We start from the raw sequence: 59624 nt of genomic DNA on the forward strand, positions 1-59624 counted from the left end.
AGAAGTTCTCAAAGTACGTTTCCCGTTTATCAGTATGTATATTTCCATATGCAATTAACTATTGGAAGTGTCTTGTTCTATAACAAGGCTGGAGCCTTTGTGGGTTAACATAAATTTATTTTAAGTCCTTTGTAAGAGCGAGATTATCTGGCAGAGTGATGTAACAGTGAGCTGAGGTCACTTGAATCTATTTATGAGTTATAGCACTTTCATTATTACGGAAATCCAGGAGAGACTTGCTTTGTATTTCATAGTGGTAAGGGTCTGTGCTGGAGTGGGGGATGGTTGGGGAGATTAATTTTTCAGAATGGTTATACGATTTTTTTAAGCCTTTCTATTATTTGTAACATTGTTCTCGCACAGCTTGGGAAGTAAGCCTCCAGTCTGTTACCTAGAAGTCTGCCTGTATTTCACAGGACAAGGGGGTGGGGGTAAACAAAAGTTATTTGGGACTGTGAGAGAAGAATAAAAGGGGAACTACTGGTATTAATTATGTATTCACATTGTGATAGATACTGTGTGGTACTGAGAGGAAATATTAGTCAATGGTCAAATCTGCTTCTCAATCTGACATTGATCTGTCCCCTTATCTGTGTGTGTGATTCCCCCTTAAGACTTTACTTCTCTTTAATAGTGCTGAGTCTATTTCAGACCTCCCATTTGTTTAGAGACTCAGTGTCGTCTGGGGCTCTGCGCTATATATCATGCTGGAAAAATTGTCATATTTCTCCCAGGGAGGACCGAATGTCTTTTGGACATGGGGAAAAAAGTATTTCCAAATCCCTCTTAATGATGATTAGCTGTCATCCACCAGTATGACATACGGTTTTTTTCTACATGCTTCTCAGCAGTGAAGTGAGCAAAAATTTGCCTGCAGCATTTCACACTTGGCCTGTCAGAAAAATTTGGCTAGGAGGTAATTTCCTTCACCTTAGATTTGGAATGTGAATTTTTTGATTAGCAATAATTCTACCCTTAAAGAAATTATCCCAGTAGGCATATTAATTTGAATTTGCATGTAATTATAATTGGTCTAGTTAACTGGTTTGATTACAGCTTCATAATGAACCAGGTAATGTTTTCTGTTTCATTCCATAGAATTGCTCAGGTTGGAAAAGACCTTAAGATCATCAAGTCAAACTTCAACCTAGCCTTCTACTAACCCTCTGCTCTAGGAACTCCCTGCTGTACAGACTTTCCTTATTCTTGTCACTACATTTTAACTTTCCTACTGGAGATGTAGGATGTTTTTTACTTCATGTTTTAAAAGCAAATTCTGAGTATCTTCAAGTAATATGATGTATGCTTAGGTATGCTGCTCAGTTACTGCTGAGTAACCTGCATTCCTTATTTCAGTTGTCTCATTCAGAAGTGAACAGGATTTCTAAATAGTAGAATAAAATAGGCAACACCACCTCTTTCTCCCTTTCTCTCCTTCTCTCCTTCTCTCCTTCTCTCCTTCTCTCCTTCTCTCCTTCTCTCCTTCTCTCCTTCTCTCCTTCTCTCCATCTCTCCATCTCTCCATCTCTCTTTCTCTCCATCTCTCTTTCTCTCCATCTCTCTTTCTCTCCATCTCTCTTTCTCTCCATCTCTCTTTCTCTCCATCTCTCTTTCTCTCCATCTCTCTTTCTCTCTTTCTCTCTTTCTCTCTTTCTCTCTTTCTCTCTTTCTCTTCTCCTCTCTTCTTTCCGTTTCTGTCTCTCTGGAGCTTCTCTTCTGGTTTTCACTTTCCTTTTTCTTTTTAGCAATGCATTGGAGTTAAGTCTGTTAATTTTCAGCAGTAACTCCCAAATCCCTCTCCTAGTCAGTATGCAGCAGTGAAAGTCTGGGTTTCACGTCAGCGTTTCCTTACTTTTCCAGTTGTGGCTTGCAGGTTTTCCTCTCAGCGCTAGACAGAGATACTGTATTCATCTGCTATCTTGATTGCATAGACCAAGGAAGGAAAATGATGCTATAATCCACTTCAAATCATATTATAACAATCGTTGTTAATTGAGTCTGGGTCTTTAATCACCTCATAATATCTATCTTCATAATCTTTGCCTAGTAACTGCTTCTCCGGTCATGAATAGGCCCTCTGAATCTGAAATAGAGCCTTGAAATCTTTTTTATCCACAGTTGAAGACATTACTTCACAGAAAAACTTTCATTTGCATGCTGGAGTCAGGCTGGGAGACAGGTTTTTCTGTGTGGTTTGTTTTTTTTCCCCACAGATGACTCAGCATCATACTCAGAGCCTGCAAATCGTTTCACATTATTCAGATTTCTCTTCAGTGCTGAGGTGCAAAAAGCCCACAGCTATAACCCACATAATTTCAATCTTTGAATGCGTAAAGGTCTGTAGTTAGTTAGTTTGAACTGATTTTCCTAATTAGGAATACAGTTTCTCATCAGATCTTCTGACCAGACAGGAGATGATAGTAGCAATTATCTTGATTAAAGCGCAGCTTTTTTCTTTTTTCCAGACGTCTCTCCTCCAAATGAATCTAGAATTAAATTCAGTTTGGATTATGTAAGTGTTGGCTCAATTCCTACAGTAACAAAAGTTTTGTGATCTATCTGGAAAGTGACCTGATTACTTAGGTAAAATCACTGCTTAGTTCTTCATTTCTCTACGTGAAATGAGGAAGTGCAAATGCAGCTAAATTAATAAACTCCTGGATTTCCCTTTCTAAAATATAGGGCTTCTTCGTTGTTATTATTTTCCTTCCACTCAAGTATCCAAAATCCAGTACTGTTGTGTTTTTTGCCATTAGGGATTTCACTGCTTATCACTTTGCCTTTTGCACATAATATATATATATTTTTTTTATGTATTCAGACAACACAACAAAGACAGCAGATGACAGTTTGTTTCATACAGCAGAAGTTATTTATCTCTTACAATAAGTTTTATTAATTTGGGGGAAACTGAGTGATTTATTTTTATTTTTGTCAGCTATTCATTCCCTTTGAATCATTTAATACTGTATTAATGTTACTGCATTATCATCCTTGAATTTTAGTCATCATATTTAGACTTTCACATTTCTTTTCATAGCATATTCTATCCTTTATGCACTTGGAAATAGAATTCTTACAGTTTTTTTATTCTTTCAGTTCTTTTACAGCAAGAATATATTGCTCAAAATAAAGTACATCTGTATGTTTAAAAGCCTGCAGAATAAAAACCTTGTGAGCACAGTCAGATTTTATCTCCCAGTATTTAAGCTATTTTTCATAGTGATAGATGAGAACTCTACAGTCCATATGATATCCCACAGTGTACTTTTTCAGACTAGAGCAGTGTTACAATGATGTTCTTAAATCTGGTTCCTGGCTTCAAAACCAACTCTACAGTATTGATGCACAAACACTTGTGTTCAGGATGCTTGATGTTCAGAGTACTTCTTCAGTAGATATAATCTAATAAAAGTAAATTCTGGTCATTATGTACAAACTGATTTCATGCATTAGGAAAAAAAAGCAAAAACATTCCAGAATATCTAGTGAGAAATATGTTCTCTTATTCTTCGTTAGAGTAGAGTAGCATTTTAAGACGTTACACTGCACCGACCACTACAAATTATGATCAATGAGACTAATGCAATTGCTGCTCTCTATGATGAGGGACATGAATGTTGCTAGATCTCAAATCGCACATGAATAAACATTCATTTATTTTGATAAGGTAATTCACTCTGGGAAATGGAAAGCACTCTCACCTCCCTCCCCACTCCTTATTTTTGCAAATGACTGCTTCCCTTGCTGGAGGCTTGTGGGAGGAATGATCATTTCACGGGTGACACTTGTTATGGAAACAAGGTTAATTTTCCGGTATAATCAAAATGAAACCTGCAACCTTCCCTTCCCTTCCATTTCTTGACTGCGAGTAAAATTGACCACATGGAAGAAAATAAAAATCAAAAAAGAAGTTGAAATAGTTCCAATGCTGAGGATCCAATTGATGATGTGTCATATCTTAGTGTCATAATATCTTAGTGTCATAATATCTTAGTGTCTTGCAGAGAACAAAAGCCATTTAAAAGCCTCTTATTTATCAAATCCAAGAAAGATACAGTATTACTTAGAGATGTTAATTACATGTTAAGAATGGGATGTGCAGTAGCTGCTTGCTTATTCCTTTCTGTGTTTTACTGTCTACTTTCAATACTTCAGAGATGATTAAACACTTTCTGTCACTTAGGCCAAATACAGTTGTTACAAGTCACAGCTGTGAGGCACTGCTGTCCCAGGACTATTGCTTCCTAGTTCTGACATAGGTTGCCTGCAGCTACTAAATCTTTCCACAAGCTCCTTGTGGTTTTTAATCTAGCAGTCCCCTGTGGCACAAAACAATCTGTCATCTCAGTTTTGTCCCATGTCTGTTCCCTATAGCTAGTCCTCACAACTCTTGGCAAAGGGAAGACTGAAACAAAAGCAGGTAATTGAAGCTTTAGAAAACTTGAAATCTGCAGAGTTTCTACTCTGTGTTCCACTAATATCTCAAAGAACTGGTTCCTCACCACTTATTTGAACAAGCTGCATCATGAATGGCAAATCAAAACTCCATATTAGCTGAAGTGCTCTGAGACCCAAAATTGTTCAGGCAATCCCATTTGTGGCAGTATTCACAGTTAGAAATTACATTGAGTTGTTAGTTTTTTTTTACATGAAGGCATCTGTGATTGTAGATAACTAGGCAATGGAGTTTAAGCAAGTGAAAATGAACACTGAAGCTAAGGCAGAGAGAAGTACCACCTGATGTTAAGGAAGAAGTTCATACGTGTGTATGTCTTCATGTGTATTTTTCCCATATAAGGAGAAGCTGAGAGACCAGGGCTTCGTCGGTCTGGAGAAGGCTGAGAGGGTATATCAACTGCTTATAAATTTCTAACATGTGGCAGTCAAGTCAATAGGGGTGCCCTCTTTTCAGTGGCATGCAGCAATAGAGCAAGGGACAATGGGCGGAAACTGGAACACATGAAGTTCCGTTCTAACTCAGGGAAGAAGCTGTTTACTGTTGGAGTGATGGAGAACTGGAACAGACAGCCCAGAGAGTTTGTGGCATCCCTATCTTTGGAGATACTCAAGACATGCTCCAATGTGACCTACAACTGGCTTCCCAATTGTAGTTTTCCAAACCAAGGCCCCTGCCAACCCCTATAACTCTGTGAATCTATGAAAAATACATGTATAAAAGCTGTGTGTAAATATATAGATATATAAACTACTAACAGCATTCTAATAAATTGATTGGAGGCTTAGTACTGTTTCATTAGTTAGAATCAAGAGGATCTCCTCATTATCGTACAATTTGAGCTCTAAATATACATATTTAGTACAGAGTTATTTTTACCAAGGGACATTCTGCCCTTGGCAGAAGTCCTAGGGAGGATGCAAATTTGTCTAAGGGTCATCATCTTTTATAGTTTCTGTCATATTAGCCATATAAATATTTTAGTATATTTTATACAAATATAATCTCTCCCATTTTTTCCCCTTGAGCAAATAGTAATTAGGAGCGATGAACAAAAAAAGCAGTATATCTTATTCTTTGTGGTTTGCCATAAGATTTTATTCTGTATTTATTGAAAAGTAGCCCCATGGTATTCTCTTCGAAGACTCCAGTGCCATGAGGCATCTAGTTGTATTTAGTAATCTTCTGCATCAGTAGTTTTGCCGCTTGGGCTCAAAGATTGGTTTTCCTTATCTTGGGGTATATTTACAGCTTTGTCCCCTGACCCATTGTGTGGAAGTGGCCAGTATCAGTGTGGGTAGTAGCAGAAATGCGAGTCCAGTTAGTGAATTTTGGGACTTTGGGGCTGACAGTTTCACAAGTAAAGCAAGCAGAGGCATTTCTCAAATACATTACTACTGGGAACCAGTCGCTAAAGAGGCAGTCCAAACTTACAGGAAACTTTTCTGTTTATGGAGAAATCCTCTGCAAGAGAGAGAATGCATCCACCCTTTAAGTACACAACTCAAAGTAATTTTGAACATATTTTAGACTTCTGCTATAGATTTTATAAACTGGGTGAGAACCATCTGCCTCAAAACCTCGTATTTCTACTCAGATACATACAAGGATTAAAAAAGAAAAAAAAAAGAAACTCCATAAAATGTAAGCTAGTGTTGTTTCTGATGCCATTGCTTTTACTGTGGTGAGATTTCAGGCTTTTCCTACTTTTTGTAATAATCTGCTGCTTATGTCTCTGCTGGGAACTACTGATAATTCACTGCATGTTCCAGTCACTGCTGAAACTAAATGATGTCTTAATGATGGGCACCTTTTTTTCTTTTCTTCAGTTAAAACCTAAGAGTCCTGAAAGTCTCAGAAAGCAGTGAGTGGGTCTCTGCCCGATACCTTTAAACCTTGTGAACAGCAAGATTGTTCTTCCTTTCCTTCATTTGCTTGCAGAGGGGAATGTGAGTTCTAAGTACTTGTACACGAGGCTGATGTTGCTGATCTGCTTACATTTTGTAGGAACTTTTCCATTATATGGGGCAGCGGTTTCTGTGAGGACATTGTTCCTCTTTTCATAGAATTCTTAAGGTTGGTAAAGACTATTAAAATCATCCAGTCCAACCTTCAACCTACCACCACCATGCCCATTAAACCATGTTCCTTACTGCCGCATCTCTGCGTTTCTTGAACAGCTCCAGGGATGGTGACTCTACCCTCTGCCTGGGCAACCTGTGCCTGTGGTTTACCACTCCTTCTGAGAAAGAAATTTCTCCTAATGTCTAACCTTTGGGACTGCCTCCCACTCCATGCCAAGTCAGGTTTTTCCCCACAGATATGTGGCTGGTGGGATGCTGTGACATGCTGGGCTGCTCCTGCAGGGCCAGCTGCCTGGTGAGTAGTAGGACAAGCTTGGCAGCGGGCAGTTTATATCATGTAGCCCTCGTCACCTGGGCCCTGCTCTGAGCAGCAGTCTGACAGTTGTGCCATCACCTCCTCCTAAGTTAACACAGATGCACATGTCCATGGTTTACAACCTCCCCTGCCCAAATAAAGCTGCTCCACCTGTAAATACAGCCTTCTTGCCTTCAATTCTTGCTTGTGCTGAGCAGGCTGTTTCGTCACATCATTTTTTTCCTTGTGAGCATTGTTGAGAATGGTGTATCCATTCCTCTGTGTAAAAGGCTGGCAACCTTTGTATCATGCCTCAAGTAATGGAGCTAAAGTCTTGGGCAAGTACTTCCTTGTTACAAAAGAAAAACTAATAATATTTTTGGTCCGAGACTGGGAACGAGACATTCTGCAACTCATTTTCTGCTGTGTTGGTTTTCTGTTCAAGCTGCTGACCTTGAAACAAGACAAGTTTTCTTCACTGATGCACACCGTCCAGTCACAGTTATGAAGTGAAGAGAAATGGATGTACATTTGGCATTTGTACTCACCGTTCTTTCTGATCTCATCAGTCTTTTTATCTTTTAAACATACATTCCAAGCTATTAAATGCTAGATATAATAAAACAAAATAATGGCTAATAACCCATCTAGCTTGCCTGCAATACAGAGGTATAATAGCTTGCCTGACATTTTTTAGAGCCAATATTTACCTTTATCACTGATAAGTGCCTCCTGAGACTCATTATTCATGTAATTCCTATTAAGAGGCAGTAGTAAAACAGCCTATTGTCTTACAACTCTTGTTTTTAAGTACGCTATGTTTAGTAATAAATATGCCAGATTGTGCCACACCAAATAATTATTATTATTTTTTTATATCTCTACATTTATAAGTGAATCATATTCATTTATAGACTTCTTTCCATTTACTTATTGGACTATCCAGGTAAAAGTGCATTTCTTCAGGTGGACTTCAAGAAGTATGACCATAAACATACTTATTCCTACCCTTTGAACCTAAAGCTATAACAATAGTAGCCTTACCTTTTATAAGTTTTACTTTGCAATGAACCAGGGATTATATTTAGGAAAAGTATTGAAATAGCATCAGTTCTAGAACATTGTGAAAGGTGTGCTTCACAAATCTGAGCTACCTGTTATATAACGTATATATGCCTCCACTCTTAAGACCTGGCAGAGGAAGGCAATTAATTAGCATCTCTAATTTTTCTGGTGTGTGTCTCCACACAGCTCTATGACAATTCTCAATGTAAATATCAAGTTCTAAAAAAACATTAATATTGGCATGAATAAAACTGGTTGTTTTCCTCTTTCAATTACTTGAAACCTGTGTTTGCGTGGCATGTTGCATAAGAGTAGGTTTTTAGTCCTGTTCCTTGGCAAAACGCAAAGTAAGAGGACTGTAAGCCACACTTGCTGCGGAGTCAAATACTCTTTTCCTTTGTTTTCTCTTACAACTTCTTTAGTAGCATTAGAGTACTTAAAAGTTGTCCTTTCTATGGCTAAAATACCTGGTAAGGTTTTCAAATGCACCCAATGCTGGTTATATTCTGCTCTTATCCACTTGAAGAGGCTTTTGTTGTATTTTATTAATGCATTTGTTAGGAGATCAGTGTCTAGGAGGCTTTGTGGGGGGGGAAAGAAGCTCTTGACCATCAGTACTAAAGCTATGATAAACATCTGAAACTGGATTTCTGGGTTATCTAATCTTGTTATTATTCATAATAATCTTTCTTTCTCTGTTTGCTTGTTTTAATTCACTTGCTCAATTTTTAAACCTCTTTACTTGTGAGCTGTAAGGGAAACATCTTTCCATTCATAAACTAGTAGATAGGAAGTGAACATTTCCAGCCCCACCTCCTTTAGAAAAGAAAGTTAGACCTATTTACAAATGAAATCACTAGTAAGATTCATTAACTCAAAGACCAGAGAACAACTCCTCTGCATTCTTAAGTGCTAGAGAAATTGTGGCTGAAACACTAAGCCTATTGTGGAACTGCTGAAAATGCTCTCATTTTCTGGAGATCTGTAATCTGGTATTTACATATGGGTGTAAGACAAGTATGCTCCAATGTGAAAATTCTGGCTCTACAGTTACCTAAATACTATACCGGTGTATATAGGTCCCTTTCATAATACACAGTGTATTAAACTGTTGAAATGAGATGTGTTCTCGTTTGTTTTCTGTATCTTCCTAATGAGAGACTTGGGAGGGAGGATAATCACAGACAAGCTGGTAAAGGCCCTCATGACCCAAGGACCAATTTTGCTCGGTCTAAGTTAGCCAAGTTCTTGCAGATGAAGCAAACTAGAGAGGAGATGATGAAAATGTGCAGAAATCAGCAGACTAATGTACAGTAGGTACTGTCTTCAAAATAGCTTTCTGTAGCATATTTTTTTCTTTTTTGCTTTAGCTATCTGGTACAAATGAAGAAACAAAATCTTATCAACTCCTTGGAGTTTTATGTTAGTCTGCATGTAATTTTGTTATATCTGAGAGGCTCAGCTGAGCTTTATTTGTAGTTAAAAATTATTTCACATTGCTGTCTTAGAACTGTTCAATTTAAGACACCTGTGCTGCTATTTCCTGAGCTGTGCACCTTTACCTTTGGGAACTGAACCTCACATCTCCATGCTTGCCTTAGCCCCTCACTCAGACAGGGATGAAAGGAAGCAGAAGTTGAATTTCATGGGTGGTTTGGCTTTTTTTGTATTTTGCTGTATTTTTCCTTTCTTTTTTTAAGAAAGGCAACATCAAAGAAAAAAAAACAAACCCAAACAAACAAAAAACCCTGTTGAAAAGGCCCACTGAAACTACTGAAATTGTATTATTTTCCTACAAAGAGTAGAAAGCTTCTTATTTAATTACACTTTGTTCATAGGTGTTATTGTTCTTTCTTGAATTCATGGCCCTCCAGCAGGTCCTAACAGTTGGCAGGTATTTATTTACACCATGATCTCTGATGGCTTATTCTCTTAGGTGCATTGATTTCAGTCAAGATTCATTTTAAATGAGCTTTTCTTTTTTTGTCAGCTAGTTTAATTCAAGAGGAAAATAAGGATATTTGTATTGTAGCTTCACTGGGTTTTATTTTTGTTGACCATATATTTATTTAGTTAGTTAGTTAGTTTATATATATATATATATATATATATATATTTAGTTTCATATTGTGGAAAATTTGTTAATGTGTCTTACTGTAATGGAGAGGAAACTTGAAGCTTGTAATTCACTTATTTAAAAGTATTGTTCTGCTGCTGCTGGAAGTAATGGAATAGGAGCTTTGTTCATTTTGCTGTTAGTAGCTGTTGTTTGTGTGCATGGATCCTCTAGCAGGTATTTTCTTCTGTGAGGCACTCCAGTCTTCTCAGTGAATGGTGAATACTTATAAAATGATCATGTAGCAAAGGTGGTGCATTCTGAGCAGCCATTGTCAAACTCTTTCCAGACAAATTCAGTACCTTCTTCCTAGTTCAGGTGTTAGGCTTGTGTAATTTGATGTTAAGTATATACTTTGTATGTGAAAGCACTTGGAAACATATTCATCTGATCTCTTTGTAGTCAAATGGCTTTGATTTGCCAGAGTTCACCAATCTTCCCATGACAGCACACTGAAAAAATCATTCCTATCTGTTGGTTGGTGTGCAGGTTTTTGGAAGGAAATGTTTCTAGTCTTTGGGTGAAATTCATGTAACAGACAGCTGTACTGCAAGCATAGAATCTGCTTGCTGCATCTTCAGATGCCCTAGAGCTGTGTAATCAGATGACTTTATCAGCAGCCACGTTGTCATCCTGCCTGTTTGGATGGGGCTGTAGCCTGAGTGAGCGAGCCTATAGAAACTTGGCGTTGGGAGGCTTTTGCCTCTCTTATTGTATTTGGCGTGATTTGTAATCAGATGTAACCTGACAGCAACAGCTTGACAAGCTGACAATACACTTCACTTGCAAAATTTATCTGCTAAGAATGCAAACACGTTTTATTTGAACCGTGTTGTTTTTATGCATAGGAGGAGCTTTTTTTGTTGTTTTTGCTTTGTTTGTTTTTCCCTGTGGATCTGCTAGAGAAAGTCTGAGGAGATCTTGAGGTTTTTATATTTATAAGTGTGACTGCTATTTTTCAAGCCTCTAAGAAGAAGATAGACTTTCCCCAGTCACACTAATTTATTTGGACATCAGATACAAAGCACAGGCTGAGAGAAGTTCTCTTATTATTTGCTCCCTGAAGCATGCGTGCCCCATTTTCTGGCCATTAGGGTGTTTCATAAGCTCTTATTGTTTACCATATGTCATGGGTGGAAAATAGAAGGAGTTTTAAAAAAAAATAAAAGGAATGGGGAGGTTTTTCAGGTCCCTGTCTGTCAGTCCAAAAGATACCATCAAAAGGTCAAAGATTTTCTTCGCCTTTGTTAAACTTTTGAATAGGTGCACACGCACCTAATACACCCATTTCTGCTACTAAGACTGTATGAAGTCTGACTGCCTTTAACACTTTGACTGCTTGGATTGCTGAACCAAAGGGTTACCTCTTTGCTGGAGGATGCTTCAGCCAAACTCAGCTGTACATTTTTACACCAAGTGAGGCACTTGTTCGCTCAGCCAGCCCTACTCAGCATGATGTAACGTCATGCTGTTAAATGTAGTTGTCTGAATTACCACTTGTGATTCTGATACTGTGATCAACCCCAGGAAGATCAAGCCAGCAGAATGCTTGTCTAAAGAAGTCTTTCTGTAGCCTATGGTTAGGTAATACTGGCCTCCACGTACAGGGATCCTCCATCATCATCTTCATTTCCACAAGAGCTGGCTTCTGGCAGAACGTTTTATACTCTGACAGTAGTTACAGAAAGTGTGAGGCACCAGCAGTTTTCAGATTGAACTGTTCTTGTTCCCCTACATTCTTGTGTTATCATCAAAGTATGATCCCAGAAGAACTGGAGGATTTTCTCCTCCTGATGTAGTATCAGAGCACCTCCATTTCAGGATGTCATGCCGGACTGCCTGCTGTCTGAACCTTCCCTCTGACAGGGCTGTTCTTCATTCTGTGAGGCTGAAAGGTGCTACGTGCTTTTCCCTGAGCCAAGTCCTGTTGCATCTAGTCATTTCCACTCACTTTATTTAAATAAAATTCTGCCCAAGAACATCAGAGCAGTGACAGAGGAGATGTGAGAGTCCTTATATATACTCTGTATTTGGCATGTGAACATAGGAGGTGGGTGTTGAGCATCACCTGCCATTTCCCTGCTTCTCCAGAAAATCCTGCATGAGTTTCCATAGGGATTCAAACTCCACATAGTTATCAGTAGGAAGCAAGGAACAAGGATTTGGAATGCAATGTTCTTCTTCAAATTAGAGGAGACCAGAATAAGGTGACATAATTTGTGCCTGTGTTAATACAGTCTTTCTTTTCATTGTGATGAATTTTTCTGTGGAACTCAGCTACTTAAGAACACTCTAAATATTACGGTGTACATATTAGCATTTCTGAGAGCCTTTCCTGCTCTGGATCCTCTAGAACTACATCTGCCACAGGTTGTTTCTCTTCCTCTATCTCAAAGCATGAAAGTTTTGCTTCCAGGAACTTTCCCAAGGATATCAGAGGGCTGAATACGCTGGAATGACTTCTCTCTGTTTGTGTTCTTTATAGAAAAGAATGCTTGAATTAATATTTTCTAGCTTTGCATACATTTGTTTAAATGCTATCCCCACAACTCATTAAATAAGTGAAATAGTGTTATTTTATATAATTTAAGGTCCCACCCTAACAGTCTTTCTGTATTTGTGACATCTCTAGTTTAAAAAAGAAAAAAAAAATCCCAATTTTTTCTCTTCCTCTCTGATTTATCTGCCATTTTAGCTCGGAGAGAGTGTATTTCATTCTCTTTCTATCCTATTTCATGTTCATTGTACTAAACCTCACCAGTTATTCGTCTGATTTGAGTTATTATTCCACTGGATGCACATTATACAGACTGAGCAATATTTTTTTAATGTCAAATCAGATTTCAGAAACACTCCTGTTGTTGAAAACACTGAGCAGAAAACTACATCCATTAAACTGCATTCTTTACCAAATGAAACTATACTTTTCAATGAATAGCAGTTCATAAAGTGATGTGTTGTAAAAAAGAGTAACTAAAGAAAACCAAAGTAAAACATTCACTTTCATTATTTTTAGCTTTATTATTATAATAGAATTACAGTCTGACATAAAATAAAGAGCTTTTGCTAAACTCTGTAAAGCAATACATGCTTCTGCCATAAACAACCTCTATTAGATTTAGGTTTTATTGCCACATCACTGCACTGAGGTGCAATAAACATTCAATGTCATCTTTTTAAAATTATCCCGGGAGTAAACAAACTGTCCTCTATAAGAGTGTATCATTATTTTCAAGGAAGACTTACTATTATTACATGGTTTAGCAAAGCACTGTAAAAAAGCTACATAGAGAATACCTTGTCTTTGATAAACTCTGCAATCAAGTTTGTACAGTATAATACTATTGGCATAGACTAACAAACTAAGAGGTGATATAATGCGGTCATTGCATAGCAAAAAGCAGACTAGTTAAGTAATATTCACATCTAGTGTGCAAAATGCAGACCGAAAGGTAGCTATGAATTACTAGAAGGATAAAATGCCCTAAATGAACACACTAGTTTAACGCCAAAAATAACAAGATAAACAAGTACACTGAAGTTAAAGAGCCATAGTTTATTTTTTTCTATACATATATCTACACATGATATCAGAAGATGAAAACATCCCCCTTTAATAAGCTCCAATCAGATAACTTATCAAGTTGAGACAGGACTAAATGTTAGACAATGAAGCAATATTAAGGAAAAAAACAAACAAAACAAAACAAAACAAAAAAAACAAAAATGCAACTAAATAAAACATTAACTACTTCCTTTTGTAGATAGAGAACGTCAACTTTCTGACTGGTTGAGAAAGTTCATAAGACATTGCCTGAAATATGACTGAAATTGGATTTTGATTAGCTGTTTCTCTAGAGACTTATGTAGCATTTCTTCGAAACTGACTCAGTACAGTGCGCTGTGGTTTTTGAGTTGATCCTTGCCAACACTCACCGTTATTCCCATCTCTTTGAAAAAGATTTATCTGAAATTTTATTTCTAGCAATCAGGAATAGCGATACTGACTAGAATTGTTTTTAAGGGAGCACGATACCTGCAAAATGGACATCTTGTATTTAAAGCCCTTACATATTGTTCCTACAAATATATTGCTACAGTAAAAATGAAATGTTATAAGTTTACTCGATAAAATCTATTTTCCTGTACATTCTTTTCTGTATGACTTTTTTGTATTTAATGCTACATATATTACATCACTTATTGTAACAGTTGTGTATCAGCAAATATAGCAGTAATATACAGATGAATTTCTGTCTTAACAAATATTTCACCATTTTTACCTACCAAATATAATCCCATACTTTAGTATTTATGCATGACCTGAGCAGACCAGTCATTAATCTAATAGTAAACATTGGATGACATTGTCAAATTGCAAGTTACTGTACACTTAGCCACTTTACCAATGGAATTAATTCCAAGCACTTCCTACATATCTTTTAGACTTTCCAGTGCCAATGATTTTTTTTATTTAGGCTCTAAATATGTTTTACTGAGCGCTTAACAACATATTAAGAGCTAGAGGTGACTTCTAAACAATGCTTTAAGAACAAAACTTTTAAAAAGTTTTTTAAAAAAAGAAAAAGAAAATAAGAAAAATGTACAATCTCATGCTGCATATTTACATATATTATTTAAATACTATAGTCTGTCTTTCTGCTATCCATAAATTTCATTCTAAAGCTTTTCTTAATGTATCATTTTATAAAAGAATACATTCAACATATCTAGAGCTTGCAAAATCTGTGTTTTGTTTTGGTTTGTCTGTTCTTTTTAATCTCTAGAACAGTGATGAGTAAAAGCTATCTGTAAAAGCATCTGGGATTTGTTTGGATTACACAGGAGATAGAGGAACTTGGGGTCTGAACTTGATTGTGCAACTGGTTTGAAATCTAGTCTAGTAACAACTTATCGCTTAGAATAAGACCGCAGTAAGAGAGCAGATTAAAGCATTTTTTACCATTAGATCTTATGTGCTATACAGTGATGAACTGTATCTACATTGAGCTTCTTTTTTTCTTTAACAATCATTTAATATTTTAACTTAGGTCATTTGCAATGTAGAAGGGAAAAAGGAATAGGAAAATAACCTATCTTATGGGATTCAGCAAATAGAAAGCTTTAAATCCTTGAAAAGATTATAAACAATGGTCGAAAAAGTGGTGCAGTGTAGTATGTGCAACATGGACATCATAAAGAATATTTTCCTGCTCCTCACAATCCATTGAATAAAAATATCTTTTTCACGTACATATACAATATATCTTGGGGACATTCAGTATTAAGCTATCTACAAATGCTTGCTTTTTTTTTTTTTTTTTTGCTTTTTTTTTTCATTTTTTTGCTTTTTTTCCCATTTCTAGAACTTAACTTTCCCTTTTTAAGAATCAGTTTCCCAAAGTATATAGCTTATATTGTTCGCTCCCTTGTATATAGGGTTCTTAAATATACAGATATATTTTACTTCTGGTTAAATGAAGAAACCTTTATGATATTCCAAATGGGAATTACTGTATGTGAAAACTGGAAGCAATTCCCAGAGCAAAAGACAAAACAGAGCTAGATGAATAAATGAGGTTATTGATGTGGAGTCGGGGCTTTTAACTGAGGCTCCCGGTTTAAATAGGTAGCCCAATAGACTAAATTAAAGATTCCAAAAAGCAATGGGAAAGCTATTCTTGATAGTCGATCAATTTTGCTGACGCTGTTAAAAGTTTTCTTGGGTTCTGCAGGCTTTGTTTCTGGCTTAACTTCTTTGGGCTCTATCGTTGCACTTTTAGCAATGGTTGCCAGCCCAGGGTCCCTTGCAATATTAGGGGTGTAGCTTGTAGCTGCAGCTGTGTACGTGTTATTTTTCTTAATAAGAGGATCCTTCACCTTCTTTGGCTAAAGAAAGAAGAAAATATTTTATTCTTATTGGCTTCTCCATAGGTAACACACTAAAAAAGCACAATTAAATTTTGCTATAAAATAACTTTATATCACAAGTTGTGATAACCTGTAAGTCAGAAGTCAACATCAGGGGTACACGACTCATGCAAAATACTTAGATGAAGACAGGGACAGAATCACTTATCCTGGATTATTTGTATTACTTAAATGAAAGTATATGATGGATAGTGAAGACTTACCCTGATAGGCTCACTGTTAGACAAAATTTCGTTTAATGGTAATGAGCAGTGATGAACCATTCGTAATTCAGCACTCTCTTAATCAACTCTGCCACTTGACCAGCATAAGAACCTTAAAAGATGCTGAATTGTGTAATGTAATTTTCCAGTATTAAAACAAACAGCGTTTTTTATGGTTCATTCTAATGCAGTTCTTACATAGAAAAAATACAATAAAAATATCATGTGACCATGAGACAGAAGAGTGGATTATTTAGAAACATGCCAAACCAATCATCTTATTTTTATACGACAGATTTACACCAGAAGCATATGAATTAAGGGAAATTTTCACTTTCTCCCTTAATACTGCAATTGGATCATGATGGATGAAGTGACATTATGAAGAGAGGGTCTTAAGCAGTTGCATGATTTTTGTAGCCAACCCATTTTGTAAAGCAAGACTCAAATGTTTCTCAGTGGTGAACAATCTACTAACCAAAAAGACTTTCAGCTGGGTCCTTATGTTTTATGGTTTTCTACTTGTGCAGGAGAAAAATAGTTACACTTTTTTTGTGTGGGTTTAGCAGCTGGAATTCAACTGCTACTGTTGTAGAGAGTGCAAGCCCTTCCTCCAGCAACTACTCAAGAATAAATGCAGATGTTAAATGTAGTGGATGGATAAAGAAGTGTAAATAAAAATGTGATCTATCAGAGAACAAAAAGAGGTAACAGTAAAATACTAAGAGGTTGGTAAATCATCAGGTAGTGTTTCTTGAGGGGGAAAATAAAGGGGAATGTTGACCCCGTGGTCCTTTAGAGAGCAGAAGATAATAGTAAGGATAAAGAGAAAATAGTATGAGTGGTTTTACTGCATCATTTCACAGAATGACAATTAAACTGTTATCGACATGCAGCTGTCCCAGAGAGGAAGTACTTATTAAAATAGTCACAGTACTATTTATGACAGATTGACTATAGATTAATAGCTAAATAGTCAAGGTGGTGGGGGGAGGGAGAGGAAGGGCTTTCATTTATAAATAATGAATTAAGGAGGTGTACATTTAAGTGAACAGAAAGGTTCCTTAAGGACACCTGAGGATATGCAGGAAAGCTGCAAAAGCATGATGACATGTGGGAAGAGGCTTGTTGCAGCCCCACTCAGACACAGAGCCCCATTCAGGAAGGAAACGTGTACTGACAAAATGTTAAATCTGCTTCTTCATAGGAAAGGGGATTCAGATAGTGCCTGTGGTGTAGATGCTCTTTGTGTCAAGGCAATAATATTCACTGTAGCTTGAGGCTCAGGAAAAGCTTCAAAATGTCTTAGGATGTATCTGCTGAGTAAGATGAACAAACAGTTGAAAAAAAAATACTCAGAAAAGACGAAGTCAGGCGGCTTTCTGGTTGCCTGTCCTTTCTCTCCTCCTGAGCAGGAGGGCTGCTGACATGGTTGCTTGGTATGAAGCCTGTACTGTTTCCCCATCGGCAAGATGTGCTAATGAGCAGCTCTAAATCCAGCAGGGTGAAGAACCAGATTGTGGAAGTGTCAGGGGACACTCAGCCTACAGATTTAAATTTCATGAGGAATTTGATCCAAAGGAAGGCCTGACACCAATCAGGGGCCTGATACTTTATGTCAAATTTGAATTTATGAGAAGGTAATGGAATAGCTAACAGGAGCCCTAAACTTTGTTAATCTGTGATGCTTTGTTCACTGTTAGGGTACTTTGCTTGCATTTCCTTGATGTCTGTAGATAACACTTTACTGGGTACTGTTGCCTTATAACAAAGCATGTATGAAGACCCTTTTCTGCTAGGGAATTTAAAATCATACGTCTTCCATATTAGTAAGTAGACAGTATTAAAAAGGGAATAATTAATATTTTCTGTTAATGTAACTCATTCTTTTAAAAACATGTGTAATGTAGATAAGAGCAATGAAAAACAGGAAAGAATGACTTTAAATGGAGGTACGTCAGTAACTGAAAATATTGACCCGGAGTGGCACCACTCAGACCTGAAAGTTAGTTACTTCATTTTGTTCCACAATGCTTTTATGTTGGTTGCTGTTGTGTAAATGTTCAAAGTTTATTTCTAATTTATCACTGAATGACTTACACAACAAAAATAGAAAAACAGTAACAAAGAAGAATATTTATATATCCTATCCGTACCCTCCTGAATTAAACACATATATTCGCATACCAATGAGTAACATCTGCTCCTCCAAATATTTATTCTGCTGATTCTCTAATCTGTGAATGTTCATAAGCAATTAGGCAATAAGTAATTAGGCAAGTTAAAAGTCTCTTTCAAGATCCCTTAAAAAATAACCCAAATGAGCTTCCTCACAGAAGAAGCTCACATGATATTTCATAGGAAATAGGAAACTCTCATTCCCTGTACATCCGCAACAATTTGTTGATGCATATGTGACTTACACAGTCTGATCCCAACAAGGAGACAATCTGATGTCCTCCTTTGCTTTGAGGGAGGTGTGGATCGGGGTTACTGACTCCCGAAACAGCCCAATTATATATGTATTTTAAGAATTACAAATTACAATATTTCTATTTTTTAAAAAACAGGGAAATGATAGTAGGCAAAGGCAAGAAAAAGCCCTGCATTGAGTGATTTGATCACTATCACTTGGCAATCCTCTGTAAGTTGAGGAGCGATATGCTCTGAAAACAGAGTATTGCAGAGAAATACAACAGCCACGAGATTTTCCTCTGCATAAACAAAAACAACAACAACAACAACAAAAAAACTCCATTATTACAAAATATATGGTGATCACATATGACATAATATGAGTTGTTGGAGTAGATATTAAGCGACGTTACCTTTTCAGGAACAACACTTTTGCCATCCCATGCGTAACCTCTCTTGGTGAAGTAATTCACTGTTGCAAATTCAATGAGTGCAGAAAACACAAAGGCATAGCACACCGCTATAAACCAATCCATGGCAGTGGCATAGGCCACTTTAGGAAGTGAATTCCTCGCACTGATACTCAGCGTGGTCATTGTTAGGACAGTTGTCACTCCTGCAAACAAACAGGTTTTGTCATCAGTGGATTTATTTTGGACTTCAGTTCTCAACTACTACAACAGACAGAAAACCCTCATCTGTACCCATCATTCTTATGAACCTCTCCACTTAAATTCAGTAGCTATCTGATGATATCAAGTTTCAAGCTCCATAGATGCCATGCAATCTTTGAAACATGTGTCCTATACTTTTCTTCTTTCACACTGCTTTAGTACAATGGTAATTTTTAATTTGGGTTGTAAATAATTTCTTAAGTTTTGTACTGGATAATACTTAAAGCTTCATGGAGCATGAAGAATCATCATTCTTCCTTACCCAAACTGTGTAAATTGCCCTAAAAATATATCAATTCACACATGTACTTCTTGTGGTAGTTCTAATATATTTCAACATAAAACTTAAAAGCTGATTGGTTTTGTGTTACTTAGCCTGGTTATTGTTAATGCTAAAATCGTTTACGAAGTATATGTTCCTTCATACATAAACTCAAGAAGCTTTATGTAGCATTACATTTATTTAAATTCATATTGTTACAGATGTTCCCTGATGCCCCAAAATAGCACAGAATTTGTTTAAGAACAGCATTAATGTTATCTGCAACTGTGATATCCAATAGCTGATGACGCTTTAGCTCCCTGTGGAGCTTTCAGTGGTGGTGGCAGGGCTGTACCAAACTCACTCTGCAAAATCTGCAAGCGTAGGCTGGACGTTTGCATCAAATCATATGGCCACAAGTTACCTTGACAACTGCAGTATCCTGCATTGAATGTTTTGGAGGTTCATCTTCGCTGCACTGAATGTTAGTGAAAATATGCAGTGGTCTAAAATAGGCCAAATAATGAACAGTGTATTTACATACACTTGTGTAAAGAGCTTGAAATTTTGGTGCCTAGTGAAGAAGCAATTTCCCTTCCCTGAGAGACAACCTAATCTCCTATTTGACTCATTATTAGCAAGCTTGTGTTTCTCTTGTGCAAAGCAGGATTTATAATTTATATTATCTGTGATAGTAAGTGGGCTAAAAGATGTAAGATGTGCTTCTGTATACATTCGTTCACGCAAAATATCCTGAGATGTTTTTTTTACTGCCATTAGGAAGTGGAAAAATCACCTATCTTGATACCTAATGATGGAGTAAACACAACAGTGTTTACTAAATAACTGTCTTCTAAAAGGAGAACTTTCAAAAATACATTTGCTCTGGAGCCTCTCAAGATAGCAGCTGGAGATCATGCAGTATTATATATTATTCATTGTGAGACTAGGAAATGTTGTCCTCTATCTAGGGACAGTGAAGTACAGCACTGCAAAATGCTGACCTGACATTTCCTTTTAAATGGCATGTGCGAAGAGAGATAAAATAGATACAATTTCAGTAGCTTTGAGTACACAGGCTCGTAAAAGTCCCAGATCAATTGTCAGTGCAGTCAGTAATAAAACTTCTGAAGTAATTGTAGACATTAATCTAAATCACACTATGTAAATCAAATGTAATTATCTTGTGCTTTAAACTGTTCTTCTGTAAATGCACATCCATATGTCTACAAAAAGTCTTTACTTGGTTCATGAGGTCTAAGGTTATGCAAGCTGTGGATTATTTCCAGAGCCTTTGGAAGACTAAAGTACATCTATGAAGAGTGCTTGAGAAAGGTCAATAAAAACAGCTTATGATCAACAAGAGTTTCAGTGTCTGCATGTTTCTCAACATCAGGCTTTGTAACTCTCTCCAGCTGTGTCACTGCACAAATTACCTCATGCAAAGCAGAAGGACCCATGGCATCCAGCTGCCTCAAGGCAGGAAGTGAGTGTGACAGCCAGCTTGGCTTCCTCATCCTCCTGCCAAATGTGCTCAGGTGTCCCATCCACACATCACAAAAAAGACTAAGTCATATCATAGAAATATCAGGTTCTATTGTCCGTAGTTAAAGATATGTTATTTCTTTTTCTTGTTTTCTTCTTAACAAAGTACTTGTCTTGGATTCTTAAGAGACTATGCTAGTTGTTTGTTTCTAATTTTAAAATAAGTGTTTGCCCGCAGTGGTTAAAGCACTAGGGACCAACTGTATAAACTTAAAGTCCTTCAGACTCCCTTCTCACTACATTCATTGAGTGCATCTATTCACTGCTGTAAGGACAATAAATCATCAATGCCTTCAACATTTTAGAAGCATCCTACTAAGGGGATTTTAAAGCTAAAAATGTTCAAAGAGGCTGAGGGTGTCAAGGATGTCAGGTGAGCACTTCCATTAATTAAAACTTCCTGACAATCCCTGCCACAAATGTCAAGGTCATCATCATAAATGTTTCATTCATATACATAATCTTTTGGAAATGTAAAACTGGAATAGATTGTTCAAGATACTTTCAGGTCCAATTTTACCCTGATTTTAAAAGGTTTGAAACTTGTATTGGTTACTGGCTTATCTTCACAAAGAAACATTATCTCTTGTGCCTGTACGTAGTGCTGTACAGATGCTCTTCTCCAGTGTCGCTCTGCACATAACAGTTTTACCATAAACATTCTTACATTTATTTGGCATGTCATTGCCAAGGAGTTCTTAAGTCTTTCTTACCAAATACGGTTCTTGCTGGAACAGATTCTCTGTTGAGCCAGAAGGACACCTGTGACAGTATCACTGTCATGATGCATGGCAGATAAGTCTGAATGACGAAGTAACCAATCTTTCTCTTCAAGTGAAAATGTGTAGTCATAACAACATATTCCCCTAAAAATAAATAAAAATAATAAAAAAATACAACAAAAACTGTAAAGCTTTCATAAATATGAAAATCAGGAGACTTTAAACAACATCACTGTTCATTATATGTACAACTATGATTAAGGAAAAGAAAAAAATCTCAAATCATATTTGGTCAGCTTTCAAGAAAACGTTTAGTAAAGCAAATACTGAAGTTCCAATAATAATAACAAAGTTAGACAGTTCTGGGAAACTCTAATTAAATTTGCATCATTTCATCTTTACTGAGTAAAGATTCTATGATTCTATGAGTAGTGAATGAATGTCTGCAGTAATTGGATGCTGTTTAGGCCTCTTGTGAAAGATTTCTTTCCATTAGAAGAAGAAATCAGAAGAAACATCATCCAAAGACCAAGTGATGACAGCAAGTCAGAAGTGTTTCAAGCTTAAACTGTAATTTTTGATGCAGTTATGTTTCTGTTATCAATGTTTGGGCTTTATCTACTCTGAATACTAAGCATCCCTACCCTGCTGAATTCCATACCTCACTAAATTAATATCCTTTTGCCCAGTAAATGGCCAATGCAAGAACAATACAGAATATTTTCATTACCAGTAACGTTTTAGGTGCTACAGAAACATATGATTTGTGTATTCCAATTATGTACAGAAAGCATTGTTAGCATTTATATAACTCTGTAAATCTTTCTTTTCAGACAGTAGCAAATAATGCCTTATTTTCAGACCATTATTTACAACATCATGGGAAACATATTTTGAAGAACAGTATATTCTCAAAAGACTGGCAAACCTATAGCTATGACATTTTGTTCAGTGTAGATTGATTCTTTATACAATGGATGTTATCTTAGGAATGGAATGGGTGGAAATGTAGCTGGATGAAAACCTCTGTCTAGATTAGAGATGACGTGAAATCACCATTATTCTCCTTTAAAATACAGGCATCTGGAAAGAAACCATTGCTCCTGAACAGAAAAAGCTTAAATTGGATTGAAAAACTATGTCTAGACATTGACTGCTTATACACTGAGCATGTTAAATGCACTTTTCTTTAAAAGAAAGTCTAAAAGAACTTCCATTTGAGCATTGTTGCTCAATGTATAACCCCGAGGAAATCATATAGATAGGATGTGACAATGCTCCTGATCTGTTTCAATATAAAATAGAAGTTAGTAGCAAATGGGGAAAAGAGAATCAATTAAAAATTAAAGGTAGAGCAAAGGCTATACAAGAAAAAATTTCTATCCAAAAATAGAACGTCCAGAGTGTTCTAGTGGTTGTTGACATGATTTTTACCAACTGTTTTTTAATTTTCACCTGAACAACCTGCAACAGTGATTGTAATCTTATGAAGAATGCCATTCCTAGCTTAAAAAAATAGTAATTTAATTTTATCTGCTATAGCTATTTTAATGCAGTCTCATATAGAATGCTCACAATGGTATGCCAGAATTAATTCAGCGATCATAGAAGGCAAGCTAAGAATACAGAGTGAACACATTGCTCTGCTCTGAAACTTTATTTAGCTGCTTAAATTATGAAAGTATTTTTAACCTCCAGAAATGAGAACAGGATTCAAAGCAATGAGGCAATTAAAAAGTCCAGGATTATTCTCATCAGTTCAGTGCTACAACAGGTCTGAGTTAGAAGGCAGATAATGCCATGAGAAATGTAGCAAGCAAAGCATGGGCCTAGAATAATGCCTACACTTCAGTTAAAATCAGAGGCATTTCTTTCAGTTCTCAAAATACCATTGGACAGATTTATTAAAATACTGTAGATCTTTTAATGAGATTTATATAAATAACTACAGGACACTTAATTTATACATATTACACAATATGAAACCTTTAAAAGTGGCCACAACTCCTCCATTTACATTAGCTTAATGTCTTGAACCATGTCCACCATTTCAGTCTTCCCAGTGCTCTGGGAGAGTCTATGTCTGTGCTCAGCACTTTTCCTGCAGTATTTAAGGAGCCCTTAATTCCACAATGTTTCACAATTAAGAGTCAGTGTTCAGGTATTGTAAATTAACCTGTGTCCTTATAATGAAATGGTTGATACTCAGTAAAGTCAAATCATACTTATTACTTTATGCTCTTTAAACTATTTTTAATAAACCCAGTTAATCAGGTGGGCACGTAAACTTAATGTGCATCACATTAATTTTAATGACATGCAGACATGAGGTTTGAAGCGGGAAATGAATTTATTATAATAATACTTATCCTATCACCATGGGTAGAAATAAGGCTTTTCTTGACATTAGTTTAAAGCAAAATATTTATCTTCCTATGCTGTGTAACCCAACAGAAAATAACTCCTCTTAAGAAATAAGCTCTCAGCTGGTTTTTAGAACAATAGGAAAAGAATATACCATTTAGTGAGTAGAGTCCTGCTGATTCTCTGTGCAAAACAATGTTTTCAAGGAGGCAAAGTATTCTATGTAAATGCAAATTTTCCCAAGCCCTTTATGCATCTGTTCAAGTACTTATAATAATGTGATTTTAAAGTCCACCTGAGTCAATAGGACTTGATAGTTGAAGAGTGACAGAAATTGCACATATAACTTAAAAATGACTGGCTCCCTGCTTAAGCAAAATGGCAGCAACAGTATTATTTTGCTTATTGAATGCTATAGTTAAGCCTCTAGAACCTGCACATGTAAGGAAACAGAACAGATTATTCCATGGATGGCATGAGTGAATAAGTAGACTGAAAAAAACACTTTGTTTTTTTATTGTTTTTGTTGTTGTTTTTTTTTAATAGTACAAATTGCAGATCTCTTTTCATTAAAAATTTGGAATTTTGTTCTAGATCCAGAAATGAGGATAGCAGATGGACCACTATCAAGGGGAAAAAACCAACAAAACAAAATAGCAGTTTCATCAAGTCATTCATTTGATAATACCTACCTAACGTAGTCTAGTTCTGCCCAAATTCTTGGAAAATATGTGTCTAGAATTCCAGACAACTATAATTATCTTAGAATTGCCTGTTTGAATTTCCCTTAGTGAACCATAGGATCAGTTGTGTGAGAGCATTGTTTTCTCGCCTAATAGAGGTTCTGAGAACTCTTAGTGAAGATTGACTTCAGCTCCTTTTGTCCTTTTGTTGCATGAGTCAACCTCCACAACTCTGGAAAAAGGGAGGGATTTCACTGTTCTCATTACATACGTGGTGTCTTAAAACAATGATGAAAGGATAAAGGTGTGCTGGAGGACTGAGCTGAGATAGCTGCCCAGCTGTCTTCGTGGGGAAAAAGATGATCATTAACCACTTCTGATCCCCCACCACTATTTTGGAGAAAACAAATGTCAAGAAGTACTTTCTCTTGAGACATCGAATTTCCAAACAAGTTTTTCCACCACTTTTCTTAGTTGGTATTAACTAAAGAGGGTTGCAAATTTGGTACTAAAAGATTATTTATGGGCTTATTTTTAGCTTTTATCCATTGTATTCTTTATAAACCTGTTCTGCATCTAGACAATATCATTTTGTTTAGGCAAATATTAATTATACTGCTTTTAGGATGGGAGTGGTAGAGTTCTGTCAGGCACCAACAGGTTTCTTGCATTACTGTCTAAATACCCTGAACTATATCTGGTACTGTACATTCCCAAACCCATGAGTTTCTTCTAACTGTATTGCTGCCGCTGTAGTGCACCTGGTAAGTAGAGAATTGATGGTGAAGAAGGGCAGCCATGCAGGTCTGAGTGAATAGCTTCAGAACAGAAAGAGCGAAGAGCTCAGGATCCATGCAGTCCCTCACAAATCACACTGCCTTTTCAGGAAGGGGCAGGTGGGGTGAATTATTGGCTCCACAGACATCAACAGGAACATTTCTGGCTGTGGCCAGAACAAAAGCTCTCTATCCTTTTATTTGCCCAATGTGTGAATCGTTTCTCAATAATGGAAGCAACAAGTCTGCGGAACAAGTTCTGTTGATATTGTTCTTATGCAAAGTCCTTTTTTCTGCCATTCCACTTTTAAGATTACATCTACTGAACAGAAGCTTCCAAGAAGTAAATTGAAAATTGGAGCACCGGAAATATATTAGAAGATAAATTTTATATCTTAGGTGGACTTACAAAAGAATACAAACTAAATAGAAAATAAATCAGACATTAATTAGGGTTCATATTGAATTGATTCATTTTTTCTTAAATGTCTGTTTACTTTACAAATGACACATTAGAAAGTTTGGTTTAGGCACGTTTGTTTTTCTTGAGCTCTATCACAACTGCATGGGCATTCGAAGCCATGCAGTTACATCTAATGGAGTGCTTCTCTCAGATTCACTGAACATTCAAACCTGACCATGCTTTGAGCTCTTATTCATCCTCAGTGTTCAGCTTTTGTCTGTGTTTAGATCTTTGTGCCTTTCCAAACTAATTAAAGTAAAATACCAAAAATGAAACCTTGAAATCTTGAAAAATGAAAGATTCTTTATAGTGTAGATTGCTTTGTTTCTTTCTTCCTGGTTAGATTCACCAGTATAGGAAGCTTTTTAACTGTTGAAATATTTTAACAACCAACTTAAGTAGGAAATAATCCAGGATATGTTACCATTTCAGAGCTGTGTTTTCCTAACCTGAAAGCCATATATTACAATTTCTCTCACTCACTCTTTCATCTTTTTGAGTTTTTCTTCTCTGATGTTAAAGATCTTCCACTAAAGCAAAACCACAACCCTTCCCAGCAAACCTTTTTCACAGACCTGTACTGGACTGAACGATTCCAGAGTCCACGGTTTGTCCAAGCAGATCATATTGGTTCAGTCGAGAGCCATCTTCAGCCACAACCACTGACCTTGCTGGTTCCCGTGTCCATTCATACACAACCTCTGCTCTGGTATAAGCATCTAATTTAAAACAAATACAGCACATTTCAGCTTTTCACCTTCTGTTGCCATATGACTCAAACAGACCATTGTTTTGAGCAGTAGATTGGGCATTAATTTCTCTTTCATCACCTACAGAAAACCTGAAGATGACTAGCTTACTGCAAGTTTTTGACTATGGCAAGTATAACTGCCTATGCCTGTCCTTTTGATGGTCACGTAAATAGATGCTGTAGGGAGAGTTTAAGGTTCATCCTCCATGGTATGATGGACTTTCTCATTCTTACATCATTCCTAACTGTAGGAAATCTAAATAATCAGAAAGGAGTTAAGGAATTTCAGGGGCACTGAAGAACTCAAGCTTTTTTTTTTCTAATTTTTATCAACTATCAAAAAAGATGAGCCCCAGAATCTTCAGTTTGTGGTGCTGCGGTGTTGCCTGAGCCACTGTAATAAAATAAGGCCATCTCAGAGTAGTTTTACTGAACTCTTTATTAGCCTGACTAGAGCTCTCTACTTTGGCATCCCCCTCTCACACCGCCTTTGCTCTATAACAGACATAGCAAATACTTCTGAGGCTGGATTTCTGGATACTCCAATCTCAATTAATCAAGCACATTATATAGATATTTAGTAGCATCCTACATATTCCATCCAGATGTTTTGTGCTATTATTGGTATATTATTTATATTGTTTCAGGAATTAAAGTATATACTATTTTTTATCTTAGTCTTGCAGTACTGTTCTGTCATTTTGTGTAGTCTGCGGTCTGACAGCTCTAGCTTTGAGCAGTTGGGGTGGGAGTTAGCTGTCTACATAGAGGCATTGAGTGTCGTTCTTGACACCTAGGAGTATCCAAGACATGTATGGGACTGAATGTGTGATTAGAACCTACGTAAAGCTTGCTCCCACCAGAGGCAGCTGGAAGCCAGATGGGACATCTTAGGGCATCTAAAATGCCACTATAAATGTATATTTAAATGACTAACTGACTCCTACCTGCTAGATGAGATCTTCCCTGTACATTTCATAACTGGTAAGCAGGAAAGTGAAAGGAGAAATCTGATTCACTTGACCTCATTTGTGAGTTAATAATTTTATCTTATCAGTAAAAGAGATAACAGTAATTGAAGAGGTGGTTTTAGATGGAGTGTACTGGTAAATTAATTGCATGGCATTTGATCCTGCGCTACTGAAGTGCAAGGTTGCTTTTGCCCTCAGACTTCATATTCCCCAGGCACTGTAACCTATACATAGTTCTTTTGGAAGCAACTGTAAAAGCAAATCTACTTATTTATAATTCTGACCTTAAAAATAATGGCCACAGTAAGTACAAGAGTTTGTCTGCTATTGTAGCCAAACAAAGAGAAGGGGATAGTATCAGCTTAGAAACACTTTACTTGTTATGGAGCGCACATAGTCTGTGAGAGACGGCTGATTTCCTGAACTGCTGAGGACCAGTGGATGAGAACTCGGAGGGAAGGCAGCACACTCTCCAGTGCTGGAAATGGGCTCTATCCTGCCAAGTGACTGCCATCCAGCCATGTTTGGTTCACTGTTTGCACCACAGATGGTGTGTTCCCCCTCCTATCTTCAGGATCCAGTTGACATATTGCATAAGTAGCAGCATATTCTTTTGCTCCTTTCATTACTGCTTTGCAGAGTTGCCTTTGTTTCATACTGACAATCAGATCTTTGTGGGAAGAATTGAGGACAATCAGATTTTTGTGGGAAGAGTTGAGGACAGCAGCTGCCTTTCTGATTTTGTTATGCCAACATATGGCTTTTTGTTGTTCCAGGAGCCTCTTTAGCATTTGTCACATTGAATTTACATTGGAATAACCTCTAGCTTAAGCTGCTATTTTGGCAAATCATTTTAGCCTTGGAGCTGGGTCAAGCATTTATTGGCCTGTACAGTACAGGCAGAGTCCATGGGAGATGAGCCACTCCTTCAGTATGGGGCTCTTCTGAATCCAGCTCCAAAAAAGAAATGAGCAACAATGGAGGACATGGAAAAACTCTTATCCAATTTAATTCAAAACAAATACTGCTGGGCAAACACTACCTTGGGGAGCTACTAAGTCTAGTATTGTAATTTGCACATAAAAAGCGGCTTTCATTACAATTAAAGGTCTTTTTCGGTAAATTCTTCAGTCCATTAAGATTAATTTCATGAATTACTTTAGTTGTCCGAAGGGAATGTCCCAAATGTATTGGAAGGTGATTCTCACTGAAAAAACAGCAATTACGTTTAAGATAAAATGTATTCTCTTTATAAGAATAAATTTATTCTCTTTTTATGTGTACAGCAATGAGACCTGTTTCCATAACTTGTCCAAATCTAGCCACTGTCCAGTGAGAAATATTTCTACTTACAAATAACCAAATATTGAGACAGAAATACTTTATAATCTGTTGATTATGATATATAATCTAAGGAGACGGATAGGGGAGGTCCAGATTTAAGGTCCTGTTTTGGATAGTGAATTCCTCTGCAGTGTTTCCACTACAAGCATGTTGCAGAACACGCTACCCCAGATTATCAAGTCCTTTAGCATTATTAGGAGAATGCAGGGTTTCCCTGAAAATGCTTTGATCTTGTCTCACAACACTTCCCAGCATTTGGAAGCACTTGCTTTTGCTAGGTCCCATTTTGGACGGCTGGCATGATTATAGCCAGCTTGTGTTCAAAATGGAAAAAATAATGCAAATAGTTTGTGCAATAAGATGGCCCACACTCTGAGACTGGAAGACTAATGATCACTTACAAATTTAGGGTAGTAAATGATATTTCAGTCAGAAATAGCACTCTTTGATTATCCTTTGGTTTTGCCTTAAATTAATTAAGGCAACTAATATATATTATGATAACAATTTAGTGCAGAATAAAATGGAAACAAATTTAGATACAGGCAATATTCAGAAATACTTGCACATATTTTGGTATCTTGTTTTCACCTTGTGGAAACCAAAACAGGACTGTATTGGCATCGGTATTATCTATCTTTTTCATAATTTCTTTATCTCTTCATCATTTAATCAAGGCAATATCCTTACTAATCTGAAAAACCATGCACTCGATGAACCAAGAGTACACTAATCTGGGACATGCTGAGCCAAAAATAGCTGAATATAGGAAAAGAATGGAAACCGTTGTTCGCACTTCAGTGTATGATGTTTAAGGCTGTGGCTTAATGATATACAGATCTGCTGACAGACGTCTTATCAAGTCTATAAAAATTCAGTCTGCTAGTTCACGTTTGTTCGAAAACTGTTGATGGTTTAGCTTTCTATCAGAAGGTTTTATGCATGCTTATCCATCTTTCTGTCTTCCAGATCCAGCATACATTCAATATGCATTTCAAAAGAAATTCAGTCCTGCAACTGCTTCTAGTGTAAGTGGGATCCCAGGTGATCCCCAGTGCCCAGATATGCTGTTATTGATCAAAGGTACATTGCAGCTGTCTACTCTATATTATTTAGACCAAGGCTTCTTTTCCCCTTTCTGTTTTACAGGAAATTTTAAAAGGTTTATTGGAATTGCTGTAAGAGAGCCCTGACATTCAAGTACTAAGCTAGTTCTGTCAGTTATACTTCAAGTCTGTATAAGCTTCTGTTCTTTAAATTGTATCAAGGAGGCTAGTAGCTCTTTCAAAGAGAAAACTCCAGTGCTTTCTCATAGTAAGCATAGAGGTAGTCAGCCCAAATAAACTATCATCCTGTCTGGGACCATGTGAAGAATGAACTGAATGTTTTGTTTGTTGGCTCCTAAAATAGATCAAGTCACTAAGTACCTATTATCAGTGAAATGACCCATTTCTACTAGAAAAAAAAATAGCCACTGAGAAAACAATTTATACAGTATTATATTTTCCACACATTTTATCTTCCCAGTTTGTGTTGAACTGAGTGAAATAAAGCAGATCTTCACTTTTTTTTTCCTCCTTTCCTTAAAGAGTTTAAGCAGGGGTTGTAAGTAGGACACTCCAAAAGTAATGCCTCCTTTGTATTTCCATGGAAACTGCAACAGGTATAAAGACCACAATAACAGTATCTGATAGAGCAGATTCTCAGCTATAAAATACCATTTGTCAACGTAGTCACAACCATTAGCTGTCCATTTATGCCAGCGAAGAACAAAAGCCTGCATGCTCCGCTCATAAAGATCTGCACCTGTGCAAGTGACCCACTGACACTGTCACTACTGCTGAAACACTCCATCCACCTCCTCACTGTACTCACATCCACAGTTTGGTCTCCATCAACAATCAACAAGTGTCAATGAATTTCAATGGGTGCCCTTTATTCAGCATGGAGGAATTCAGTGACACACCTTTGCTTAATAAACGCTTCTAGGTCAGATGCCATTTTGTCAGATTGCCCCTGTGCTGCCATTTGTCACATGGCAACAAAATGTAATGGAATGTTGGTAGGAAGGTTCAACCTCTGCTGCAATCTCACCAGCATCTGTTTCTGACATTGCAGGCAAATGAAGTAAAAGAGGAGGCATTACTTTGATGTAATAATAAGTTTAGTAAACTTTTAAGTATCAGAGTCATGTGGGCTGCTACTCAAATTATAGACCTGGGGAGAAATTCTCGAGTTACCTGGAGAGGTGTCAGCTATTACTCTGATTTCAATTACATTGTGTTTTGATCAGTGCGATCTCTAATGTAAGGTTAAAAGTGTTGCAAGTTGCATTCTCTCTTTGGAGTTCTGTGACTTCTTCCACTTCCAGAAATGTTGCATGATTGAAGTGTGAATGGTATTGTAATCTTAGATGGAATTTTGTTCTAAACATGCAAAATCATGGTAGGAAAATTGTTTTTACTTAAGCCAACTGAATTATTCGTAGTCTGTGTTCCTTACCTTTAAAACTGACTTTGCAACTTAAATATGTAAATAAATAACAACAACAAAGTAACCCTAAGATTAACATCTTGTGCGTGACAAACAACTTTTCTAGAAGTTAAGGGTGATACCATTTTCCTCCTTTGTGAATGTCCAGGCATGACATTGGATCGTGTTTAAGACACCTCTATGTCTTATTCATTACATGAATTATTTGTTTGAAATATAAACATACACAAGTATGAGACTACCATTAAAAGTACCCAAAATTAAAGCCTCGATGTTTACTCAGTTGCATAACATGTCTATAAAGTGGCCTTAAAATGGAAATATCTCAACTTAAAAATAAACTTACAGCTTCCAAATTTCAAGGGGCAGGCATGTACATCCATAGGAAAGTCTTCTAAATGCATTGGACATTCTGCTCTCACAGTCAATCTATAACAGATCAATGAGCCAAAAGACACATTTATTCTACTTTCATAGAAATGGTAAATAGACTTCTAGTAAGACACATAAAATAGTCTATCACCTGTTATGTGATTAATAAGCAGTTACAGCAGTACCTGAATGGCCTGTCTCAGGATGCAGATGGACCTTTGTATACACAACAACGAAAGTGACTGCTTTATCCATCCTGACTTTCAGACAAAAGAGTCACATAAATATAGCTATATAAAGACAACGTGCCATTTCTTTCATTGCTCACTCCATGGCTCTTTTCAATTCAGAATGTTTCCACCACTATGCATCATCATTACTTTGAAATAACGACCTCTGCTTACAAATGATTAATTCAAGTTACTACCGTCATAAAAAGAATAATATGTTAACAATAAGAATGATCCCAGAACAGGAATAAATAAATAAACACCCCAGCAATTCTAATCCTTTAGTGAAATGTTTTTCTTTTTACAAATGGAATAACAAACATCCATCTTTAGATTCTCATTTCCTGTATTTCCAATAAGCAAAAGAAATTAGAACATGCAATTAATTCTTTGCTCATCTGTAGTTCTTAGAATCTAACTTCCATAGGATGCAGAAAGACCCTTTTATGTGAACTAGGAGGCTAGGTTACATTGAACTTTCAGTCTTTATTCAGCTTTCCCTGGAAGTGTTCAAGGTGACATTGGGATGGGGCTTTGGGCAACCTGGTCTTGAGGAAGGTGTTCCAGAGCATGACCGGAGATGTGGAAGTAGGTCATCTTTAAGGTACCTTCCAGTCTAAACTATTCTGTAATTCTGTTTTGCTGATAGAATCCTTGAAAGCAACTCAAAATTAAGGTTCTCTGCAAATTGATTGTTTCCTAACTCTCTAGGCACCTTCTCATAAGCAGTTGTTAATAAATATGCAGCATGCATAAAATAGCACAGCGGAAGGAAAACACTTGCAAATGTCTTTTTCTCCATCATTGTATGAACTATTGTAAAAAAAGATCATTAAACAAGAATCAAATAACCCTCAGAAAGGAACCCGTTTCTCACTTGGAAAATAACCTGCTTTACCAACTTAAGTTGTCAGACTAAATGAAAGATGAAATATTTGAGGGCTCACCTCATTGTGTACAGCAGTGTCCCATCCTCTGTAATTCGTAATAATTTATTTGGCATCGTCATATTATGAGCCACTGACTTCTTTCCATTGTGGAAAAAGGTATCAGGAGTCCAAATTTTGCTGGCCATTAGATTGTTTAACCGGAGAACAGTCATAGGTCCTTTGAATTTTAATCTCTCATCTTTCCAGCTTTGGCGGAAAAATACATCTATAGTGTATTCCTACACCAATTCAGGAAAAAAAAATAATAAAAAGGTAATGCTGCCATGTGTTACAACACAGGAATTTGAAAATTATAATCTTACTGCTCCCTTAAAGCAAGACTGTTAATGAAATTAGTAATTATCAGAACATTTATTCTCTAAATTACTTACAGTGTATCTGAAGCTGGCTATTTAGCAGCTACAATATCATAACTGCATTGAACAGAATAAATGTTAGGAAGAATAGCATATCAGAAGTTAGAAAGATATAAGGTATAGGAAACAACATCATCTGCACTTTTCTCCTTTTGCTTTCACCTCCCATAGAACTGTGATTTGAACCTGACACTGAGCCATTGTGCATTGCACAGGAAGAATTTCTCTCTTAGAATAAAACAAGCCTGGTGAGGCAGGATCTTCCCAGAGCCTTTTGTTCTAGGTGCCTCCTTAGCATGAACATGCAGTCAGCTTATGAAAAGTTCATGGCTTACTAAAATTATGTGGTCTAGTTTATGGGACTTGAAATGGCTTGTAGTCTAAATTACTGCCCTAGAGAGAGAACAAGCAGAGGATGGCTTTGGACCAAAAGTTATACTTTGGGCCAGTGGGGAAGAGATGAGTTCAGTGTATGCAGGGCGAATCAAAATAACCAACATTCATTATGAAAATGAAGATGACTTTCTACAAATATATTTTTTTTAGAAATTAAGAGGCAGAGGGTGAAGTTAGAAAACATATGTTGGTGCTTTCTAAATAAAACAGAATAGTTTCACACTGGGGTGGGAGAAAATATGGAAAAGTCTTGTGGATGCAGTATACTATATTTACACGGGGAAATACCCCATCCCTAAGTGGAAGTGCTATATGGGATTATCCTGTCCCCTCCATCACTCTTTATTATTATTTTGTGATAAATGTCAAAAGCAGCTATCCAAACACTGTTCAAATTACCCTAAATGATAATCTTTTGGCTGAGAAGTGGAACGTTTGCTGAGATCACTTGCCAATGACTGACGGCAAATCCTGAAGGCAAGTGTCTCTGGCACACAGTGCTACAAGTAAAAGAGCTTCCCCAAGGAATATATTAGTAAAGAGAAACATTGTGGAATGAACATTTCAGATCTTTCTCTAGCAGTCTCCCTCAGACTTGTGATTTTTATTGAAAAAAAATGGCAGCACTGTACAACATAAGCAACTGTCAGCTGCTTGTTACTTATGCAACTAAGAGCAAGTATCGATGGTGATAGTCCTGTGGCATTTTCCTGTTTTCGGGGCTCAAAGCACCTAAATAAGTTTATTATAGACAATAAAATGTAGTTCCAGGGGATGATCTTTCTTGTTGTTGTTCTTCTTTGCATCTGAGACCTGTGAATCATGTTGCTGCATATTTAATTGAAAAGATAATAGCATTTTCACTTCCTTAATCACATGCTCAGTGTGCTGCTGGAGGCTGGATTTGTTCAGCTCCAGTGACAGCAGTTGTACACTTTTAGAAACATCTTCCTTCAAAACTTTGCTGGATCAGAGCCTCAGGTTGAACCTTGTGCAAAATCTTGTCCCACATGTGTGGAAGAGTAGAAAATAGAGGAGATACAAAAGGCAGTGCAGTAGGTGGCATTAAAATACTGTATTCCTCAGCTCCAAGGATTCTTCTTACACGCTTGCGAAGAGTAGAATACACGCCCAGATGGTGATACCATATCAGTGTGCATTTAAGCCATTCACTTTCTCTTGCAACTGCAAAGGTGAGTGGGAGGTGGTGCAGGTTTAGAGAAGGGAGTCTGGGTCTTCCCTTTATATGAGCATAGGATTCTGATGTTGGATGAACAAAGTCTGGGAGGTTTGGTAAAGGAATCTGACAGCAGAATACAAAATTCAGTTAAAAAGAAGCTGATAGATCATGCCTGGCATAAACTGCATCATTCTCTATCCCAGGCTTCTGCGCCATAAACCATTTTGGCTGAGCTGTCTTACCTCCTTAGCTTTCACTACCCGCTTTAACATGTACAATAACTCTCCTCAAATGAATCCTGACAGACAGCTGATCTCTAAGATCAAGTCATCAGATACTCTTACTCTGATTATAGCTTTCTTCCACCACAGACTGCCATCAGAACAAACTGTGTACCATAGCACTGTTTTATGTGCAAGTGGGTGAGCAAGATAAAATTCAGTACAAATTTTCCACAGAGGAGAGTCTTCTATCCTTAGCTTGTAAGTAAAGAAAGAAGATTCCTATTTGCACTTTCTATATATACATATATAAATTTCACCAAAATGACACGCATATGAGAATGAGCAGTTATCTGCTCATTAGTCCAATCCACCATCTGAGAGATCATGCCTCAAAATCTGTGAAGTTCTTCCAAGATTATGTTTTTATTTCCAAAGGTGTTTTTCTCCTGTTTAACTTTATTTCCAGGATTAAGATGGAGCGAAGGCATTCTCTTTATAGAATCACAGGTTATGTCTATGCTGTTCTTAAAAGAGTGTCTTGAGAGTGGGTAGGAACACCATGTACTGCCTGAGATATCAGCCTACTATGTATATAACTGCCTCATTGGATTCCTGCAAACAGATGGTCTAGGTATGCTGGTGTCTCACTGTGGCTGTAGTTTTGTAACATATGGCGTCAGCTGGAATAGCTCATTCCCAGCCTCAAGCCATCAGTCTAGGCTCAGACAGCAGTGCATCGTCCTGTTGGCATGCCAATAAAGATGCCTGTGAGGCCTTCCTGTGACCAATTCCCATAATCCAGTCAACAGTGACTGTCAGTCTGCTCACTGGAGCAAATCTGGGGTAGCCCTCAAATGATAGTGTCGACAACCAACTTGTAATATGCACAGAAGGCTTTGCATTAAATGTGCATGGAATTAACATAAATTTATATTCTGATAAGCTCTTCATTTGATCTTTCTCTCTATGTTTTTCTCTTATTTTCACACATTTCCTTAAGCAGAAGAGTTAGCATAAGTAGGCTGTACACACATTAGTTTTTATGCAAGGTGAGTAGGAGTATTACACTAAATCCTTTTCTGTGGTCTCTTGCTTTTCAGAAGCTGTGAACACCTGCCTGTATGTTTTTTGGCAGTGATTGCTTATGCTGTAATAATGCAGCTATAGTGAGCTCAGTTTATCTTTTCCAACTATACTTATTCCTAATTTTGAAAGTAGATTATTTTTCATTTCAATATTTTATCCCTGAAACCCAAATCCTATGCAAATATTAGTTTTCCCAGGAACATCAAATTAGCCTTACCTTTTACTCAATAATGAAATCATCTGAAACTATCAACTGTAAGTACACACTGAAGTCCAGACACACTATTCCCAAATAACACAACAGGGTCACTGGTTACTCTACATTTATGTCTGTCTGTAGGAAAGCATCAGTGCCTGTTTATTAACTCGCTGTTCTTTATTTGGGTTTCCTAGTAAATCTGTCTCAACAGATCAATGTGAACTGAGCAGACAAGTCACCAGTGTGGCTGTTTACCGTGGTTGCCTTTCAATTTCAGGACTTCCTAGAAGAAGCTGGAAATAGCCCAAGCATCTTTTTCTCATGTAATTATGATGGTCTAAGTTGGAAACAGAGATTTGACTGTAGGTTTATAAATGGTGTCATCCAAGCAGTCAGGAAAATGGTGGCTTTGCATAAAGCTCATTTATGTAAATAAACTATTTTAGAAGAGTTACTTGCTCTGCGGTTCTGTTTTTGATTAGACGACTGACAATTTTGAAGAGATAAACTGAACTTCCTGTGATATTTCTTCTGCGTGTTCTTATTATCTCTTTCTTTTGTGAATGCCTCCAGTTAAATGCGGGCAGTTACAAGATTGAATTTTTCTTTTTTTATCTTTTTTTCTTCTTTTTTTTCCCCCCCATTTAAATTAATGAGGATGTTTTCTGCATTCATCTTTACACAGGATCCAACAGATACCAGTAATTGCAAACCAGGCTTTCCCTGTCAATAGCAACCTACTTGTGAAGGTCCATTTACATGCAAAATTTAAAGTACTTTATCCATATTTTTACACATTTTTTTTATCTCTTAAGACCAGGGATCACAACATTTTCATTCAGTTTTCTGAACTTCTGAATCCCCTGCAGTTATCTGGCAATTTGATTTTCATATTCATGCCATAAAGAAGTGACACTAATTCTCTCATTAATCTTCTCTTCTCTTTCAGCAGCCAAGTTCGAGGAAACTCACTTCCCATTGATCAGTAGCTTTTAATATAAAAACACAGGTTAGAGTGTATGGATGTCACATTGTAAGCACAAGTGTTAATTGCATTTTAAGATTATCATCTTTCTCAGCAAATTGGATCAGTGACGTGCCAGCAAGGACTGGAGCAATCATTCTCAGAAGAGTACTGATCCAAACCTTAATGCATTTCATAACTTATTAGGTAGCAAATATAAGGTATGTTAAAATACATTATTAAAGTCATTGAGGATGCTAATTTCAGGGCACTTAAATGCAGTCCCAGCTAACAAGAATCACTGCACATAAACGCTGACAGCATTTTGGAATCAAGGGCTTAAAAAAAAAACAAAACAACAGCTTTGAAAGTAGTAAATATGTTCTTGCTTACATCCTCCATCCTTCAAATTAAAAAGACAAGAGAAAATGAATGCTCTAGAAATATAGGCCATCACTTACCATATCATGGTCTGAAACAGGCCCAAAGCTGGTGACGAAGATGTCAGTCTTCACTTCAGTTACACGCTCTGATGAAGCAGGAAATTAGGACAGTGAGTGTCTATCAACAGTCTTCATTAGATCTAACCATTACCAATTCTCACAATAAATAGAAAAATTATTGGCTTTGATTAGCTATTCTAAAATTGGTCTACAATACAGTCCTGATAATTAATTGCTTCTCAGTGTAATTTCACAGCGAATATTGTCAGCAACAATATATATATGTATTTTTTATTATAGTGTTTCCGTAGGACTTTTTGAGACACGACTTGTCATGCCAAAACACAGCAGACACAGTTCTGCTGCTGTAGAAATCCTGTCACTCTTTGGCTATTAAAGGTTTTTGTCTGACATTCAAGCAGTGCCAAATATTTTAAAGTGTACTTAAAAGTCTCATTGGGTACCCAGTGCTGCTGGGAAAGCTGATTGAAGGTCTCTAATAATTAACCCTGAGCTTATGAATTATTTATTTAGTGCTGGGACACAGAAACATAAGAAAAAAAAAAGAGAGAGAGATAAAATACATTCCCCTGTATAAAAAAGTAAAGATGGGTTTTTGTTTTGTTTATTTATTTTTTTGCATGAGATGGCTTCGTTACTCCTGATTGTGAGAAACAGAAACAAGTTAAAACTTTTCTAAATGAACATAATCTCATCCTTCCTACTACAACTTTTTGATGTCTGATTTCCATACAGAACCAAACATTTGGCTTCTGGAGACTCACTGTTTAAAGTTCATTTAAGAAATTCACAAACTTATCTCTCTCCTTCCTCTCCCCGTCCCCTATACTCAGAATATCAGTCACTTCTGAGCATGCTATGATACACATCAGAAAATATTCACCCAGGATGGCAAGTATCAAAATAACTCTGTTGAGTTAAATATAGTTGCAGGGAGTAACACCACCTGAAGGCATACTCCAAACAGTGTTGAGCGAAGCTAACCCCATCAAGTTCTTAGAACTTACACTGATCTCAGACTGAATATTTGCTATAAGCACTATACAAACTAGTGTGGGTTGGTTGTTGCGTTTTTTTGTTTGTTTTGGCTTGTTTGTTGTTTTTTTTTTGTAGGAATTTCAAATGTGGAAGATTTCTCAAATAGCTTGCAAATAAAATCGATAACTTTTGAAATTTTTGACACCAAAAATTACTTTAGAGAGGCTAAAAGAAAAGTACAGAAAGTGAAGGTCATGCAGCAAAGAAAAACTGTCATTTTCTCTAGTTCTTAGGGACGTTGTGAAGGGTTTGAATGTAGATCAAGATTGTCATAAGATTAAGAAACAGATATGTCTTATATATTATTGTTTAGATATTGTAAAATAATTAATTAAATAAAAATAATTAATAGAATCCTCTGATTTGAAAACACTTCAGACGTACTTTTTTTGTTGGTGGTGATGGCTTTTTGGTTGTTTTTTTGTTTTGGTTTGTATTTTTTTTTGCATCTGGGAATAAACAAGATTAATCGAAGTTCCAACACAAAGAGAAGTGAAATGTGGAATTATGGTTAACCAGCAATATACATTTTTATATGTAACCCAAAAATTTTAATGACAGTCAGTGTTCTACAGTGTATATAGGGTCGTCAGTTGCATCCCAAAAACTCTACAACTTGTCAATATATATGTTAAATCAGTTTAATAATATATATACAAAAAAAAAAACAACAACAAAAAAACTCTCATTGTAAGACAGCAGTAATCTGAACGCAAAATTGCTTCTGATTCTACCATCATTCCCGTAATGCACTAAATGACTCTTGTGTTCTGTTAGAAGATCTGTTCAAAAATCAGGTAGTAGGAAAAGAAATCTGTAGCGCTCATTGGAAAAACTGAAGGATGGAATTTCCAGTTTATTCTTTGTAATTACTGTAGCTGAGTTGCTTAATAGTGGTTCTTTTGGTTCTTTGAATCTGACAAAATCACTGGATAGGTGCAATTTCCTCCTTGGCCGTCCAGTGAAATGAAGGCATGACCTTATCACTGTTTACAAGCTTTTCAACTGACTCAGAGAAATTTAAGTATTCCTTTGACATCTAATTGACTCTCGACTTAAAGAAGTTCACAGTGAGAATTTAATCTTCTATTACGGGAAGAAGCATATGGTTATCCAGAAAGTACTTGGCTTGGAAGTAGTGTTCTCTCCTTCAGCTCATCACTTTTACAAAGTTCAAGAGGTAAAGGCTATGGTCTGGTATGAAAAAGCCAGCAGAAAAAGCAGATGTAGTTTTCACAAGGTCCACTAAGACACTGCTGAGTATACTTTTCAAGTTGCAGATGCCCTATCTTTTCTTTTCTTGAGACACCTTTTCTTGAGACTGAGAATCTAGTATCATTATGAATATCTATTAGCTTTCTGCATATTGAAAAGTGAATCTCAAACAACCCTTTAAAAGATCCTTCATTCTGACTTGCCATTTCTCCACCTCCTTTCTACTGAGGCATTCCCACATGTGTCATTAGGAAACAGAAGATGCTGGAGGCTCTTCAGCCCCAAGGGATTCATTCTTAATAGTATAAACTCAGAGATTTAGGAGACATATCATCTTAGCACACAGGTTAAAGCTTAAGGAAATAATTTTGGGGAAAGAAAATCAAAACTAAAGGATTCCAAATTAAGATGGAAAGTTTTTGAGAAAATAAATAGAAAAAAAATTAGTGTTGCTTTTCGTTTCTATATTTCAGCAGAGATAATTTAAGTGACACAAAACTTGTAATTAACAATAGAAAAACTTGATTCTGAAATCACAAAAGACTGTTGGCATCGTACCAGTTAGACTTCTGCAGACCATCTGATCATTGCCCTACACAAATCCAGAAAAACCCCACTGTGCACATGATCAGATGATTAGTTTTTCCTTTGATATGTACCACATTTTCTAGAGGTGTGAGAAAAATGTGGAAATGTGTATGAACACAGAGATGAGCCCCTCCAAATCTACGTGGAAATTCTGAAATTTTTGTTTACTGTTTAACTAAATAGATGATTCAACTGTGCTGTGTTTAGAGCTTCAACAGTTGTGAGTCACTCCTGCACAGAAGATGTGTTTACTGTATGCATACAGTTAGGATATATATTTAGAATCAAGGTTAACCACGTTCCGTTTAGAGCTTGAATGCCATGGGAGGGCTTAAATTGTGCTTCAAATGCTCAGAATGCACTGAGATATTTTTCAAGAACTTCAAATCCTGATCTATATTCAAAACCTTCACAATGTCCCTAAGAACTAGAGAAAATTCTAAGCCATTGAACAAAACAGGCTCGGGCCAGGAGCTGATCTTACTGCTGAGGATAAATCCGTCAATTGTGAAGACATTGGCCATGTCTCTTGACTATAACATCTTTCTCCTGAACCAGGAATAGATAATACGAGGATATCTGTAGATCATGTAATTCCATTTAAAATAAATAAATAGATAAATAACAATGAAATAAAAATTATTAGTGACCAACTCGCTTTACATTATGTTTAACAATGTACACTGTAAGGTCCATCTGGTTATTGATCAGCAAAACGACTGCTGTGTTTAATACGTAGACACCAGAACGCCACATCAAACAATAAACTGGTTTGTATTGGGGAAATTATTTTCATCCAGATATGCCTACGAAAGCATCAGTCAATGTAAACTACTGTCACTGCTTACAGCCACTGTGTTTTGGTAATGATGCTGGGATAAACTCTTTAAATTAATACGTAAAAACAATAAGTGTTTTGATTTAAATTCCCAGGGAGCTTATTATTTCTCGAATGGCGATTGGATTACAAGTTGAGAACAAAATAAAGAATATAGATTGATTTTAACAGCATGAAATAAGCCCATTTATCATAGAAAACAATATATATACCTGCTGGTATATGAACACAAGGCTTATCAGAATTACTCATTTTGGTATTTTAAATTAATTTCCTTATTTTTGATACTGCACCTGCTCCCCCCGCCTGTCTTGTTAAAGTGTGTGCTATAATTATGGAAATGGAGAAGAGTCTTCCTGTGGTTTTGAAAGAAGGGGAATTAGATGCCTGTATAGCGTAAACTGCTCCTACTGACGACAAACTACACATGGACTAATTGCACTGGTTGCTTTTGCAAAAGTAGATACCAAAATGGAGAACAATGAGCTGTCCTGAGATTGCTCAGCCATAGTTCACGCTGCTACGAAGGGATGACTGAGAGCTATGCTGTCTCATGCTTGCTCTCCCCACAGCAATTAACAGCTCAAAGCTGCCTCCCTACTGTTGTATCAAAGCTATTTTCCTAAGGTCTTCTCTGTCCTTTTGCCGTTGTCCTTACATCAGTGTGGTACTGACAGAGTTGGAAAAAGACCAAAATAAGCCCTTTCAGTTCTTAGAGAATGAAGTACAGTATCTGATGCTTCTTCATTATGGGATTATGAGTAAGCTCCAGTATAACTCTCTCTTTTCATTTAGAATAGAAACAAACTGGTTTAACTAAATTTCTATTGCACGTACAGACTAGAAACATATTTTCTCAAAATTATAAGTTGGTTTAGATGGGGTTCAAATTAAACAATTTCCACTGGGACCACAATCACCAAAAGGTCAGTGTATCATATATTTATAGACAGTGTTATCGTAAAGCTGAATTTTAAAACCTATTTAACATAATACTGTCAAGTTTATTCTCCATCATTTTAAATATAAGCCCTTTGTGAAAGTAATGAGTTGCCTGAGATGGACCAACGTTCCACTTAGGGACAGTCACACTCAGTTTTAATATCCATCACAAAAGACAGATAACAAATATCTCTTGCTGATAAAATTACAAAAATACAATTCTGTTCAATACTAAAGTAGAGTTTGTAATCTATTTGGGATGCTCTAATGGCCACTCAACCCAACAGTAAAAGCAAATTCAATTTAGGGAGATTTTCTCTGACCTGCCTGATCAAACCTGCTCTTACTCTTCTTAGTTCTATATTAACCAGTCTTCACACTACAAAATCCCGCTCAAAAGGATAAAAAGCATTTGCAGTTATTCTAAGTTAGGAGGTCACAGACCATCTGATATCGTTTAGTTTCATAGAGGAGATGTGTACACTACTAAGATGATAGTTTAAAAAAAAATCTGTAGCTACACCTGGTATCATGTTATTGAATTTCAAGCACCAGGTTCAAACAACTTGCCCTGTGCAAGTTCTCTCTGCCCTGTGGCCGTCCAAGACTGCCATGGTAGTTAGCCAGGACTCATATCTATTCCCCACACAAAACCCAGAACAATAGTCAATGTAATACTCATTTATTCACAAAACTTTTTATCATTTCTTATTGCTTTTCCATTCTTCTAAACTTCCACCACAGATATAGAATTTTACTATGAGAGGTCACTAAACATTGACTTCAGTTTTCCTCCTTATAGGACTCCTTCAAATTATGGTCTGGTTCTTTATTTTCTTCAGCACTGGGCATTTGAAAAGGGAGCAACATCTTTTCCACTCCTAGTGCTTGGATCTATACAGTTCACACAGAAAATTAAGCTTTTACCTAAGTGACATCACTGTTTATTTTTTTTCTTAATGTCTAACATGATTCCCTCCCCTTCAGTTTCAATACATTACTCTGTACAACCCCTCCATCTTCCTTTTTGTAAATGAGTATCCTTTTGTAGAGTTAATAGTGTGATTCAGAATATTTTTAGATTCATTTTGGATGTTCTGTTTTCCAAGCAGAAATAACTGTAAATGTAGTTATCTGTCCATGTTTATGGACGGATGCTAAGGATGCTGTTTCCTGGTGATGTCTGACTAAATGACTGTGCCCACATACAGAGGCAGTGAACATCTAAATAACACAGTTTATATCAATAATTATTGATAACAGGTAGAAATTTGTCAATGCATAACAAAGTGCTGTGTTTTACCTTTAAAGAAAAATGAGATTAATTTTAGCCACAATACCGTTCTTTAAAATAATACACATATTCATTTATTCGGCATTTTTTCCTGATGGGTCACCTAATCCGTATTTTTTACATTCTTTCTAAGGAGAAGTAATTCGTTCTTTGTTTAAGGGCAGAATGCTCAGAGCTACTCACTTTATTTCAGGTATGGTCTTACTAGGCAATCTGACAAATAGCGGTATTAAATGCCTTATTCTCTGAAGAGCATAAGCATTTCTTCATTTTCATTTTGAAGTGATACCGCAAAAGTAGGTGTTAAAGAAGGGAGGCTTTAAAATTAATCATGCGCTGACTCCACACATGCTGAAAGAGGTGCAAAATTCATCAGAAATTCATTCTCTATTTTGTTTCTGTTCATGTACGTAATTCGGTTTTCCATAGATTTGCCATTTGTATATGTGCAGTGCGTAAGGAGAGGTGTTAGAGGGATAAGCAGGATAAGCAGAGAGCGTTCTTCAATCTGGCCCTTTCTGTAAGAGAAAGTAACCGTACCATGCATTGCTTTACTTCACTTACTCTTTCTTAGAAGACACTCTCTTAGAAGAGAGTAAACATTTTGAACTTCCAGCAGTGGATCAAACTGTAATTAAAGTCTGTTGAACATACACCTCCAAAAACCCTGCTATACCGATACATTCATGTGCACTTCTTGCTGGATATTTCTATGTCTGGAAAATGTCAGAATATATTCCACCAAATGACCTAAACAAAATACATCAAAATCACACCATCTCGAGTTTCTTAGCTCAGTGTTTTGAAAAGCTGAACTTCAGAATTCCCGAGTAAACCCTTTATTATCAGTTGGCAATATAATTAAAACTATTGGCCTATATGCACGTCTCTAGTTTGTGGAATAAAATTATGTCTTTTGAATCAACCATTTTAAACATTAATCTACTGCATAGAATTTCATCGGATGTTGGATTCTCAAAAGGTCTTGATACACTTAGTTCCAGTGTTCTACACTGAGGAATAGAAGAGGGAAATTCAATTTATTCTGAGGTACTGACATCAGAAACATACATTGTACTGAGTAAAAGGCAAACTGTAGTCTTACAGGTCCTTGGCCTGTTTCTACACTGACCTTGTGACCAATCTCTGGACTGCAATCCAGAGAAGGAGAGAAATTCCTTTCCTTGGATCTCCTTTTGTTTACTCTTCTGGTAACTGTAAAATAAATCCTAATAGCTACAAAACTCACAATAAATCATCATGTGCTCAGATTTTTCTTGTATACATGTACCAGACTTTACAGTTTGCAGAGTTCTGTTTATTTATTGCCGTCTGTGCTGTGTTTATTTACTGTGATATAGTAGCTTACTGAATTCTACAGTTGCATTAATGAAAGATTAAGGAGCATTTGTTTCTCTACTAATCCAAAGGGTTACAAGCAAAGAAGCAAAAGTACTGGTAGAGAAGTGATTCTTATTTTGTTTTATATTATCTGAAACTGCACAAAGAAATTTACAAACCAACCCATTTTGAAATGTTTTTTCTTAATGGACCCTTTATAAACAGAATTTTAGCTCTAGACGTTCTTGTAAGTCAGTGAAGTCAAACCATGGAAGAAGCTGGCTCACAATGCAAGAACTATTGCAAGATGGTAGCCTTGAGTCACAGAATAAGATTAGTTTTAATTATCTTTCCTTCCATAAGGAGCAGATGATGTAAGAATTCGTAATGCAGTGTGCCATGTTTTTCTTACAGTGTAGTTCTGCTGAGAATTGGTATATGAAATGGATTAAGTAAACTTTGTGGGGTGGATGTGTTGCTTTATTTTTGTTTTGCTGGAGGGGAACAGTGGCACATTTAGAATCTCTACCTTTATGAACAACAGCCTTTTGAGACCCAGCTTTGGGCTCCTATCTCTGACGAACAAATCAGAGAGTCAACGTAGGGATACTGATAAGGAGTAGGCTTTGTAAGAACGTTTTTATAAAGATGTAATTGCTATGTGGTTTTATACCTTCTTATGGATTCAGCCCTGAGAGCAGAAGAAAAACATTTTTTACCAACTTGCAAAGACAAAATGTTACCGAAACAAATCCTGACATAACCAATGGAGAAAAAAAATGTTATAAACTTCTCAGACATTTATATGACTAAGGTTGATTGATGTTTTCTTTTTGAAAACCAGATCCTCTTACTCTTAGTCAGTGGGATTTTTGCATGTATAAATGTGCTGTTTAGGTCTGATTCATAAACTTTTGCCATTTGTCAGGTCACATCTTTTATTCTTCCTACATTCCAAATTTTAATGGGTTTCAGAGAATCGTCAACCATTTTCTTACTTTGAGCAAAAAAACACAGATATTACATATCAACATTTATATATATATATATATATATATATATATATATATTGAAGGAAAACAAGTTTGTCTTGGAAAAATGACATTGTTTTAACTGTTTTTTTCTCTAGCACTTGGAAAATTTTAACACACCTCCCAGTCCTGGTCTCAGGCGGTTGTCATAACCATCCAGCAGGCGATCCAATATCCTGGTAAATACTGTGGTGTTGTCTTTAAGTTCATCTTGCGATGAGGTTTGTCCATAGCTGAAATGCAGAACAATTAAAACTGAAATACAGCTATCAGCTAGGAATCTTACAAAGCAATAATTCCAAAGCGTGTCTAATCTTGATTATACTGATTTATGGTCATAAAATCTCCTCCATAAAATTACAATATAGGGTTCTTTCACTTAAACATTTTATTTTTAAATCATACATTTTTAGGATAATCTGAGAAAACTAATGCCTTTCCATGAAGAGTGAGGTAAGCAAATATAACTTCAATTCCACAATGCTTATCTCATTACTTAGTAATCTTTGTAATACTCCAATGTGTTCTTCAGTAAAAGGCTCCTTCGTGTTACAGAAGATAATGAAGGAACTGCATGCTAAGAAAGACACAGCAATTGAGAGCACTGATATTTAAGAACTGAAAATAAATGTTAAAAAAACAAAATCAAAGAATCTCACAAATATGTCTTTATGAGTAAATAAGTAAATCCTACGAGTGTATTCTATTATAAATCATTAAATAATTGTGCTTTATTTCCTGTTCTTTTCTAGTGGCTACATTCAGAGAAACGTCTCCCATTTTCCCTTACAAATGTGTAATGGAACCAATTTTTGGGATGGAAATCTGTCCTATCTCTGAAGCTTTGCTTACAGATCCCGAATATATAACTCTTACTCAGCCAAAGGTCCTGAAATTCTGCCTGAACAAGGATAGAATCGAGCTCTTTGATCTCAGCTACCAAAATCTTACTTCCATCATTGCAAATCAGAACGAATTCCTTGGGCTTAGTGGTTTCTGTCTGCTGTAAAAGGCATCAGAATCGACTTTTTTCTTAAATCTGAAACCTTTCCAATCATAGATAATTCCCTTAATCATAGATTACAGTTGTCCTAAAGCCAAGCCCAGTACTACTTTTTCATCCATTGCTGGGAAGATTTCCATTGTAAACATGTGTAGTCATCATGACTGAAATACAAAACACTGTGTTGCAGAACACCACTTTCTCACGCTTGCTGCTGAACTGGATCAACAGTGCAGTACCAGAAACTTCCGTAAGGCTCAGGTCTAGCCACAGCCATGACTCTTTGGGCAGCCTGCTATCTGTCCAACCCTGGTGCTACATGGCTCTCAGCTCTCCGACAGTCACTTCTGCTTTAACCAGCAAAGGCTATCTTGCAAGGAATATTATTGATAAGCTAAAGAAAACAATCTGTTCATCTTAAAGTAGCTGCAAAATTATTATCTATAAGCAGCACATCCTTCTGTACATCAAACATCCTTGGATATCTCACATGGATATTCCACTTGTATCAAACATAGAAAGGAGGAGGAGAGGTTCTCTGAGTATAGATGTTTTGCAAATGCTTCCAAGCTGTTTCGCAGTTCAGATTTGAATAAGTATCGCTGCATATTTGAACAAGTTTCAGAACTGACATTCACATCATTGTTTTACTTCAATGTTATGTTACTTGTAGAGAACAGTTTTCAAGGTACTTTAATGCATATAAATCACTGTTTCTAATAAAGAAGAAAAAAAAATCTCTAGCAGCCTTTTAAAAATGCTAGCAATACTATGCATTTCTTCTAGTCCCATCATAGAATTTCACTTAATACAGATTAGGTAGATTTGTAATTATTTTTCATACCCACAGTTGCATTTTAAGATGCTAATGTGCTTCTCTTTTTCCAACACATCACTAAATACCAAGTTCTCCTGCCGTCTCCTTTGAACAATTACCTTTCAAAGCATTTTTTTCTTGTATGTCTTATGTAGAATTGCAATACAGGACTGTTCACTGGATTACATTCTCTATTAACACTCATTGTCATTAAACAAGCTGCTGCACATACATCTCTCAAGGATAGCAGAAGGTCATTGGAATTGAGGTGGCAAGAGGATATAAAAAGTGAAGAAATTCTCAGGGTAGATAACTGAGTATGTTTGCAGAAGCATCATCAGAAAGATGGACTATCGTGGCAGCTCAGTCTGAGCAGATGCAATACAACACAGCACTTCCACCCTGGCTGTTGCATCTGTCAGAACCCTCACCTGTTCTTTCCACCATTTTTTTTCAGAGGTAAAGAGCACCATTAGGGCAGGTTTTAATTGACACATCATCACAACAGGGAGAATGTGAACATTTGTGTTTGTATAAAGCACAGCGCAGGGACTGTGATGTTTCAGTCAAAACTCCCATGTTAAAGCAGTCCCAGTGCTGGTCTGGATTCTGTGTTTTGAATGGTATGGGGAGGACCGTGTGCTTTTGCATCACCAACATTTTGTCTGACTACTGTTTGAGGGTTTTTTTTCTTTAAGAATTAACAGCACTCCAAAAGAAAAGGCAAGGGAAGTTACTGTGACAAAATGGCTCTAAAAACAGATGCAATTCATGTAGAATGTGTACATTTGTGGAAGAAGCGACTGTATGTGACTGTGGTTTCATATTAAGCCACAGTATAATAAAACACTGTGCACTAACTCCATCTACAGGTCATTATAATACTGACACACCATATAATTTTTAAACACTAGTCCAATGCATTTTAATTCTCACATTACGAATGCACTTGCCTACGTTGTAGATAGAAGACACATAAACATACACATATAGATGTACACACACTGATAGAACTCAACACATTTTCACAAAATTACCTAGGCAGGCTGGGTGTAGGACTTCATGAACACTTGGAAGCCTCACTTTTCTCAATATATTATCAAAACAAAGGCATTTCTTCTAAAACATCACACTTATTCTATATGATAAATGTATACGTTAAACCTTCTATTTCTTCTTTTTAAGAGAAAACAGTTGTGCAAATGAACCTTCGCCCCTTTGCACACTTCAATCTATTGAAATTTATCAAGGTACCAACAGATAAGTTTATCTAAGAGCTGCTCATATGTGAGAAGACACTGTGGACATCCAGAATCTTTTAGGAATCACTTTCAATAGAGCAAAACTGAAGCTGCTGGTGGGTCATGAGGCAGCACTGCTGACAAGACACAGATATTTCAAAATACAGGACTATATCTGCCAGTCTTCCTAACTCCTTTTACTGACTTTTGAATTTCATAGGCTTCATTATACTCCAAACTACCTCACAGTTTTTAGTTAACCTAATAGCTGTTGGATGATGTGTTGTACCGCTACCCACTGTTCTGAATGCTGTTTTAAGGTTGTAATTTCTACATACGTTCCATTGAATTTCAGTATAACACCGTCTTTCAAATAGTTCAGCTGTCAGTTTTGAGTGTGCCTATTCCTTACTTCTCACTTCTGTTTTGGAGTCACAAGGGCAAACAATCCTGACCCAACAAAAAATGACTTCTATTCCCCTGGGGTTAACATGGGAGAAGGAGCCACAGGGCTGGGAGCATTTCAGCAGCACCCACAGGAGAAAAAGTTACAAACAAGCACTTAAATTAAAAGTAAAAAATCAGAACAAAGCACGTTATTTACAGGATTTTTTCCTCTAAGAAAGCTTTAGTTCCAAGCAGTCATTTTGTAAGAATATAAAGGACTAGACAGGTGTTTAAAACTCACTTTGCTTTTAGTTTGTTTTAGGTAGGTTTTGCTTTGGTTTATTCACAATACTGCTAAAAAAAAGATAGTTGTTATGCGAACAAATTACAGTTTTCTTTCAATCTTCTCTTAGTTAGATTTATCTGGGATTTGAACAGGGATTAACTTTCCCCAATGCACTGAGCAGTAGTGCAGCCCATGCAATATTACACTGCCACATTAAAATCAAGGTTCCCAAAACATGTCAGTGCATTCCAAAACATCTCCTCACCTTCTTTCAGTCAGTGCATTCAGCAGCAGGCTCCAGGCCCAGAGGCAGTCGCAAAGAACGAGGAGTCTCTTCATGGTGGGCTCTGAAACTGAAAGGAAAATAATCGTCAGTGCCCTCTACATTAGAGCAGGTGCTGTGGGCAGAAACCATCGCATCTAGGTGACTTTTGCAGAATAATTTGATGTCAGACAGTGACCTCACAATGCCAGCACTCATGTCACTCAGCCTAAGGGGGGCCTTGGCCATTTTGTTTTCCTTCTGCTTTTGCACACAGAAGCCTTGAGAGTAACGTATGTTGCACTCAGGTTGTGTTCTTGTTTGCATTATTCCTGAACTTCCATAGAAGTAATTGAGTTAAAGCTGCTGTCCCCAAACTCTGTGACAGTCCTTACTCCATTCCTTCCTGACCGTGCACCTCCCTAACATTTCCAGGTAGGCAAGTGTAATTCTCTTGTTTGACTTGAGCCAGCCTGAGCCCTCCCAAAGCTCCTGGAAGGTGTCAGTTCATATCTGTGTGCCTGAGGAGCGCGGTGCTTCCCCCACAGCCCCTGCTTTGCTTTGGTGTGGCAGCAGCAACTTTCTTCTCTGGCTTTAACTCCTCTCCTCTTCCACGAAATATTCGTGTCACAGAAGGAGTATAATCATCAGACTCTGTGATCTCCTGCTACGTATGCACAGTAATATTTTTGTCAGGCTAAAGGGCACAACTCACAATGAAACCACGTTTTGACATCCTACACACCATCTCCTAAGTCCCTAGCAGGCTCTGATTGCTGCTGGAAAGTGGTTTTGTATTGGAGCCTTTTCCTCACCTCCAGATGTTTCCTGTCCTCTCTCCAAAGTGAGTTACACTCAGTTTACCTTTGAGTAAAAAGTAACACAACCAGATTGTTTCTCTTGCTTTCCAGTGAACCATAAAACACAAAGTTGGCTGACGTTTGTGGAATCGGTGTTCTAGATTCCAATGACTGCCCAGGAGATGCTGCAGGTCCCCTTGCATATCTAGAGCACTGGAATCCACTTGATTTTTACCATCTATTACATTAAATAAACAAAATCTGGAGCCCATCTTTTCCCCCAGTCGTGGAGTTTTTAAACTGCCTGAGAAAACAAAGCACTGTGCATAGAAATGCTCTTGTATCTTTAAATAAAGCTATCCCAATTCACTGCACACCCTTGGGGACAATTTAAATCAATAAAATATCATTACAAAGCCGCATGTAAGCAGCGAGATATAATTAATGCGTTTATAGACAAATGATCGGCAGATAAGCATTTAGTGGGGCTGAGCTAATCTGACTGGGTGGGAAGAAGCTGGACAGAAGGCAGGGAGGAAGATTTTCAGGGACGAGATTGCATCTGAACTTGCTCTGGGATCAGCCCCCTCACAGATGGAGAGGCAACATCTTTGGCTTCCAAAATCACCTTCTCCCAGTCCCGCCAACTTCTGCCTTTGCAAAAGGCTTCTCTGGCTGAGGAAGGGAAAGTGAATTATTTGGAACTATCTTGATCTGTTGAGCTCCACGCTTTCTCCCCCCAAAGCCCTTCACACCGTTCCCTCCTACAACAAATCCAGAAAGACGCTATAAATCCTAGAGGAGGAAAGTTTCTGGCAGCTGGAAAAACCAAATGGTGAAGACTTTGAGGGAGCACAGGACAGCAGCATCCCCTGCCCATGGCCTCCCCCGGCTCACGCCGCTGGGCACCAGCTCTGCTTTCCCTGTTCAAAATGGGAGAAGGAGCCACGCGGCTGTGAGCATTCCAGCAGCACCCACTGGAAAATAATAATAATAATAAAAATAAGAAAGAAAAGAAAAGAAAAAAAAAAAAAAAGGAGAAAAAAAAAAAAAGAAGAAGAAGAAGAAGAGGCATTTTGATGCATTTTGACCCTCACTGAGAGATTTGCACGTCTCCGAGGCGCAAATCTGGACTTGTTTTCCTCCCGGCATTTCAACTTTGTATTTCCCCCTCGCCCTGAGCGAGCCACCCCTCCCACCGCCTCCCTGGGAGCAAAATAAATAAATAACAAACCCCCCCAAACCCATCCACCTTTTCCAAGTGGAAACCCGACCACGCTAAAAAGGTAAATAAACGAAAGAAATGTGAAAACGCCCCTCGATCGCTGCGGATTTTCGAGCTGGAGGGGGTAGAAAAATCCCACCCCGAGCCGGCGGTACCTGCGGGGAGAGCAGAGCAGAGCAGAGCAGAGCAGAGCAGAGCAGATCAGAGCAGCCGCCTGCGCGCCGGGACGCGGTGCCCGCAGCCGGCAGCACCCGGAGCGGTGCGGGTGTGCGCGGTGTGCGTGTGCGGTGGTGTGCGCGTGTGTGTGTGTGTGTGCGTGTGTGTGTGTGTGTGCGCGAGTGTGTGCGCGCGCGGTGCGTGCCAGCAGCCGCCCTTACCGGAGCCCCTCGGGCGCGGGTCCGCGGCGCTGCTGCCCGGCTGTGCCGCCGCTGCGCTCCCGCCCGCGGCGCGGAGGCTGCGCGGCTCCGGCCCCGCCGCTCACTCCGCCTCGGCCATCGCCCGCCGCCGCCGCTCCGCTCCTCCGGGCTGACAGCCCGAATTTCTATTCCGATATTCCGACCGCCGCTATACAACAAAAGCTTTCTCTTTACCAAGACAGTAGTAATACGTCCCAGGGTAAACCGGATGTGAAATAGGCTGTGACTTCATGCCAGAGAGATTTTATTTTAGAAAGGAAGGTGGTACCAAGCTCTCATCTAGAGACCAATCCGCCCATTTTTTATATGCAGCACAATTTAACTTCCAGCGCTCTCGCCCTAATCCCTTTCTCTCTGGCTGCAGCCTCAAATCCTTCTACAATCTGCAGCGTTATTATTATTTGGGGGGGGCGGCACAGCGGGGGGGGGGGTTGGGGGGAGGCAGGGCTGGGAATCTTTGGACACTCCGTTTACAAACCGCTCTATTTTAAGGGTCGTACATTAAAAATACAACCGACTTGCGTTAGCGTTCAACCTTTGATCAAATATTTAATCGCGGTACACACATGAATGAAGGGTAGCGGGAACGGAGAGGATGCAGCACTTCTCGTGTGCGCCTGTAGAGCCGGGCTACCCCCAGGGACGGGGCGGGAGCGGGGTATGCAGCCAGGCGGGGACAGAGCTGCTGTGCGATCCCAGCGAAGCGCGGGTCGCGTGCGTTTGGGACCAGAGCCGTGGGAAATGGGCTCCGGGAGCGGCATTCCCCGAACTCCCACGCCTTTTACCAGCGACTGCCCACGGAGCGGCCCCGGGCTCGGCTCTGCCGGGGGCTGCACTCGGACCCCTAGTACCGCTCGTCCCGGTCCGGGGTCGCAGCTGGACGGACGCCCCCGACCCTCCCCCTCCTCCTGGCCACGCGTGTCACCGGGAGCGCCGCGAGGAGTTGGCCGCTCCTCGGGTGGGAGTGAACGCGGAGAGCTCGGCGGGTGCCGGTACTTGTGCGGGGGAGCGAGGGGAAGTTGAGTTCAGCAGGTACAGAGAGTCGCCGCTCACCTGCCGGCCGCAGGTTGCTGGAGCTCAGCGCACCTTTCCGCCGCTCCCAGCCCTCTGCAGAAGTGGCAGACGCTGCGAACAGCCGTGAACGTGGTCAGCTGTCTTAGCTCTGTTCAAAGACCAGACGAACTCCTCTGTGCCCGTTCCTTACCAAGCACTACCAGCGTCCCTGGAAAGGAAAGAATCCTTGTATCATACACACCTACAGGATCTTAAATACTGTTTACTTTCCTTCTTCCCTTCTTAACGCCATCACCAATCCACTTTCTGTTCCTTCCTGCAGGGTTGCTCCAAGGGAGGTCAAAATGCATATATTTTGTCAGAGATGAGTTGGCATCCTCTGTTACAGCTCATGCATCTATTGCAAGCTCTACCCAGTTTTTAAAAATCAAATATTTCTCATTCTTCATATCCTCACATAAATACATGGTACCTTTGGCTTTGTAAGAGCATGAGAAGGATTTGATTTAACCCAACGAAGCGATGACATTCCTAGCTAAGGCTGGCAATAACTTCCAAGGTGGCGGTCATTTTGGACAAGTGCCTGACTTACAACACTGCAATGATTTCCCTAAACACAAGGAAAGCAGATTTGTTGTTTATCAAAGTCCCTCAGGGCACCACGGATGCACAGTCCTTATGATCAGCACTAAATGGTCACAGGTTATTTTAAAGAGATCTGTGGTGGACTTCTTGCTTTGTTTCTTGGCATCTCCAAGGCAGTTCATCGTAGTTTGATTCAAGGTTGTGGAAACACAGGAAAGTGGGGAACAGGAAAACTTGGTGACTTCCCAAGGGGATTTTGAGTCACAGCTTTTCAAATCATGAGCATGCAGACACTTTCTTAGTGGCTAGAACTATTTCCAAACATGCAGTGCTTCCACCTTCTGTTCTTTGCTAACATAATTTTCTATGTTTTTATTCACGTCAGGGTTTTTCTTAAGCGACAAGTGCACTGAGGTCCTCAGCTGAGTTTACAAAAACAGTGCAAGGTATTTTCATTAAAGTACATGGAAGTTTTGTACTGAAAAACTGTTGAGATCCCTTGCCCTGTCACTAGGGCATTAATTGTTAATTAACAATGACCTTGTGAGTGTAGACACACACATTTAAACTATTTTCTTGATGAAAACTGTAAGCTTGCATCGGTAAATAAATAAATGCTCAGCATAGCTCTAGTATTTCATTTCCCCTTCATTTCTTATGTCCATATCTATCTATGTGTATTCACTGTATGTGTGTCTGTAAATAGGTGGCTACAGAGAGAGACAGACAGATGGAGTGAAAAGTGAATGGTTCGTGTACCTCTGTGCTATAAAGTACCAGCTGAAGTAGTTTCAGAGCCAGTGGTTCATGACCTTGCATCCCATGTTTCCCCCTCTTGATTTATTTTAATTGGTATCTAAACAATGGTTTTTATTTTAGCAAAGTGCCAAGGGTTATAGTAACATGTCAGAGGTCACACAGCATGTTCTATCTTCGTGGACATGAGTGCTGCATGCCAAAGGATAATACGTTTTTCGGAGTTCTCCCTTGGTGAAAATATTGACCTAAAATTGGAAGTGGCTCATTCTCTCTCTAATTCTCATCTGCTCGGAAAGTAGGACAAAACTATTTTTCCTCTATGGCTGAGCTTCCTGTCCATCAGTACTCACACATAACCCAGATTCTCTCTTTTTCTTTTCAAGGGCTGTTATCACAGTTATCATGTCATTCCATAGTAAATGCTAAAAATATTTGGATGTAATCAAACAAATAGGCTGTTTTAAGATGATTTGTGGTAACAAAATAAGTGGCTTTTAAGAAAGAAAAAAAAAAAAACATAAAAGAAAATGGCTAGTCTTTTAAAGACAAATGTAATTTGATTTTACCAACGGGAATGTTATTTCTAAGAAAAGTGCCTTTTGGAAGACACATCTGTTGCAGTTCTTACTCTTTCCTACCCAAACACCACTAAGGGTAATGCACTTAGCAATGGGTTTCAGGCACTGAACTTAAGAAGATACCTTTGAAAATTTCAGGCTGTATATAGGAATGTTTCTATTAACTGTGAGTGATGTGATTTTGTTCTTGAGCAAATTGGCCAAATGAGAAAGGAAAGCTGCGTTTGAATTCAGTGTTTCCATGTAACTCAATATAAGCTGATGTGCATCTCACCGAGGATTTTGTAGTTCCATTTGGAAAAAGAAGATCTCTTTCTTTCCTGGCCTGATTTAAGACTCCAGAAAGTTCTCAAGAAGACGCTATGATGTCTTTCATGTTACATGATAGTGTGGAGCTAAATCCTTTGAAAATGATGTTATTAAATCTAAACAGTCAGCCAGAACTAACTTGGCACTGCTACTACATGTGTTGCTTTGAGCCCTAATGTTAATGCAAGTGATTACTAGCACTGTTGTTAAAGCAGTTGAATCCTATTTTGGTAGAATACATGAATTAAATCAAACTAAAACTGGCATAGCTAAAGGTTTTTATAGTAGCGAAAAAGTTTTAAGTCTTTAACCCCTAACTTGCTGCTGTCTTTTCCTTTTGAATTTCCAGCAAGCACTTCTTGAATTTGGGCCTATTACTGAAGTGCCTACATCATTCCTCTTTGCTTATGTGGGGTATTTATACAAGTCACCAAGGCAGAATTTTGTTTGTCATTAGTTCACTTTTAATATTGTTCTTTGTGTGTGCAAAATATACATATGTTCTGTTTTAGCTTGAGTCTGTATAAAACAGCTGAAGTTCCACAGCAGAATGCTTTGACACAAAGTGTCCTGAATAGCTGAGGGATTTGAATAAAGCAAATGAAACTCAGAGATTTACTGGCATACAGCAGATCCGATGAAGAATTAAAACCGAAAGCCCATCTGCTCCAGAGCTTTGAACTCTGTTATTTACAAGTCTTGCTTGTGTGATTAAACAGAAATATTTTGTCTAATATATGATTTGAATTTGATTTCTAATTCATTGTGTTTCAGAAATATATCAAAGAATTGCTATTGCTCCTTAAGTAGTCATAAAAAATTGCTGCTTAACTTTTTTATATATATATATCATTAATTTACAACCACAATAAAGAAAACAGGACATGTCATTGTCAACCAATGTTGGTACAAAACACACTTGATGATCTCAATTAAACGTCACCCTCATTATGCCCCTTTTAGTGCTCAGGAGGATTCTATCTATTGCCTCTTTTCAAAAAAGGAGTAGAAAGAGAAGAACTTCCAGGGAAATAAAGATGAGAATCTTCAAAACCATGTTGCACTACTTTCAGAGTCCATCTGAGATACAACGCCCATTAAAGAAATATGAGTGGTGTTTCTAGGGCTGTGTTGAAAATTGGAAGTGGCACTTCTTTGAATCCATTATCTATTAAAAATGGAATAAAGATGTAAAATAGCTGATGCCCAGAAACTGAGAGATGATGTTTGTCTCTTGAATTTAATGTCCCCAGATGTGATATTTCAAACAGGAGGCCCAGTTACTGACAACTTTCTCAGACTTTCTAATCCACTGAGACAGCCACTGATTATGCCTAACCATGCTGCTGCTAAACATCACCACAAAGTTCAACCCATGAAGTCAGGAATGAAGGATCCTTTCCTAGACAGTAGGATTTCTTCGTCTGACATCAGAAAGGAAGAATTTGGATAATAATCTGTTTTCTAAAACAAACAAACAAGCAACAGCATCCACTGGGGAATTCACGAGAGCCATCAAAAAGAATAAAGGTCAAAACCAAAGAGCTTGCAGGGATTACAAAAGCTTGGTAAATGCAGTGGTGATCATTGATGAGATCTTTTTCAGGGAGCTTTCCCTGCAACAGCTGGATTTATCTGTACTGGAATACAAACACCATATGTGTGCATTCCCTGCGCTGTAACTCTGATGAGGTGAAGTATTTGCTGTATGTCTACAACCTCCCAAAGCTTTCATCGCACTTTTAGTACAAATGTAGCAAACCTGCGTCAAGACGTCTCTCCCACAGGGGAAGGAGTGCAGTCTTGTCAATGTAGTGTGGATATCATTCAGCTGCACTTCAGCAATGAGTGATTTTGTGACTCATTGGTCTTTTTTGCTAAACATTTGAGAGGAAATATTTATTTGGGGATCAAACGTTGGAATTATGCCTGGTGGTTTGGTATCCTAAACAGCAGATCGTATTCCTGTGGACTAATGAGTTGCACTGTAGTTTTGTATTGACTTAAGGAATAAAATTGATTCATAATGTAGATTTCTACTTAAATTAGATTAGGTAAAATCTAAGTAAACAGATGAACCTGAAAGTTCTTTTTATTTTAAGAATTCGTCTAGAGATAAATCATTTAGCGCATTAATAGAAGTCTGTGCCTTATTATTTACTGGTAAGGAAAATGAGTGAATATGTAAAAAAAATATTTCCAGAGATAAGAAACAGTGAAATACATCACTAAATTTAGAAGAAGAAAAAAACAAACACATCCAAAAAAAACTGAGTTCCCCATTTTCCTAGTACATAAATTTACCTTTGATTCAACTAAAAGATGCAGAGTTAGAATAATTCAGCCTGAATTCAGAGATATGCTTAAAATGTGCTTAAATCCATCCCTATTCAGCCCAACAGTTAAGAATGCAGTTAATGCCAACGGGTCATAAGAATTTTTAAACCAAATTGCACGATAGTGGGATGAATTTTGCTGCTCTGCACTTTGGAAGCCAAGTGCCCTGCTGACTTCTTAGGTGACCGTGGACACATTTAATTCCTCTCTTGCTGCTTTTTTCTGAAATGACAACATTGCAATTTGTGAATTTAATTAGCCAAAATTCTTGTAGATTTCAGTGGGATTTTTTTCAATGTGTGTAGGGCTAAACTGAAGCTCTCTAAACAAATACTGTTTAGAGAGCATAGAAAAGTATATAAAGAGAATATAATGCATGAGTTAGTTTGTCAGGTGCTGGCTTCGACCATCTAGAAACCCATCATCTTTGAATCACCCATTCCTTTACTCCACATTGGATCTATAGATGACTTTATCTTCCAGCAGAACACACCATGTGCTTCTTGACAGCTGCTGTTGTAGGGAGATATCTGTGCTTAAGGGCAGTATGCAGTGAAAACACTCTTGCATGCACCGTCCTCACCTCAAGCTGGAAGCCTCTTATAGGAGCAACAGATCAAATGTTTAAGTGATACTTAGAATTTCAGATTTCATTTTTATGTGACCTGCTTAGTGCTAAAATTTCAATCTTAATCAGGCATCAGAAATATAGATGGGGACTGTGGTGGGACAGCCATTAGCAAACGATGTTAATGTAACCGTGTGGTTTCATGCTCATTTTTTGCATTTGTCCATTCTAAAGTCCTTATGCAACTCCCAACACTTATCCAAATGACAGTAACACTGCTTTCCTGCATTTTCCTTATATTTTAAATTTATCCATGTTTATTTTTGTATCTATGGAGAATTACACAGAGAACAACATAAGAACTGCCATGTGGGACTGATTGAAGGCCCAGGTGTTGGTAGCAGCCATTTATCAGCAGTGTGAGCAGGGGAGGCTGCAGGCAGCTCTCCTCCAGCTCAGGTCTCCCACTTTCTATGCAGTTTGCTTCCAAGGTGAGTTCTTTTACATTTTTTTGGTTTATTCTGGTTTCTTACTGCTTTTTTGTTTGTAGTCTTGTAATTAGAACGTGGATATATATTTATATATATAATTTTCTTGCAGACCTGTAGGCAGAACTGAAGTTTTTATGTAAGCTAGGATGTTGCCTGATGAAGTTTACATTGTTTAAATATTGTGATGTTGTCTGTTTCACGTTTCGTTCCTGTAAATGTATC

General features: G+C 37.7%; 1 protein-coding gene across 3 annotated transcripts; it reads right to left on the bottom strand.

Annotated features, from left to right (window-relative positions):
• Positions 1-13555: 13555 nt before the first annotated feature.
• Positions 13556-54186, bottom strand: GABRA1 (gamma-aminobutyric acid type A receptor subunit alpha1). 3 transcript variants are annotated; one of them, XM_072347906.1, is made up of 10 exons: positions 53815-54186; positions 50324-50411; positions 46445-46557; positions 38035-38102; positions 33166-33386; positions 31963-32045; positions 26633-26776; positions 21763-21915; positions 18982-19184; positions 13556-15908 (listed from the first exon to the last, which is right to left on the bottom strand). In XM_072347906.1, the coding sequence occupies exons 2-10, from the start codon at positions 50395-50397 to the stop codon at positions 15600-15602; spliced, it is 1368 nt and encodes a 455-aa protein (XP_072204007.1). In that variant the 5' UTR covers positions 50398-50411; positions 53815-54186; the 3' UTR covers positions 13556-15599. The 3 variants fall into 3 exon arrangements, with proteins under 3 accessions (XP_072204007.1, XP_072204005.1, XP_072204006.1); XM_072347904.1 differs by lacking the exon at positions 53815-54186 and adding an exon at positions 52723-52859; XM_072347905.1 differs by lacking the exon at positions 53815-54186 and adding an exon at positions 52501-52660.
• Between the last annotated feature and the right edge of the window lie 5438 nt (positions 54187-59624).

The sequence above is a fragment of the Excalfactoria chinensis genome, chromosome 13, assembly GCF_039878825.1.
Source record: "Excalfactoria chinensis isolate bCotChi1 chromosome 13, bCotChi1.hap2, whole genome shotgun sequence".
In the NCBI taxonomy this organism is placed as follows: domain Eukaryota; kingdom Metazoa; phylum Chordata; class Aves; order Galliformes; family Phasianidae; genus Excalfactoria; species Excalfactoria chinensis.

Coding starts and splice junctions, on each gene's coding strand:
- GABRA1 (XM_072347906.1), bottom strand. CDS start 50,397: ATGAAGAGACTCCTCGTTCTTTGCGACTGCCTCTGGGCCTGGAGCCTG. Junction 33,387..38,034: donor CTGTTTCAGACCATGATATG/GTAAGTGATGGC, acceptor GAATTGGTGTAG/GAATACACTATAGATGTATT. Junction 19,185..21,762: donor TCCAGCAAGAACCGTATTTG/GTAAGAAAGACT, acceptor GTTTGTTTGCAG/GAGTGACAACTGTCCTAACA.